At 34.0% G+C, this 72,089-nt stretch overlaps 2 protein-coding genes across 5 annotated transcripts in view; one reads left to right on the top strand and one right to left on the bottom strand.

The window, feature by feature from the left end:
* Positions 1 to 32,271: 32,271 nt before the first annotated feature.
* Positions 32,272 to 39,768, bottom strand: LOC131150810 (uncharacterized). 4 transcript variants are annotated; one of them, XM_058101821.1, is made up of 11 exons: positions 39,418 to 39,768; positions 36,170 to 37,341; positions 36,009 to 36,098; positions 35,467 to 35,931; positions 34,165 to 34,276; positions 33,994 to 34,083; positions 33,409 to 33,623; positions 33,121 to 33,208; positions 32,911 to 32,963; positions 32,750 to 32,828; positions 32,272 to 32,643 (listed from the first exon to the last, which is right to left on the bottom strand). In XM_058101821.1, the coding sequence occupies exons 1-10, from the start codon at positions 39,656 to 39,658 to the stop codon at positions 32,763 to 32,765; spliced, it is 2,592 nt and encodes an 863-aa protein (XP_057957804.1). In that variant the 5' UTR covers positions 39,659 to 39,768; the 3' UTR covers positions 32,272 to 32,643; positions 32,750 to 32,762. The 4 variants fall into 4 exon arrangements, with proteins under 4 accessions (XP_057957804.1, XP_057957784.1, XP_057957795.1 ...); XM_058101801.1 differs by having other exon boundaries at positions 33,916 to 34,083; XM_058101812.1 differs by having other exon boundaries at positions 32,272 to 32,963.
* Positions 39,769 to 65,083: 25,315 nt separating this feature from the next.
* Positions 65,084 to 72,089, top strand: part of LOC131153377 (uncharacterized) — a 16,188-nt gene continuing 9,182 nt past the window's right edge. Inside the window, exons 1-3 of the mRNA XM_058105651.1 lie at positions 65,084 to 65,264; positions 65,534 to 65,617; positions 65,741 to 65,825. Coding sequence (XP_057961634.1) covers positions 65,229 to 65,264; positions 65,534 to 65,617; positions 65,741 to 65,825 — 205 coding nt within the window. The 5' untranslated portion in view covers positions 65,084 to 65,228. The remainder of the gene's footprint in view (positions 65,265 to 65,533; positions 65,618 to 65,740; positions 65,826 to 72,089) is intronic.

Below are 72,089 nucleotides of genomic sequence, written 5' to 3' on the forward strand. Positions count from 1 at the left end.
TACGAGAATCAAGATGCAAGCGGCAAAGTTCAAGAACATTTTGGGAATGGGTATTTAGAACTCATGTACTTACATTTTCATATGATTTAATTTGAGGCTCAACATAACCTAGAACAACTTTAGGATTCATACATTTCATTTATATCATTAGAGGACTTTCATGGACTTAGAAATATTTTTAAAATCATGGAAAATATGTTTTATAACAGACCCAAGAAAGAGAGCAAAGCAAATTTTTAAATTAGAGAAGAAAAATTGAGAAAAAGGGCCCTTCGGTAGCCTGAACTCAACTTTGGTCGCCTGAAGAATTTCTTCGATAGCCTGAAGATTAAGTTTGGTAGCCTAAAGAATTAATGGGAAAAACAGAATCTGGCCGAGGTACTTCGGTTTCCTGAACTAGAACTTCAGTCGCCTGAAGTCACTTTAGGAGCCTGAACTTCAACTTTAGCAGCCTGAAGTCGCGAGAAAGTTTTAAAAAAATCATATTTTTATTAATAGAACTTGCGAGCTTTTTCTTTGATCCAACGGTTGAGATCAATCCTAAGGGTAAGACACTATAAATACTAAATATTTAAACCCTAGAACCAAGCTAAGACACACAAGAAAGAGAAGAACACATCTTAATGAAAGAATATTGAGAAACTTGCTCTTATTGCTATATGATTGCCTACACTTCAACTTCTACTCATCAAGCTTGGGCAAATCAACTTAGAATCTTGAAGGGAACTCGTTTACTTATCTTGTTTTTCATTCTAGTATTGAGGTTTGATCATTCAAGTTAATATTCTCAAGAGTTTCTTATCCCATCATTTGTTATTGAATATTGTTAGAAAAGTTTGATTTTGAGTGTGCACATACATATAAAAATTGCTTTTGAAAAGATCATTACTTGAGAAAGTTTTTTTAGCTATTGGTTGATTGATTTTTGATTCAAAAGTATATATAAATTGTTCATAGAGCTTATTATTGAAAAATCTATTTTTGATTAAGTATTAAGAGGTTGATCTTGAGGGTGCATATATATATTAAATCACTTTGATAAGATTGTCACTTGAAAAGAGCTTTAGCTATTGATTAAATATTTTAGTTTCAAGTTATTTTTTTCATTCAAAGACTCGATACTTTTAATATTAAAAATCCACTTGATTAGATATCCTTGGAATTCTTAAATACATATATTGTTGAAGGATATTTTTTGAAATAGATCCCATTGGTTTTTTATCTTTGGAATACATATCTATATATATTTGCAGATTGCAAAGGTTGTGTTGTGATTGAATATTTGAAAGAAAACTTTGTTATTTTGATTTATTTAATATTCAAGACAAAGTTTTTATTAATAAGTTCACATCAAATATATTTGTGCATTTTTGCAAAGTGAACTAAAAACCCTAAAATTCTCCAAAGCGTTTTAAATATATCATTACTTGGGAGTTTTAGTTAAAGATGGATTTGTGTGTTGAAGCATATCATACATAAACAATTGTATCGTTTCCATACATTCTAAGCTTCAAGTTATATCATATGTTAATGTATTAGGAATTTGAATTGTAGTCACCATCTTTTGTTAGAAACAACATTGAGTGTTTGCAAATTTGAGCCTAAATTGTAATCACGGTTTGGGTTGTGTACCGAGTGTGAGGAGGAAGTTGTACCTCTTGTAAGTAGCGGATTAGGAGGGAGCTATACCTCTTGTAAGTAGAAGATTAGGAGGGAGTTGTACCTCTTGTAAGTAGCAGATTGTAAAGGAAGTTTTGTCCCAATTTAAGGAGCAGGGATTATAGTGGAATCCTTGAGTGGGTTACCCAAGGCGAGGACGTAGGCCAAGTTGACTGAACCTTATAAAATCGTGGTTGCATTCTCTCTTCCCTTATCCTTTTTATTTTTTGCATCGTATTTCAATTTCCAGTTTGCTTGTGTTTGTTGAATAACTTTACACGCACTTAATTGGGTAAAAAGGAATTCATTAATTTAGTAATTCAAATCAACATCAAATTCCTGCCATTAATTAGTTAAACATAGAAATAGGGATTGATTGGTAAATAAGTTTCAAAGAATTTTTAAAATACCCAATTCACTCACCCCCCCCCCCCCCTCTCTCGGGATTACACCTTAATCAACATAAGGTTTTAAGAGAGCAGCAGACTTGGGCAGCGGATGAGGGATTTTTTTTTGCTTCTGTTGGAGCCAACGCTGCACACAACTTGCTATTGTGTCTCTCCTCATGGCCAACCACTCTCCCTCCATCTCTCTCTCTCTCTCTCTCTCTCTCTCTCTCTCTCTCTCACACACACACACACACACACTTGTTAACTAGATTGTTGTTATTTATTTTATTTTGTCATTTAATACTTGTTTTAATATTCAGTTTCAGTTAATTATTACATTGAATACTTTTAATTAGAGTTAATGTTGAGTTTGAATGTTTGTTTAAATTAGTTGGTGCGTTAATTTATTTCATGGTTAAAGATTTTTTTTTTTTAGTTCTCTCTCTCTCTCTCTCTCTCTCTCTCTCTCTCTCTCTTATCTTTAGTTAATTTAATCTTTGTTCTAAGTACTTTATTGTTATGTTTACTTTGCTTTATTTAGAGTTAATGGTTGATTAAATTTATGTTGTTTAAAGCATTAATGTTTGAGTTTATTTTAATTGTTGAATACTCGTAATAGATTAATGAAAATTTCACTTTGGTTCGTCATTTGAATATTTGAAGTTTGGGTTATTTCTTGTCATTTATTTGATGCATAATGTGTTTTTTTAAAGTTCATTTTAATTCATTGTCTTGAATACTTTATTGTTGGGTTTATTTTCTTGTGAGCTCATTTTTAATGTGGATTTAATTTGTTTAAGTATTTGGTTAAGGTTGAGAATTTGGGTAGGTTAATTTATTTTAGTTTAGGATTTTGTTTAAGTTTAGTTCATTCACTTGTTTTAATTTCATAAAAAATTTTCACAAACTCCAGAAACCGAATTTGAACCATGTTCAATAAATTGTTTTCTTATTTTCTTTTTCCTGTTTTGCGCTAGTTTAAAACTAATCTACATTCCCTGAGAAGACGATCTAGCCTGTTTAGGCTAATTATTACACGACGTAACTCCTATACTTGGGACAGCCTTTGCACTGCTCATTTTTAGGAGTCAAGTTTTTGATACTGTTGCCGGGGAATGTCAGTTTTAGTTTCAAACTAGTATTTTTCGCATTATTTTAATTTTTCTCATGAAAAATAAAAAAAAAATAAAAAAAAAATGAGTTTTGAAGAAAAATATGGCTGTACCTGCACCACACAATTTTATGGATTTTTTGCAGCCTACATGCACCACTACACCATCTTATTCTGTTTTACCTAATAACGCACTTAATTTCATGATTCAGCGTGGGAGGACATTATTGATACCTCAATTTTACGGGATGGAATCCAAGTGTCCTTATCGACACCTAACGAAGTTTGAGTTGACTTGTAATATTTTTTTTCCTAGTGCTAGAACTGATGAATTTACTAAATTTCGTTTATTTACTTCTTCTTTGAAGGATAGAGCGAAGATGTGGTTTAATTCTTTGATCCCTCATTCTGTCTATAGTTGGAATGATATGGAACGTGAATTTCTGCATAAATTTTCTCCCTCACAGAGAGCTCAATTTTTGTAGGAACAGATCAGTCAATTCAAGCAAAGAGTTGGCGAGAAATTTCATAAAAGCTGGGAGTGATTTAAAGATCTAGTTAATATGTGTCCCTACCATGATTTTGAATCATGGCGCCTGGTCAACTACTTCTACACTGCGTTGACTCCTGACTTGAAACAGTTCATCCAAACTGTGTGTTCACAAAATTTCTTCGATAAGGAGCCTGATAAGGCATTAGGTTTTGTGGATCATTTAACTGACTATGTTTGGCAGTGTAACACTAGGATTGACAAAAGACTAATAGCAACTCAACCATTGAGAGTAATACATGGTGGAGAGTGATATGAGACACATGAAGTTACAACTGAGACGGATGAAGTTAAAGAAAAATTAAAGGAAGCGATCTCGGAAGTGAAGAAGTCAGTTAATGAGGAAGCTGAGACTAGTAAGGAATACCAACTTGTGGTACTTTATCCTTAGAAATTGACAAGCGTGGAACCGTCATTCCCTACTAAAAGTAAATGTTAAAGAGTGCAATGCTGAAGCAAATCCCTGCAGGGGTAAGGTGATTGGTACACCCGATAAAGAGGATGAGCAGAATGGTAAGAATTTAACTTTCAAGGAACCAGGTAAAATTTTAATGTTAATGCTTCTGACAAACCAAAGGTTACTGTTTTGACACCTTTGCCTCAAAGACCGGCTCTTAAAGAAGTGAATTTTCTAGAAAATATAATAAATAAAGATCCCTTCTTGTTAAAACAAAGAAGGCAATCTGCATATATTTTGTTTAGTACCTTAGAACATATTGATTTATTTGAGGCTAACTTTTGTGCAGGTAAATAAGACTGATTCATTGTGGCAATTGAAATTTGGAGACTCGCCGGTTCAATTTATTGACCTGCGCCCACTAGATGAAATTCCTCCAAAGCCTCCGCCAGATAAACTATGATGCTTTTGTTACCTTTCTTTTCATTTTGTTTTACCTTGTTTTATTTTTAGTTTATTTTCAGGTACATTTTTTCATAGTTTCATTTTTTCTTTTCCCTTACTTCTCCACCCAGGTATGTCTCTACTTCCCTCCCTATGCTTTCACATTGAGGACAATGTTTCATTTTAGTTGGGGGGAGAGAATTTGCATGTGCAATTGTGTGCTTCCATGTGATAAAATTTCAATATGAAAATTGCATGTGATGTTTGCATGTTGGTTAGGTCCACCTTTTTGGAAATATTGATATTGAGCTCAGAGCATGCTAAATTCCTTATTTGTGAACGTTACATGCCAATTTTTTTTTCTTTCTCTTTTTGAGGATATGGAACATGTAGGATATAGTGCAAAGCAAAGTTTGAATTAAAAGAAAATTTTATCCATTTCACTTAGTTTCAACCAAGGGAAGGATGTTGAAAGTCTTGCTACACACACTACATAGGTTAAAAGACTTGGAAAGACAGCGAGTATAGGTTCTTCTTGAGATAGAAAGGTTCACAAAAGGGAATTCACCTGTAATTGATGAAGCTCAACCATCAATTGCACTAGTTGCACAAGAACCAATTTCCATTAACATAACTAGACAAGAGGCAAGCATGGAACAAGCTTAGTCAACCTAAACCAAGGAGGAAGGAAGTCAGTCAGATAATGACAAATATGGTATGGCTTACATAGAAGAACAACTAAGGTCAATTCAAGGCATACAAGAGGGAGGTATTAAAGATTTTGAAGATTTATGTCTTCTTAGTAACATGGACATTCCAGAGAAATTCAAAAGTATAACTTAGATAAGTATAGTGGGACAGGGCATCCCAAGATTCATCTTTATATGTATGTTCGTAAGATGACTCTTTGTGCTAAAAACTATAATTTTTTTATACACATATTCCATAAAAGCTTGATTCAACTTTGAGATGGTATGCTTCACTTGACAAGAATTGAGTATAAAAATGGAGGGAGTTAGCCATTTTGTTCTTGAAAGAATATAAATTTAATGTCAGCATTGCTATAAACCAAACAAGTCTTAAAAATATAGAGAAAAAGGGATCAGAAACTTTCAAAGACTATGCTCAAAGATGGAGAATGGCTGCTACTCTAGTAAATCCAGCAATATTGGATAATGAAATGGCTAGTACTTTTATAGGTACATTGAAAGGTGTATATTATGACAAGTTGATCTCACAAAGTCTATCCAATTTTTCAACAGTTTAGCTATAAGGGAAAGAACTGAAAGCAGATTGAAATATAGAAAGTTGACTAACTACACCACTTTGAAACCAACTAAACAAGTTGTTGGAAATAAAATCTTTCTTAAGAAACAGAAAAGTGAAGGAGAGGTGTATACAATTTCTAGAGACAAGGAACAAAACCAAATTCCCACTGAAGTTGTTTGCAACTATGTTGCTCAACCTATCTTCAACTCATAAAATCAATATGCCTACCTTATCAAATGTTGACCCGAATCAAGCCAATTCTAACCTGAGACCAAGGAGGGAATTCACTACCTTTCCAAATCCCTTGGTTGACGTATACCATTCGTTGTTGATGCAATAGAAGATTATGCCAGTACCCATGAAATTGGGGCAAAATACGAGGTTATATGATCTAAACTTGACTTGTAAATATCATATGAATGCACCTGGCCATACTATGCTACCAACAATTGCTTAGCCTTTAGAAATCAAGTCCAAGACCTCATCGATGCTAATATCATGAAATTACAGTCAGTCAAAATGCTTTAAATCCTAATGTGAAAACAAAACCTTTACCAAATTATAAAAGCACGTCCATTAATAAACTTGAAGTATATGAAATCCATGGTACCAATCTATCAACATTTTCATTACTATTAGCTTCACTCCAACTATCATCTAGTACATTCCATAATCCATATCTAATACTACATCTCTGATTCTCAAACCACCCACTCCATATCCATATTCATCAAACCGAGTTATGTCTTGGAAGTATGAAATAGAAATAATGAAATCAGAGGAATTAGTTGAGGTAGTTGATCTATCAGGTGTTGGAAGTATGATGAGAAATGGTCATTGCTACACCACTAAATAATTGAAAAGAAAGAGAAAAAGTAAAAATAAAGTGGGTGAAAGGAAACGAAAATAAGCTAATACAAAAAAGAGTAAAGAAGTCGATGATGAGGAGGTTAAGAAGTTTCTACAACAACTCAAGATTATTTAGTACAACATTATGGAAAAATTAAATAAAACTCCAAATTGAATTTCAATACATAATTTTCTCATAGCATTAGAAGGTCACATGAATGCTTTTCTAAAAATATTAAATGATATGTACTTCAGAATGTAGCAATTGAACAATTTGGAAACATAGTCAATTCCATGTTGCCATTAAACAACATTACCTACACAAATGGTGAAATTCAGTTGAATGGAAGGGGTCATATAAGTCCTTTATATATAACTATAAAACATGGACACAATATCATACTACAAGACTTGGTTTTCAACACAAAATGTATGTCCATATTCAACATTAATGAAGTTGGAAATAAAAAACTCTTCAACAAGAAAGAGCAGCTCGATAGTTAAAGTTGTCAATGGAACCATGAGAGAAATTATGTTAGATCTTGATCTTGACATTAAGTCAAGCTAATGGATTGTCCTTTCAACACAATAGAGACAATATCTTCAACCCTTGGCAATAAAAAATCATAAATTTAAGAATCAAAACTTATAAAAGTCAGAATGATAACTGCAGAATGGATATTGGAACAAGAAGATAAGATAGAAAGAGAAATCTTATATAAGTTTGGACTAATGATTCCAAATATTAACTATAATTTTCCTAAACCATTATATGTTATGAAGAATGAATTGGAGATTGTACCAAAATAAGACATCAAGTTCAAAAATTTCACTAAATTATTTGAAGGCAAGCCATTAGTTAATCAAGAGGAGCACCAGTTGGATGTTCCTATGCATGAGTAATTTTCTAAACACAAACCTTTTTTGGGTTGATATATAGCGAAAGAAAAAGGTTCATTATTGTAAATAGGCTTATCCTTTTAGTTTCTTATATTTATAGCATATTACCATTTCCTTGTACTATTCCTAGAACTCTAAGACATTGTTGATTGTAATGAGAATACTTTATCTAATTTAAGTGAAAGAAATAGGAAATTAAAGACATTAGAAAAGATTTTAAAAATTACTGAAGCACGAAGGTCAGACATATAGAAAGAAGGTTTCATTACAAAAGATCGAATTTGGTATATCTTATCGGGTCAGAAGTGATGCAATTCAAGGACATGTTCGAATCAATTAAGGAGGTTGAAAATAATGGAGAGCAGCATCTCAAAGAAAGATCATTGTGGTGTAGTGAAGAAAATTTTTTTTGGAAGAGTTACAATTTTAGGTAAAAGGAATCTCAAAGATCTCTAATGGAAACAAGAGAGTCTAAGTCTTAAAACTTTGTTTTCAAAATGATGTAATGACCTTTTGACAAACAATAAAGTTCAAGTTTTCACCTCAATATGTTTTTTATTTCAACTGTGACTTCATCACTATCTATGGGAGATGATCCTTGTAAAAAAACCCAAAAACAAAAAAAAAACAAAGTATGGTTGCATCATCTCAATGACATTTGAACTGCGAATGGACTTGATCCCTTTTTTGAAGGGATACGTAGGCAGCCTATCTAAAAGTCAAGGTGTAGTCCCAAGAGAGGGGTGAATTGGGTTTCTAAAAATTCTTTTAAGTGTTTTCCCGAATTTTCAACCATTTGTAAACTTAAGCAAACACACAAGAATAACTTAAATTTTAAATCAACCACAATCCAAAACACAAACCAAATACCAATCACAAACCAAACAATAATCAATCAATCAATCACATTACTGAACCAAATTGTGAAAGCTTGCAACACTTTCTTATTTCAGCGTTTGCCAAATTTCAATTTATAGCCCTATGTGAATTAATTTTTATGTGCTTCTTTTTAATCACGATTTTCACAAGCAGTTAATCAGTGTACTCCCTTTAAGGTTTCCGCAAAATATTAACCAACGTACTTTCATAAATTAAAAGGTCTTCTCAATCTCAGTTTTTAGAAATCCTACACTTTTAAACACAATTTATATATGCTAAAATTTAAATAGAAGAGGGTAGAGAGTGAGACCGAGATTTTTTACGAGGTTCGGCTTATCCCCAGTTTATGTCCTCGCCTTAGGCAAGACCACCTAAGGATTCCACTAACACATTCCTTGCGGGTGGAAAAAACCGTTTACAACCCCCCTTTAGGGTGGAGCCCCCTCTCCAAGCGATACCCCACGCTCAGCTACAACGATCCAATCACCTGAACCATCAAAGAAACAAGAAACTATTTCTTTTGTACAAAGAATGCTCTCAAATAGAGCTGGTTATTACAATTGAAAGCACTATATACTTCAATAACAAATATCAAAAGAAATAGAATTGAAGCTCAAAAACTAATTTATCAGATTTCTTCTTTATACAAGGATCAGCAATTCAGATGTTAGAGCTCAAAGAAGATTGATTGAAGACTCAGAGAAACTCAGCAATTCTCAGTTTGAAAGAGTAAGCAAGAGAGCTTTTAGCTTAAGAGCAAATTTTTCAATGCTTGATGTGTGTTTGATTAGAGAAAACATGTATTTATAGGCTCAAAAAGGTTAATTTGTGTTGCCCAAATTTACTTGTAGCGTTTCCAAAGTTTTTACAAAATTTGGGGCACAAGAAACTTAAATTTGAATTTTAAAACTTTTAAAAAATATAGTCGTTAACAGTTTTCAGGCACCTGAAGTCTCAGGGTTAGTCGCCTAAGGTTCCTTAAAACTGTGAATTTTTCAACCGAAAATAGGGTCAGTCGCCTAAGCCTATACTGCCTCTTCAGAACTTCATCAGGAAAATCTTTAAGCGCCTGAGCTTATTCTTCAATCACTTAAGAAAAATCTTCAGGTGCCTGAGCTTATTCTTCAGTCGCCTAAATAAATAAAAATTCTAATTTTCAGGTTATTTTTCAAAATCACTTAGCCTTTTTGCTTTATCACTTTAAAAATAATTTTTCAGGGTTTTTAAAACAAGGTCTCTAAGTCCATGACAACCCCTAATGAGTTTCAAACCATTTCCACATGATATTTAGTATGAAGTATTTACATAGGTTATCCTAAAGCCTTAATCACTCTAAGAATGTAGTCTTCATATAATTCTTTGCTTTGAATCCTCTTAGACTTTAAGCTTGCGTCAACTTTAGATTTCCACATGTTTTTATCATTTTGGGTCCATTTGAGCTTCCTTTGGATCACTTTGAAGATTGAGTGTGGCTTTGTAGTACTTAGTGATCTTGAACTTGCATTTCCTTTGACATTTTGAACTTTGTCATTCAAGCTGCCCTGAAATATCATCACTTAACAAAAACCTATTAAACTAACATTTATTTGTTATCATCAAAACGATATTCGAAAGCCATGTTAGGGCAACAATCTCCTCCTTTTTGATGATGACAAATAAGGAGCAAAGATAAAAGAACCTTTGAAAAGGGCCCCCCTTACAATAAGCATGCCTTTTTATTAAATATGAAAAATGATGATTTCAAATATGAGTAAGTTCGAAATAAGTCACAATCAAGTATATTGCATTATAGCCATGTCATCATATATGCTTTATTAAGTTCTCATGTTCATTTTAGCTACCCCATGCTATATGTCAAGATTTATATGTTTTACATATTTTCTATATGCTCATTTTTCATGATTGCTTTCTAAAAATATTGTTGTCTCATTTTTGCTTTCCAAAAAATCTCTCCCCCTTTGACATCATTCAAAAAGAATTGAGGGGCCTATGCACAAAGAGTCTTAGCATATTAAGAGCATAGTCACATTACACAAATTCATGGAGTTACAAGTCAAACTAAAAACAAAAACAAACAAAACAACATAAAACAAAGCTAATACATAGAGAGAGTGTAATACAACACAAATTGACAACTAAATCAATTATCAGCATCATCATCATGTTCCTCTTCAGCGTCCACTTCATCACCTTCCTCTTCATCACCTTTCTTATTGTCTTCCTCAGATTCTTTATCACCACTCCAAGGAGTAGAACTAGTGTCCATAGGATCAACAGTACAAGATGAGCTAGCCTGATACTTCTCAATACGAGTGAGGCGTTGATCAAGTGACGAATAGGTAGTTTGAAGTGAAGATACATCCTCCTGAAGGGTTTGAAGTCCTGATCTCATGTCTCTACTAAAGGTGGAGAATTCGTGATGAAAGGAATAAACCAAGAAGGTGTATCAGTAAGAGGTCCTTAGTCTTGAGCTGGAGGAGGAGGAGGAGGTACAACTACTAGTCTTTGAGGTCTTCCTCCTTTCAAGAACCAACCCTGATAATGCTTTTCATAACCCACTTGCTTAAGGGTTGTGGAGGTAAAGAGGTCATATCAAGTACATTTGATGAATAACTTAGAAGGTGTGGTAATATCAAGCTGAGCAAAAATAAGGTTCAACACACCTCCATATGGAAGAGTTACACAAGTGGCTTCCAACTTGGCCCACATCCATTTCAAAATGAGGCTAGAAAGATCAAATTTCTTCCCTTTTAGTAAACACCATAAAATAAAGCAATCGACATAGGAAAGATGATCATACGAGCCAGCCTTAGGTAGGATGTTGTTGGAGATGATTTTATGAAGTATTTGGGCTTGGAGATTTAGCTGCTTATACATAGGTGGATGGCCAAAATATACGGGTTCATTTACCATAATCAGAGGCAAAAACTCTTCGGGTGTGAAGCCTTGCTCTAGAATCCAAGTTTGAGCAAAGGCGGGACATTCGAATTCACCTGGGGTGATATGAAAAATCGGAGCTAGGATTTGTGGAGTCAAAACAATTTTCTTGCCTCTAACCTCGGTGGTTAGAACATTTTCTCCATGAATCATGTTGGCATAAAAAATTTTGACTAGGTTGGGGTACATTCCATTGGTTTAATAAACGACAAAATTTTTCCAGACGATATTCCTAAACATAGGTAATATTTCAGGAAATTCAGAATTGAAGAAGGTGGTGTCGATCACCTTACCAAAAACCGGGTCCGTAGAACAGAGAGTAGAATGATAACAAAGTTTTTATTGGGGAGTGACTAGCCATTGCTCAATTTTGTTATTGTCCCTTCCAGAAGAAGATCCTCGATTTGCTATTGTCTTGGTGTGAGGCATCTTGGATTTTTTAAGGATAGAGGAGATCACACAAGAGAAACCCTAGAATCCGATGGAAAGAGTGTAGGAGAAGGAGTTTGGGGCTGTGATTCGAGGGATTTTAAGTGGGGAAGCAAAGGAGACCAAAGGTTGGAGCTTCGGGTGAGTGATGGAGCAGGATTAAGTAGCCTAGAGTTAGGGTTTTCGCGCTTAAAATATATAGATCCCATGAGTCCAGGCGCCTGAAGATTAAGTTCAGTCGCCTAAAGATTTTCAAAACTTTATTCTTAACAGGTAGTAGCACCTCAGTCGCCTGAGGTCTACTGGCTCAGGCGCCTGAGGTCCAAAAACACTCAGTGTAGGCGCCTGAACTTCCAAGCTCAGTCGCCTAAAGTCCTCAAATGTTTAAAATTCATTTTATACTTAATGTGAAACCTACCTAAATCACTTCCCTACTATTTCTTAGAAAGTGATATCTTATATCAATGTGCTTAGTTCTTGAGAGTGACATTGGATTTTTGGAGATGTTTATTGCACTTGTGTTATCACACTTAATTGGTATGGTAGAATATTCTAGATTATAATCCTTTAATTATTGTTTCATATACAAGGTTTGAGCACAACAATTCCCAGCTGCTACATACTCAACTTCAGTTGTGGATAAAGCTACGGAGTTTTGTTTCTTACAAAACCAAGACACTAAGGAACGTCCTAGAAAGTGACAAGTCTCACTTGTACTTTTTCTATCTATCTTACACTTTGCATAATCGGTATCCGAATAACTAATCATTTCAAATTCGGTGTCCTTAGGATACCAAAGTCCTAAATCGATTATACCTGTCAAGTACCTTAGGGTTCTTTTGACGGCTATTTGATGTGATTCTTTAGATGCTGATTGAAATCGTGTACACATATATACACTAAACATTATATCGGGCCTACTAGCTGTTAGGCATAGCAAACTTCCTATCATACCTCTATAATATTTCATATCTACCAGTTTCCCCTTTTTCATTTTTTTATTTCTAAATACCCATTTAGTTCTAATGATTGAGTGGTTATCCGGTTTGGGAACTAATTTTCATACTTTACTTATTTCAAATTGATTTAGCTCTTCTTGCATGGCAATTATTCATGAGTCATCATTTAGAGCTTCTTCAACATTCTTTGGTTCATCTTGAGACAAGAAAGCATAGTGATTACATAGATTTTTCAAAGAGGATCTTGTAGTTATACCTTGTGATGGTTCTCCTATTATATGATCTTTTGGATGATTTTTTACATATTTACATTCTTTTGGTAATTCAGCATTTTCAACAGCATTATTATTCGATTTTTCTTCATTTTCTTCTTCTTTTGCTTCTACTATGTCTAAGTCTTCCGATTTTTTAGTAGTTTGAATTTCTTCAACTTTTATTGGTTTATTGAATGGATTTTCTTCATCAAATGTTACATGAATTGATTCCGAGATTGTAAGAATTCTTTTATTGTATATTCTAAAGGCTTTACTCTTTAATGAATACCCTAAGAATATACCTTTATCAATTTTTACATCAAATTTACCTAAATCATTGTTATCATTTAATACATAGCATTTGCATCCAAAAACATGGAAATAAGAGATGTTTGGCCTTCTACCTTTCCAAAGTTTGTATGGAGTTTTATTCAAATTTGATCTTATTGAAACACTATTTGTTACACAGTATGCGGTGTTTACCGCTTCAGCCCAAAAATATTTTGGTAGATTATGTTCCTTTAACATTGTTCTTTCCATTTCTTGAAGAGTTCTATTCTTTCTTTCAACAACTCCATTTTGTTGTGGAGTTCTAGGTGCTGAAAAATTATGATTAATTTCATATTCATTGCAAAATTTATCAACATCTTTGTTGTTGAATTCTCTTTCTTGATCACTTCTTATATTTGAAACATTATATCATTTTTCATTTTGAAGTTTCTTACATAAATTTATTAACATATTACAAGCTTAATCTTTGGAGGCTAAAAACAATACCCAAGTAAACCTAGAGTAGTCATCAACTATAACAAAGGCATATTGCTTACCTCCTATGCTTTGGGTTCTAGTACGACCAAACAAATCTAAATGAATAAGTTCTAAGGATCTACTAGTAGATATATGTTTCTTCTTTTTAAAACTTGTTTTAATTTGCTTTCCAAGTTGGCAAGCATCACAAATTTTATCTTTTATGAATTTTGTATTTGATAAACCTTTAACTAAGTTCTTTCTAGGTAAGTTTGATAATAGGTCCATGCTTGCATGTCCTAGTCTTCTATGTCAAAGCCAACTAGCTTCATTCATGGCAGCCAAGCATGTTACATTTTGAGAGATTAAGTTTTCAAGGTTTATACAATATACATTATTTACTCTATAAGTTGTGAATAGAATTTCATTTTTTCTGGGATTTTCAACTATGCACTTATCTTACTTAAAAATTATATCAAAACTTTTGTCACTAAGTTGACTAATGCTTAAAAGGTTATGCTTTAATCCATCAACTAACAAAACATCACCAATTGTAAGTGAAGGTTCTTTACCAATTATACATATTCCGACGATTTTACCTTTGGCGTTGTCACCGAAGGTCACATACCCTCAATCTTTTTGAACTAAGGTGGTGAACTTTGTTCTATCTCCCTTCATATGTCTTGAACATCTGCTGTCCAAGTATCATTTTTCCTTTGATGGAGTAGTCCTAAAGCATACCTACAAAGAAGGATTCATGGTGTTACTTTAAGAACTCAAACCTTCTTAATTCTTTTTAAGTCATGCCTAGTTTTAGTGTTTATTTTTTATTCATTCTTGATTTTGACATACTTCTTTTTAAGTGGACAATTGAACTTTATGTGTCCCTTACTTCTACACAAATAGCAAGTAATGTTTTTATGTATATTTGTAGAAGATGTGCTTGCATAGTATTTTACTTGTTTTACAAAATAACCTATAAATAAATTTTTCTTCCTTTTATTTTCAATTCCATTATGACCTATTCCTTCTTTGTTTCTAATCATCCTTTGTTGTCCAACCATCTTTTCAAAATTCTCTTTTCCTCAAGTAACACTATAAATGATTTTATCTTTAAATTCAATTTTACTTTTAAGTTCACTTATTTCTTGGTCTTTGTTGCTTTCATCATTTACTTGTAGTTTTACTAACTCTTGAGAGATATTGTTAATTTTCTTCATTAGATCATCAATATGAGAATCTTTTTCTTTTTCAGCTGGTTTAGAACTTTCTAGTTGATTCTTAAGATTTTCATTTTGTTCTTTCAAGGCTATGTTTCTTTTAGACACTTTAATGAACCTATTGTGTAAGTTTAATAATTCAGCTTGGATTTCCTTGTATGAAGGCATACTATCACATAAATTATTATTAGACCCTAAGAGTTTACCTCAGCATTGTGTGTCATAAAGCACATGTTGGCAACTTCTTGTTCACTTGATTCATCCTCCGATTCGTTTGAGCTTGTGTCATCCCACATAGCTTTCATTGCCTTCTTTTTCTTCTTCTTGTCCTTCTTCAGTTGTGGACAATCGGGTTTAATGTGTCCAACCTTCTTACAATTATAACACATAGGTGGATCATTCTTAGTTTCCTTTGTGTTTTTTTCTCCTTTGTTAGTTTTTGACCCTTCAAACTTTCGAGGGAATTTTCTATTCTTCCTGAAAAATTTTCCAAGTCTTTTAGTGATAAAGGCTAATTCTTCATCATCTAATTCATTATCTTCATCCTCATCACTAGAACTTTCTTTACTAGCCTTAAGAGCTATTGATTTCTTATTTTTATTATTATTCTCTAAATTTCTTTTATTCATTGTCATCTCATATGTGAGAATAGATCCGATTAACTCATCAAGGGAGGTATTTTTCATATTTCTACCTTCCGTTATTGTTGTGGCTTTTGGTTCCCATATTGAAGGAAATCCTCTAAGGATTTTTCTAATCATTTTATAAGTTGAGTAATTTTTCCCTAATGCATTTGAATAATTTATTATGTGTATGAACCTAGTATACATGAACAAGTTTTGATTGTTCTAGAAACTCTAATCTTACTTGGCTCAAGTAATGATTGAGTCATGAAGAAGCTATGTTTATACCCGTCCCGTTGGAGTTGGTCAAAAATGACATCTTTATCTTTTCCTTATATCTTATTCCAAAGAAGTTAGCAAAAAAGGGGGCAATTATCGATAGTCATTTTTTGTCCACAAAAAAATAACCCGATTGAAGATATCAAAATTTAAAGAAGAATAAATAGAAAAGAAATTTTTCACTAGGTGGTCAACTAGCCTATTTTCGTCCACATTTGTTGCTTGGCACCACCAGTAGGCAATCGATTAGGCCCAGAATAATTTAAAATTGTGATGTCTTGTTATGATTGGGTGGGAAATTTGGGCATGTCATGTGTCCCAATGATGCCACATGTCAAGTTATGACATTGGCAGTTAGTGGCTGGTAATTATTAGTAATTATTTTTAAAATTTTTCAAAAGTCAAATTCAAAGCAGCTTCTCCCTCCATTCCATTGGAGTTCTATCAAAAGACCTCTTTGGAAAGAGAAATGGGCACGTCCAAATTGGGGTAAGGAGAGGATTTATAAGAGATTTTTTGGGGTCAAAAATGAATTTTTTGTTAAAAGAAAAAAAGGAAGAAAACCACACATCTCTCTCTTTTTTTTTTTTTTTTTGGGTATTTGGGGAGGAATTGAAGTGAGGGTGTCCTCCACTTGATATATAGAATTTTTCGTCAATAAATCAGCAGCTAACCCTCTATTTTATTCATTTCCACTTGTTTTATGAATTTCATTATATTGAAGCATGTTGATATTTCTTTGAATTTTCATATTTAATGCTTCAAGATTTCTCTATTAATTCATGTTAATAATACATATTAGAAGTGGTAGGTTGGCAAATTATATCAGCATAACTAGGGGATTTCGAGTCTTTTGTTAATTAGGTGACACCTGGATTTGAACTAGGGAAAAGGGATTTGCAATCCCCTGCCTCACCACTCGGTCATGCCACCAAAATGATACAAAATAGATGAAATTACCCCCCCTCCTTTTTTTCGGGAGGTTACTGAACTTCTTTTTTTATTAATTATACTTGTACCATGAATCCCCCTTTCCTTGATTCCTTTCCTAAATATTGGACACATCTTGATTGTATAGTATCTCAAAAAATGACACGTTTTTATCTAAATTGTATAGAAGAAAGCATACTCAAAGGTCAAAAAATAGCATGTTTTATGGAGGTTTGCCTACAGGCGGTCGACCAACTCACCCGTTGACCGCCCCTACCTTTTTGAAAAAGTAGTTGTTAGCCACCAAGTGGTCAATTGTCTCTTGCAAGTGGTCAATAGCTAAACCTAAAAAGTGAAATTTTTTGCACTTTTTCTTTTATTTTTCCCAAATTTTCAGTGTTTTTGGGTCTATACACTTAGTAAAATACATTTGGTCAAATTTGAATGCTATGTTACTATAAGTTTTCATGGTTTCTCTATAAATTAAATATACAAATTTCATCAAGAAATGAATCTATATGAATTTATCACCGATGTTTTCACTTTTTTGCAAAGTTTTCAAATATTTTTAGAGTCATATATCCATAATATGACTTTTGGATGCTCTCCAAACCTTTTCTAACAAGATATCAAGATAAGTTTGTGGTTCTCCCACCAAAGATCGTCACCTTTTCAAGTTAGGTTTTGTGGTTTCCTGCCAAAGAAATCAATGCATCCTCTTTAGAAAATTTAAATTTTTAATAAACCATTCATGATTTTATTGTTGAATGGATTAAAAAGTCTATATCCTAAAAATAAAAATCAGTGTTTTTAAGTTGGATTTTATGGTTTTCCTCCCATAGAAACCAAATCATTCAAATGCAAGACTTTTCATTAAATAATCCAAAAAAAATTTAGAAGTAGAAATTCAAAATGTTTTTAGTGAAGCACAGATGGCTTGATTCCTCTTTTGAGGATATATATATATAGGCAAATCTACTATGTCGATCCATCCATACCAAACAAAATCCCAAAAAGTCTCTCTTTCTACTTTTCATATTTTTCAAGTTTTGCATGATTGTATGTTTATTTTGAATAGGAATTAACTAGTGTGATTTTCATGAGGTTAAGTCCTCTGTATTGATCCTATAAAAGCCTTTTGAAAGGGGTTAAGGGCTAAAATATTTTTGAAATAAACAAGTAAAAGAGAAGAAGGTTCCACAAGGGAGGTCGACCGGTTGTCTGATCCTACAACTTGGTTTTCCAAAATGTATTTAGATTTCAACCATTTCTTTTAGAAAATTGCTTTCAAAAAAGGGATATACACACCTACACAAGATAAGTACAATAACCATTCATAGAATTCATATTGTAGGGTGCTAGTTCTTTGAAATCCAACAAAAAGAAATTTAAGAAATTTATTTCCCTATTCACTGAAGTACTACTGAACCTAATCTCTTTTCAAAAAGCTTTTTCTTTATTTCACCTTTTTAAAACTAAAATAAAAAGGCAACTCCATTTTCTAAAATAAATATATAAGTTAAAAAACTAATGGTTTGATTGTCTGCACTTGTTTGGTTTGTAAACAGTCACCAAAATGTTAGCAACCAAAATGAGTCATCTAAACTCGGTGTTGACAGGTGATCTTTCTTTATTGTACTTACCAAGTTTATAGTTCTTGAATTCCACCCAATTCGAACTCTAGTTGTGTGGTTACAGCATGGATAGTTATGGGTAAAGATCCAATCCTTTTGAATTTGCTCATTAGTTCTAGCAAAGTTTTCATACTTGATATTACTTTCAAATATTCCCATTATTTGATTTTTTTTTTTTTTGCCTTAATGAGAATGTCAAATTCTTGTTGTTGGATAGGGTCATTTAGACCCCTAATGTTCCAGCTATATATGGATGTTGTCATTCGAGGAGGGTTTGATTTTTATGTTCAAGCTTAGCCTGATTTCCAAAGGGACTTCCTTTCTTGTTTTTCTTCTTGGTACTTGAGGTCTACCCACCTTTTGTGATGGTGATGCTAACATTATGAGCTTGGTCTCTTGCTGAGGCAAGTTGTCATCCACTTGCTTCTTCATTAGGTTGAAAGGAGGGTTTGGTTTGAGGGGGCTCTAAGGCAGATAGGAGTCAGGAGGAGTGCCTTCTAATTGATTTTGTGTTTCTACTGGAATAACAAAAGGTTTTGGAATGCAAATACTCTCAAGGTTATGGCAATCTAAAGCTTTAATTTGCTTCTATGGTTTAAGAGATCAAACAAGTTTAGCAAGTGAAAAGATGAAAGTATTAGCTAAGGGTAATGTTACATTCCTCCAGGGTGAACTCTATGGTAGTTAGGGATTTGATTCCCCCCTGGTTTTTCTTTCCAAAGCTTCTTAGTAGTGCATTGATTGGTTACATGGCCAATGACTAGGTAGTTGGAGAACTTTATAGGTTTCCATGTGTATTCCACATCAACAATTATTATATTTCCATTTGGGAGCTTCAAGTCAACAAAGTATGGTCGATCTTGGTCAATATCTATCTCAATACATATTTGAGAAAAAGAGAATTTCTTCATTTGATTTTGTGAAGGATACAAGGTATAATGGAGTGCCTACTACATTAGCAATGTAGTTTAACCCTACAATAGTCCAATACACCAATGATATATTCGGCAATCTCACCTAGATTGGAATTTTTTTTTTCAAGTTTGAGACTTGATAGTTTAGTATTGTGAAAGAAATAGGAGGTTGTTATTGATGGACCAAGGGTTGTTTTCCAAAGCTCATTGTTTTTCTAATGATGTTTTCAACTTGAATATACAACAGCTTGAAAAAGAAGGTGATAATATCAATTTCACTTGCCTTTTGCCATAGTCTATCAACCTCATTTCTTAAAAAGATGTATAGAGGGGTTTGCCTATGAACTCACTAGCAAAAGCTTCACTCCATTTTGCATAGCCTTGTTCAAAAAAATTTTAGGGTGGATCCACTAGAATTTTTCCACTATGGACTATTGGTTTATGACATGTCATCGTCATCTTGGGGGTTACCTATGTTATTAATAGGCTTTTTCCAATGCAAACAGGTTTAAGAAGGGTTTTTCTCTTTGGGATAAGTAGGGTTTTGTTTGTTCAAAGTAGGTTCCCCATTAGTGCCTGGAAGAATGGGTGCTTGTGTGTTGCTTATTGAAGTTTCTTGATTGTCAATCATTTCTTAGAATGCAAAGGAAGTTTTGGATAAAATCTATGATTTGGGGAAGGCAATAAAGTAGGTTACATCATTGTTGCTAACTTGTCTCAAAAGCGAGGCCCCACCTAATCTTCCCTCTTAACGGAATTGGTTAAATCTTACAGCATTAAAGTAGTAATTAAGATGATATCCCTTTGACCTAATATATCTAGCTAATTTAAGCTACACACTTAAGTTTAAAAAACAAAGTCTCCTTAGTCTAGTAGGGCCCCCAACCACCATAATCAATATAATTACCAAGATATTTGTTGCCTAAAATACCATCCATCTTCACTAAAACAATCAAGGTCTAGCAATCATATATGTTTATGTTCAGCTACCAATTCTCGACCTTCCTTGTCTTGTAAACGTATGTCCTTGAGAACTTCTTATTGATAGCCTTTGGATGAACTAATCCTCTAAATCCTTAAATCAATACACCCAACCTTTTGGAATCTTCTCAATGACAAATAAGCCCTCCTAGTTGGGCACCCGCTTTCATAGGCATGGGCATGGGCCTTTACAGCCAATTGGTAAGATAACTTTCCCACTAGATTCCTTTCGCAAAAGGACTTGAACTTCACTTTTTTTGTATCATTTCTCAATTTCTTTCTTTTGAGTAACAATCTTATCCAATGCTAATAGCCCTTCATCTTCCGAATCCTTGAGCTCAACCAACATTGCTTGGTCATACATGTCTTTATCTAGAGAACTCTTTATTGCTTTTTGCAGAAACCAGACTATCAATTATGGTCAAAAGTTAGGGAAAAGGGCGTAATCTAGTTGAAGAATTCCTCAAGGTTCACTACGCTTAAAATACTTTAGATGATAGTGCTTATCTAGGTTGGATTTAAATGTCGTGTTAGTTTCTTTAACCTACATGGCTTAGGTGAAACAAGGCATTCAACGGATCAATCTAAAATCATATTCTTGGATGATTTCTTTACTACATCCCTAATCAAAACAAAAGTCTGATTGGCAATAAAAGAAAATATCAATAACCAAATGATGCGATGTAGCCTTGACCCACTAAGTGAAATACTCAATTGTCACTATCACAATAGTTTGCCTTTTGGAATGCAAAGGTTAAAATCTCCTAAGGGCATCCATTGCCCATTTCCTAAATACTTTATGCTTTACAATAGTGTATAGTTCTAGTGTCTAAACCTTTTGAAGAGGTGTGTGCTTCCAACAAGCTTCATACCACCTAGAATAATTTATGCAATCTATGAAGATATTCGACCAATAATAGTTGTACCATTATAATAGCCATCCCATATGAATTCTAGCTTGGTATGCCTTACAAACCACTTCATGAACCTTAGCCATGACTAGTAATGTCTAATTTGGGCTTAAAAACTTTAGGAACAAGTCATTTTTTCCTTTCTTATAAAGGTTCTCACCCAACAACATATTCCTTGTTGCTTTTAAGAAAATCTTCATTTTTGTTAAAGAATTCAAATTGTTCAAGTACTCAATCAACTCACTTCTCCAATGCTTCTCCTCACTATGCAGGTAAACTGTTATACTCCAAAATTGGGATGGATGTGTTTGAATATAAAGAGGTGTAGCCCCAATGCTGAATATTTCTAGTACGCTAAAGATGATTGTGCTAGTTCATCAACCTTAGAGTTATATATGTCATTTCCATATGCTTTAAAAAAAACCAAAAAAAAAACAAAACAAAACAAAAAAACAAAACAAAACAAAAAACAAAACAAAAAATCATCAAACTATGATATAAGCTCTTACACAAATGATAAATTAAGCAAAAGACCAAGGGTACCACAAGTAAGCGCTTTCTTTGGTTGTCCACTAAGATTGGACTCCCAAGTTTATTAGTAGTTGAAAGCTAAGAATCAGTGCGCCACATTTGGTATGATAATGAAGCAAACAAAGTCCAAGTAATAGACATTATGTCCTTCACCCTATGTGAGGATGTCATGCCTGCCCTAACACCAACCCCTTCGCTAGTCCTAAACCATCAAACTACATATTTCAATATGCTAGGTTGATTATACCAGCATCGATTGTTGAGCAATCCACTTTCAAACATGGATGGTAAGATAGGAAACCAGCCAAAGCTTACCCTTCCGCCACCTTTTGTGAGATGTACAAACATTCAACCAAATCGATCATATATTTGCTAATCCAACCTTAAGCATCATCTAAGAGAACACATCACTTTGCCCAAGAATTGACATTATCACTGGCAATAGGTTCTATCTTAACTTTGAACAAACTAAAAATAATGATCAATGTGGTTACTCCATAGTTGGAAACCTAACTTATACTTCTTTCATGGTCCAAGGTAAAATTGCCTACTATTTGTCTCAATCATTCTCTTGTCTAGCAAATCCCAAAGTGATGCCTTGGGTATAAATATATAAAAGATCATTGGCATTCTTGTTTGAAAAAGCATTGATGCTAGTGGATTTGCTAGGTATGCTTCCAATCCATCAAACACCTCCTAGTGGTCTTTTTATAGAACAAAATATTTTTCAACCTTCAATCTTAAAAATGAAAAGAACTCCTTAGTTAAGCCAAAATTCAAGATGAACTTTATCAAGAAAAAATTCACTTTGCCAAGGATTTTCTAAAGTTCAATTCATTTTTGTTCTAAATATGGGCCAATGGAACGCCCTTGCCTTACTCCTGTCCATTTCAACTCTTCTTCGGTGGGTGATAAAGCCTAAGAAGTTTCCAACAAATAAGAAAAATGCACACTTAATTGGAATCAGTTTTAGCTTTTGTGTTTGCTTCCTATAAGAACTTGCCTCTAATTGGTTATCAATAGCAGCATCATCAATACAAAATTCCATAAAACCACTAATCATGGCATGGAAAATTATGTTTAGAGACAAGATTCTTCAAACCATATTGCATCACAACCTACTCAAAAATCCCTAATGCTCCTAGGTACTTGAAGGCAATTTATAAATGACTTCTAGGGTGCATATATATATATATATATATATATATATATATATATATATATATATATATATGATCATGTCCTAAGTATCCATCCATTAGACTTATCATCTAGTTACCCACCGCTAAGTTAATTGGCATATTAAGCGCAATATAAACATCTTTAGGTGATACTTAACTCAAAATGTTGAAGTCAACACAAAATCTAATTTTCCCATTCTCCTTAATGATTGGCACAATGTATAAAAGCCATTTCACAAAGTCTTACTCTTTGATATGAAGAAACCACAAGCTTGGCCTATTTGTCATCAACCATGTCATTAAGTTGATATCTTTGTTGTACAACCAGGCTTCTATTACATGCAATTCAACTATGAAAGCTCAACTATCAACCACCACTATTCTCGCTATACCATCTAGACTCCACAGAATCAGGAATAATGTTATGAAGGAACGAATAAGTTAGAATGAATCCAATCTTGCCCCCGACAAAGCATGATATCTAAACTTTATGTCAACCATAAAGAATGTATACTTGTGCTAGACACTAGTCTCTCTTCAAAAATGAGTGACTCGTACATGAGTTTCAAATGTTAAGCCAATAACTTGGTTGGTTTATACAAAATGATAATGGCTAACTTAGCACATCAATTCACTGCTTGGTTCTCCTAGAAACCCACCAACTTTGGAATGTGTCTTTCCACCTTTACCACATCTCCATTTAAGACAACTTGTTGCCTAAGAACTACTCCAAAGATAGTTGGAAAGGTAAGATTTTCATGGGATGTAGACTCACAAACCTAACACACACTTGCATGTAGCTACTCGAAGCCTTTAGCCTAAGTTTCTAGTTTATAGGCAACTCAATTGGGGACTTTTGGTGTAACATCCTTTCTTGATTTCCTCATTGCTTCGGCCTCCACCTCATTTTTTAGATGATGATTTAATTGTTGTTGTTAATTGTTTTTGCTATTTCTCCATCTGTCTCTTTCTCTAGAGCCACCTTAGTTGAGTTTTAGTAAGTTTTGATTTTTATCTTATTTTCTTACTGCTTTTCAAGCACTAAACTTTTGAACATCAATTTTCTTGGTACATTCTTATGCAGATAATGAAACTAACTCTTGTCAGATACTTCAAATGGGTGAAAAGTCTTGGGTTCCTTTCTTGTTATTCTCATTAAGATATTCCCTTTTTCATTCCTTCTTAAACTACCTTACACGTGCTTATTTAACAACTCAGCCTCTTAAGAATAATGGGATGCTCCTAGGATTATTCTATTTTGAGCTTTACTTTATTCTTAGGGCAATCGAGCCTTTATCTTTGTGTTTGATCAATGGCCTAAGACCCTAACTTCAAAATTATCATGCAAGGGACATTTATAGCCACACCTAAAAATGAATACTATTCGATTTCAATACTCATTTGTTCTTCTTTAAAAACTTGATTTATCCTTACTTTATAGCTTTCTCTATGTGATTCCTAAACCCCATGCAATTCTTCGTGATTTGATCTAATGAATGGTTCTATTTACATTAATACTTCTTGTGTTGTACATCATTGGTTAGAGGTATGACATACAACTCAACCAACTTTATAGGGACATCTTTCAAGAGTATGTCAAATATATCTGTTGACTTTTTGAATCTATCCCTATTTTGATTATGACAAAGCACAGCATCTCATTTGTGTATCAAGTGTGTACAGGTTTATCTTTCGGAAAAGCACAAATGATGATACAATATGGAAGCCTTGAAAAGCTCCTACACAATCATATTACAAGGCGTATTCCAAGGATTTTCAAAGAGCAAAAGTATGAAGACTAGTATATTTTTCAGTTGTAATAATAATTAAGGTTTAATTTGTACATGCATCTCATGATTTGAATTGAAGCGCTCATATGAATTTAGATTGACCTTAGGCACTCTATATTTCATGGGAAATCATTTTACAAAGGTGCAAAAAATTATTTCAAGTGCAAAAATCATTTTTGAAATGAAAAACTCCAAAACAAGCTTTTCAAAATCCCCTCTCATGTTTCTTCCATCGAATTAATGAACACTTTTCTCGATCAATCCATTCTAATCTTAAAAAGTGTTCAACATGAAAGTTGTAGGATTTTCTCTTGACTTTCTGTTGATACCAAGAACATCCAATTTGGAGTTGTATAGAAAAAGTTATGTCCAAAAAACAAGTGCTTCGATGGTTTCAGCAAAAAGCCAAAAATGAGCCTGGCCTACAGGAAACCGTTGACAGTTTGGGAGAGCCCAGAAAAACCGTCAACGGTTTTGTACGGTGTCAAAATGCTCAATGGGCAGAAAACGGCTAAATTTCAAAGTAAAATAATATTTTCTTCCCCAAACGGCTACATAACAGCTATATGAGATTTTTTCTTATAAATACAAACCAAAATGACTTGGAGAATGTTAGAAAAACTATTTGGGAGCATACTTGCATATTTTTCATTTCCAAACATATTTTTATACTCCATTTTGAAGATTAAGGTCATATTTCTCCTACTCTTTCTTTTTAAAAATTTTTTTGGGGAAATTATTTTTGGGACTATACAAGTAAGGCTTGAGCTTGGCTTCGCCCAGTTAAGGGAGCTAGGGGGACTCCACCCTGTAAGGAGCTATAAATGGCTTTTTGCTCCGCTCGGTTAAGTGAGCAAGGTAGTGGAATCCTCAAGCGAGTTGGCTTGAGGCGAGGACGTAGGCGGGTACAGCCGAACCTCATAAAAAATACTGTGCTTGCACTCTCTCTCTCTCTCTCTCTCTCTCTCTCTCTCTCTCTCTCTCTCTCTCTCTCATTTCAGTATTTGCATGCTTATATTTATTCTATTGTGATTTCTGTATATTTGATTAAATATTTGCATACATAAATATTTGAGACATTTGAGATTGCCTTGAAAGACCCTAGGATTATGTAATACTGGCTATGATTCTAAAAATATGACACACTTGACCTAAGAATTTTTAAATACCCAATTCACCCCACCCCCTCCCCCCTCCCCCTCCCCCTCCCCCTCTTAGGAACACACCATTCCTCACAATATCTTTGGCCTTATTGATATCAAAAGTGTATTCCTAACCAACTCAATTCATCAAGTCATGAGCTTCCTATCTTTCTTTATAGCAGTTGACTGCTTAGTCAAATCAATGCATGGCATTTATAGGACTTAAATTCAACCATATATAACTTATTAAACTATCTTCATCTTGTTCGACTTTGTTGCTCGACACTTGGAATAGGTCCCACTAACAAGTAACTTTAAGATAATGGCTTCTTCTTGTAGTCCTCAAAGAAAAGTCTCTTATACTTAGCAACTCGTATAGTCAAGTGACAAAGATCAATGAATTTACTTGAGCAAACTCATTCTCATCTTCTTGTTCAAGCCCAAAGACTGAGCTAATACATTCTTTCTCGAATAAAGAGTCTAGCATTTACTCCTAGTCTATGTAAACCCAATAATAAACATATTTAATGGCTCGACATACATCTACACCATTTATGCCAAATCACCCCCTCAAACCTCTAGCCCAACCCTATAAAAATGCTCATGGAATAGAAACAAATCCTAGCAACAAATTCATTTACTATGCGAAAGGTTGATTTAGCATTTAGTTTGGGAACAATGGAAATTTTAAAGAATTCACTCCTTCCAACTTCACCACACTTGATCAGAGGTTTAGCAACATGTCCAATAGTTAAATTCATATATTTAACTAAGAATAGTTCAATTTTTGGTACCTCATACCCTTTTAGGAATGGATGTGGTTCATCAATCCACTTCAAAGAAGGCTCTCTATACGTTGGCTAGCCAAATTGTTGGGTTTCTATGTCCATTTGTCAAAAGGCATTGATCTTATGTATAGTGGGACCACTAGTTACAATAACAGCGGATCCTACTACCAATTATGGTATCATTAAGTAAGGCCAAAAAGCACTCCTTTAGAACTAAACTCATGGTATCACCATGAGGATGGGCTTGCTATTGGCCTATTATTCACCTATAACATTCTCAAGACTAGTGCTCTTAATCAAGTACCAAAGTGATGGAGCTTGGGATAGGCTAACATATTGGGCAGTCGGCTTAGGATCATCACATAATCTTCAAGTGACACGACCATATTTCGACCCTACACGAGTAATCATTACTCTAGTTCTTTCATAGGCATTTCTTCATCAAGCCCAGTGTAACAGTTTTGGACCCAACTCTAGTGAAGTAGTCTGCTTTAACCCACTGGCCTCACGACTTTGTCCTATAAAAGGTGTCTCACATAGCTAAAGTCCAAACCATCCTTATAAGTTCAAGATCTCTCTAGTACACATTCAATGCGTGACTATGACAGGCTCTTTCGTCCAATCCTTGATGCCCTTATCATAGTGGCTTACACCTTTGTGTAGGATTCACCCATAATAGTACCTCAAGGATAGCTCTAATACCAAATGTACCAGTTCTGGACCCAACTCCGGTGAGGTATTGTCTGCTTTGCCCCACTAGCCTCACAAATTTGTCCTATAAAAGGCACCTCACATAATTTGAGTCCAAATCATCCTTATAAGCCCAAGATCTCTCTAGTACACATTCGATTTGAGACCATGAGACCCTACATCTCCAAACATGCCTATCCATATATTCTCAAGCTAAGAATTAATTTCAACCTACAATTGAAAAATGTTAATTACAAATATGAATTAGGAAATTTTAATTAAATTTTCAATTAGACAATATTTAATTTTTTATGGAAATTGTTAATATTTATGTTAATTAGCATTTTAATTGAGATTTATAATTTACTAAATAAAAATAATATAATTTTATAAATTTGTAATATAAAAATTAATATTCAATATTTAAACACTATATTGCACTCAATTATTTCAATCAATCACTAATTAAGTGTTACATATTTTAAACTTATAATTGTTGAAAATTTTAGGATATAGAATTAATTAATTACATATCCTTAGTAAGCTTTGTGTTGAAAAATATAATTACTCTTCATATATCCATTACATATAAAAGGTAAGGTATATTGATCATGTTTCACTAAACTTTAGCATACAAATCCTACATACATTCTTAAAAATCTAATAATATAATGAAAACCAAATGAAAATATTTTTCTAAAGTACTTTTAAAAAATATTTTTAATGCCACTAACAAAACAACCCCTTAAAGATCATCTCAAACCTCTCCTTTTATCTTCCTAGAACTTACTGGGTACCTTGGTACCATCACATCTAGGAAGTAGTTTAATCCTCTTACCTCGCTTGGCTGGATTTTAGTAATTGTTTTAACATGTAAGAAACTTTGACAATCAAAATCATCAATTCTATTTTTACCCTAAAGACAATATTGAAATAAAATACCATTATAAATTCACCATAACGAAATCAACATTGCTTCCCAATAGCGCGTACAGAGGTAGCAGCTTTATGTATTGAAATCAACACTGCTGCTCAATAGACTATATGATATGTGCAATCGAATATGAAGTATGCTGCATCTTTAACCACCTCTCAATTTTAATACAACATACTAATATATACCTAAACATGTCTCATTTTGTTGGCAAATATCATTGCAACCCAAATCAAAGCAATATATACCCTTCCATACAAAAGAGTTAATGTAATTACTTCATAATCTAGTGAAAGAAACATATAAAAGCCCAAGCATATACATGCATACATATATACTACATATCTGTGTGAGTGTGGTAAGGACAACTACTTTCATAATTTATTATGATTAGGAAGTACACCTAAAACTGAAACATGGTCAATCCAGCATCACTCCTGCGTCTCTCAACACTTGTATAAAAGCAAGAATTCACCTTAGTGCAAGATAGAAAATCTCTAGTTGGGTACACCATTAAACATTTCAATGTCTAAAACAACGATCTATTGGTTGTTTGGTTTGCCAAATGGAATGAGCATAAAATGAAACGAAAATTTAAATGGGAGACAAACATAAAATCTACTAAAAATTTTGAATCCCCTTCTCTTAGATTCATTCCATTCATATATACCAAACAAGCAATAAAGGCATAGCAAATGGACGTCCGTCACTTAAAGATGAACCCAGATTGTGGATTTAATGCATCTTTTGGCTATAAGAATAGCATTTCAAGTAACAATATCAGTTAGAGTAGATTTCCCATGGTTGCAATGGATCATAAAAAAATTCTAATCACTACGAGGTACGAAACAAAGTTGCACAAACATGAATTTGACCTTGATCCTGACTCATAGCAATTACAAATTTTTAAAACCCAAATTAATCTCTATTAAATTTGTCAATAGCATTTAAAAGAAAGACGTGTTTTTTGTGAGGGTAAGTGGCAAACACCTATGATGATGGATGAAAGGATGGAAATAATAAACCTTCAAAAAAATATATTTCAAACCCACATCTTTTGTGTCAGCTTCCCATAAGTAGAGTAATGCCGCATGCATCTGTAACTTTAAAAATATATATAAAGGAAAAAAATATAAAATAATATAGTCTTTCATATTTGATTATTAAATGGAAAAAATATATAAAAATATATTTAATCAAGGAACAAAAATTAACTAGTTTAATTTTCCTTACTTTTAATTAATTATATTAGAACAAACTTATATTTTTTCAAATATTTGATATGAAGAGAGAACGCAATGAAAAATATGCTTCTTTTTCTCATTTTTTGCTTTAGCACGGCCCCCATTACGACAAAGATGCATCCTTGTTCAGTATATAGATGTCTAAGTTATTGTATTTCTGGAATTAGATAGCATGGATATTAGTGTCAAATTCCAATAAAATTTTATATTATATTTTACCAACTTTAAATTCACCCTCCCAAACTCATTGTTTTAATGCAACCAAATGTAAGCCACGCAGATTAATCTCGCAAAACAGTTTCTTATGGTAGAGAGCAAACTTTTCCACAATGTTGCACAACTCGTAGCATACAAGATTATAATTAAACAGGAACGTAATTAATCTTACCAAGACTTGTCAAAATATATCCAGAAGCAGTAGACATAATAATGTCCACATTAAACATAAGACATGTTCGGTTTTTCCCTGAAACGCTGTTGCAGAACCCCCGGTCTCATCAGACAAAATTTAACCCTTGAACATCTTTTGTGACCATTTTACCATCCAACAGGATTTATAGGCAGAAACAATTGAAGAGTTTTGGAAAGGCAAGCAGAGGCAGAGAGAGAGAGAGAGAGTAAATAAGCCTTAGAAAAGGGAAAGGATTGAAAACTGGAAAAACAAAAAAACAAAACAAAAAATACAGAAGCTCCTCCAGCTTAATGGTCATCCACAGCCAGGAGGAGAATCATGACGAAGATGAACAGCCGCTTAAGAGCTGCAAAATAACACTCCAGCCAGTATTACCAAAGCTATTTAAGCAAGGATTTAGAGAAAGCTCAGAGGAAAAAGAACAATGCCAATAAATTACCCCAACGGGGTACCAAGGTAATTGCAACCAAGTTCTATTCTATGACAAGCCAATTTAGTCGAGATCCACCAAACACTTGTGAAGTGTTCACATCATGCAATCCACAACAGAAAAACACTTCCCCTTAGATCTATGGTGAAGGATATACCAAAATGAATCGTCCAAACTTTGAACCCCATATAACTCAGAACACCAGCAGAGTAATTATACATGAAACCAATAATGGAAAGACAGACAAATCTCCAACAACAATACCAGCTTAACAGTAGCGATAGCAGGGATCAGATTTCCATTAAGCCACTACCTTAAATAAACCTCACTTACAAATAAAGGGAGTATTTCACAGTAGTATTGATTTCTGCCAGTTTGTTCTGCCTTGCAAGTAAATAGAGAACCACCAACCGGGATTCACCATAACTCAAGTTCCACAAGAAGTCCTAAAATATGTAGGCAGCAATAGGAAGGCAACTACCCAAGGCTTTCTTTACGAGTTCAGTTTACCCAAATCTCCCTCTAAAAAAAGTTCACTCCCAGAGGGAGGAGGAGCAATGAAACAGGGGAATAAGTGGTAGCAAAAGAACAAATTCATTAGTATATTTTCATCATATATTTAATGTTTCAGAAAGTAAAAAATCAAAAACTTTCCCTAAAAAATTAAAGTAAAAAGGAGAGGGCAAAATCCACCACCATATATGAAACTAAAGCAAACCCCATTATACAGTCTCTTCCCAACCTTTCTCACTATATCTGCCAGCAGGACCAGAGAACTCCCCATAACCACACAAGAAAATGATCAAATCCTTTTCTCTGATAAAACAAACAAAACCTAAGAAATCTAAAAAAGAAAAAATAAATCGACCTCACTATGGCCCACATTTGATCAATAGAATGACATGAAATATTTACTTATATTCCTGGGGAAAAAAATCATAATTTGCAGGAACATTATATGGTGGTTATACAAGGCTCAAGTACCCTCAACTCACATCAAACAAGAGACATCCAAAGTACCACAACCACAAATGCGGAAAACAGGACTGAGCAACAAACTATTCAACCATTTGAGAAGATCATTTTATTTCAAACTTATTGCAAGACTACTAGGAAAAACGATGTTATTTACACAGATCTTATCAATAATAGACCATCATGCAAATGCAATTGATCCCCGAAAGCTATCCATCCATGAAAATATATTTCTCTCAGCTAAAGAATCATTAATACACCATCGAACCATACCTAATACCACCATTTGACTGAAATTGCACCTTGAAGAAATTCCTCAAAAATAAATTCAAAAACCAATTGAGGCAAAATATCAAATGACATTAGACAATTACTTGTGCTCCTCCAAGTAGACATTAAAAAATAAATAAATAAACACTCCAAATCTTTTTAAACCAGGGGCAATACACACCTTTATTTAGATAAAGCACATGAAAATATCCAACCTTCTGGCAGCAGTACCCAAGGGACAGCAACAATTTATCCAGGTCATAGTAAAATAAGCCTTGAGCTATAGTTTAATAGTTCAGCAGATAAAAATAAGGAAGATGTCAACATAAATTCCACCAAATCTACTCCGACCATCCCAGAAAATTTATCAAAAAAAATGCCCTTTTCAAATCCATTATCAACTCTATATGTATTGCACCTTTAGGATTGGGTATTAAAACCCTTCTCTCTGCAGAAACCATCATCGTTAAATCTCCACAAGCCTCATCGTGCATATTTAAATTTTTAACTTGTTCATTATCAGCAAAGAAAAAACCCTAGTCTTTTCACTCCTGAAAACAATTAGTCACCCCATTTCCTTCCTTTAAGCATCAATATAAAGGATCTCCAACACAAATTCTTGATCAAGGACATGGATCATAGACATAACAGGAAATCAATATCTGCAAGTTATCTCAACAGCCCATATCTTCAATCCTCAACCAGATCACACCTAGGGCAAAGTGCACTTATGTCCACCATACAAGGACTAAATTAATATCGGGGTCAAGACACCTTCAATAAACATAACCTATACTAGCCAAACCATAGCCCAATATATTCTACCAAAATTTTGGAGGAAAGGGCAGGTGAATGATACACAGGAAGAGGATTTTGAGGATAAGAAGAAAGCAAAGAAAAAGAAAACGAAGCAACTGAATTAAGCTTTTCAATCAAGCAGCACACCACTTGTTCATCATTGAAGAGGAGCATCCCATATATCCAAGTTCACCTAGAAACGGTCAAGTGCAAACCATTGAAACATAAGTAAACTAAAAAATATTAGAGCAAGAGATTGGAAATTTAAGATTGCAAAGCATTTGACTTTAGTACTTTACATTTTGGCATCTTTTAGTAATAGCCACCTCTATATGATCGTTCAGCACCATAAAAAGAGGGATATGCACCTCCACCATACTGTAGAATGAAAAGAAAATATTGCACAATACAGTTTGTTCAAACATAACTGAATTAGATAAATTGGGAATTGAATACTTACTTCAGAACCATAATAATCACGAGAGTATGGTCCACCACCAGCTCCAAAAGTATCTAAGCAAAGGATATATGAAGCAATCAGATTAAAAGCAAGACATACAAATGAGTGACAAATTTCTGTACGTGTGTGTGTGTGTGTGTGTGTGTGTGTGTGTGTGTGTGTGTGTGTGAGAGAGAGAGAGAGAGAGAGAGAGACCGAGGAAAAAAATACCTGGATAATGAGTTTCACGAAACGAAACTGCAGGATCAGAATAATCCAGTCGAGGTCGAAGTCTGCTTGGCTCCACATAACTGGGGTCCTGCTCCTCATAACCATAGGCAAAGTTTTAAACAATTGAAAATACAATGGGCATCACCAAACAGTATTAAGAAAAAAATACTAATACTTGGCTCCACATAATTGGGGTCCTGCTCCTCATAACCATAGGCAAAGTTTCAAACAATTATAAATACCATGGGCATCGCCAAACAGTATTAAGAAAAAAATACTAATACTTACAGTCATGTAAAATGGCCGTTTCATCCCATGTGCATTATCATCATAAAAATAAGGGTCATCAAAGCGAGGCTCAACAAAAGGTCTGCCAAATGCTCCTTCTGGAGAGAATGGTTGCCTCCTAGATGAGAAAGGCTTCCCATGGACCCCATCAGCGGCATCATGGCTGGGTCTGCCCAGATTAAGTCTTGATGGGGCAGCAACACCCCTTCTTCCTCCTGTTTTTATAAAGCAATAAATATAATTTTTTTTTTTAAATCCAAACAAATTTGTCTGTTAAAATGCATTGCAGTGGAATGGGGAGGCCACCCCATTCTTTTTGTTTTCCCCCACACAGGCATGTTAGGTTTGCGGAATGGAATGGGATAGGAAATGAAAGTAATGAAAATTTGAATGGTGATCATGATGAATTCAAGTGATAAATTGGTTTTCATTCCGCCTAATTCCATTCCATTCCATTCCTATGTGCCAAATGTGTAGCAAAAACATTTTAGTAGGCTCATAAATAACCTCGTCCAAAAAATTGTCTCCCATGGAACTCAGCATATGGGTTATCAAAATCATGTTCATTGAGAAAACCCATTCTACCAATTTGACCACGTCCATATGGATGGAAACCCCTGCCACGTTGGTAATTCGCTCGGCTGGATAGATGCGCACCTCGTCCAAAACCCCGTCCTATGAATGAAAACCATTTAATTCAAATCAACATGATTTGTAAAGTTATTGAATTGACTTAAAGGTTCATGCCTAGATTACCATGTTGTTGAGAAGTTCCAGCACCACGGCCTATTCGAAATCCACCACACATTCCACCCTTAACAGCCTGAGTTTTAGGCAAAGGATTTGAAAGTCTTGCTCTCACTTTTATCTACCAGCCCATAACAAAATTAAGATGGACAGTATTAAAGGCATATCAAAAACAAGTATTGAGAAAAATGAGTACAAATTTACATGTTGCAGAACAAGAGTTATACATCAGAGTATTAAATCTAGATAAAACAGCAAAAGAAATCAAAGAAACAGCATGACACCATAAACAAGAACTTACCTCCTTTTCCCAACCAAGCATCCTAAACACTAAGATGGATAAACAGCCATCTAATGGTACATGATAATCTCTAGTATATTTTAAATGCCAAAACTCCCAAAAAAATTAAATGAATTTTAATTATATATATATATATATATATATATATATATGCGCAAGCATGCACATCCAAAATATATAAATGGGATTTTCCTGTCTTAAAGCCAACTTTCACTTCTTTAAATACCCCTACAAAAATAATAAATATGATGAAATATTAAATAAATATATTAAGTATATAACAACAAAGGCACAACTACTTTTTTACTTAAGCATATAAATTTCTTTATCATGTGTTACTGATACATCTATTCTATACATATGTAAAAGGAAATCTCTCATTTTGTGTTCACTTTTTATTTTTATAAAACGGCCCATTAAAGTAAAAGTTGAATCAAAATTAATGACAATATAGGAAAGCACAAATTATTTTAAACTATTTGTATTTAGCACACAGATATCCATAACTCATAATTAATTCATAACCATACATAACTCTTTATTTGTGTTTATTTTTAACATATAAAACTATAAAAATGAAAAAGTATATTACACATGCATGTCTAGCATATAGGGATTTTCCCAGAGTCCCACTTTCATGTCCACTTTTTCATTCCATATAACATTCCAGTATAAATATTGGTTGGATTAAAAAAGGCTAACAATAACATATAAAAATACTAGATATCTCACTACTGACACGTACATATTCCATAACTATTTTTAACTCTTCATTGGTGTGTAGTCACTGTTCACTTTTTAACATCCTAAAATTCCCCTAGATAATGACTAATTTCAATAATAAATTTACTATTACTTAACCATATTTATCCAACTCACAACAATTCATAGTGATCTCGAGAGTAACATTAGAGACAAACAAAATTGAATAAATTAAAAAATATAAATATAAATATATAATTAATTTTGTAAAAAAAATTAAAGACAATCACAAACACACAAAAAAATACCTTTGAATTCCCATCAACCAATTCTATACTATTTATACCATCAATGCATGCAATGGCAGCTTCATGGGTGCTAAAATCAACAAATCCAAAATCCTTTCTCTTGGCTGTCGACATATTTCGGGCTAGCACAATTTTTTCAATCTCCCCATATCCTTTAAATTGCTCCCTAACACGGTCTTCATCCCAGTGAGGAGGAAGCCCATCAACAAAAACTGACTTAACTTGGGCCATGATCTCAGGGTCTGGGTCTCGCAAAGGCTCAGCAAAAGCAACTTTGGCAGTTCTTTCAGCATGGCCAAAAACAGCATCTGGCTTTTGAAGCCTCTTATATGCAAGCATGGCATCAACATGACAAGAGAACTCGAGGAATGCAAAACCACGACTCAAACCCTCATGCCGAGCATCTGGAACAAGAGTAATATTCACAACACCTTCAATGCCATAGTCCTTCAGTTTTTGTTTAATCTGCCAATCCACGTTATGTCAGTACCAAGCACACAAACATGAGAAATAATTATGTCTTCTGTGAATAAAATTCTTACAGCTTCTTTAGTCCACGTATTGCAAATATTGCCCAAGAACAATGTGTCATTGTCCTCACTGGGTGCAGTACCACATCGCTTCCCACATATCTGTGAACAAAAGAAAATCAGACTCACATGCACAGAAACATAAACAAGAAAAAGGAAGAAATGATCCATACCATGGGGTTTTTCATTTCTGACAATGCCCGACTTGCTTGCTCCTTATTTGAAAACTTCACAAATGCATACCCCTTATTCTTATTAGATGAAAGATTCCTGTGCAATCGAACTTCAACTACCTCTCCAACCTTCTCAAAAGCCTTCTTCACATCTTCCTCCTTAGCATCCCGATCCAACCCACCAACAAATATCTCAAGCTCCTTTTTAATCTTTCGCTCTTTTGCATGAGCTGTTAATTCCATACACTCTTCTTCCAATGGCTCAGCTTCATCACCAGGTTCCCCCTCACCATCCTCTGCAGGCTCTTCCCCAGGTTCTTCAAGAACCTCTTGCTCACCATAATCCACTCCATCAGCACCATTCTCATCCTCAGGTTTCAAATCCTTTTCTGCATCTTCTTCCATGTTAGCAGGTTCAATCTTGTGCTCCTCTTTATCCTCAGCAGTCTTTGTCTCCTCTTCAGTATCTTCTTCCATAGCTACTTTTTCCTCCTCTGCAATATTATGCCCTTCAATAACTGGAGATTTCCCAAAATTCCCAACAGGCTCTTCCAACTGTCCAGATTCGCCACCATCCATGGCAGCAGCTTCTTCAACCTTAACTGTAGTTTGGCCCATGTTTGTGGATTGCCCAGCATTGACAGGACGTTCTTGCTTCTCTATGGGCCCCAAATCCTTCAGGGATTCTTCAGCCTTCAGCCTCACAACGTCCCTTGATTCAGGCATCTCGGAGGGAACAGATTCTTCAACCTTCTGTTTTACAATTTCCCCAGATTTAGGCGTCTGGGTTGGAGCACCTTTGGCTGTATCTTGAGACACTTCAACCATATGCTTTACAACTTTCCCTGACTTGGGCGTCTGGGTTGCAACAGCTTTGGCCGTATCTGGGGATTCTTCAACCTTAAGCTTTACAACTTCCCCTGATTTAGGTGTCTGGGCTGGAACTGCATTAACTGCATTTGGAGATTCTTCAACCTTCTGCTTTACAGCTTCACCAGATTTATATGTCTGGGCAGCAGCAGCTTTAGCTGAACTAGGAGTTTTGACTCTCCTGACTACTTTCTTGACAACAGTTTTTTTGGACCCTGAATTTACTTTTGCTCCCGGTGTTTTTGCTCCCGGTGTTACTTGAGCACCAGCACCAGCACCACCAGATTCTTTTGGTCCTTCCACTACAGCCCAAAAAAAAAAAGAAAGAAAATTCTAAGTTTATCACAATTAAATGCTCAAAAAAATACTGTTCCATTAGTCAACAGCAGCAGAAATGCAGAAGTGAATGCAATAAAAATTGAAAATATATTTAGCTGACATACTCATATATTCAATGGCAAAACTTTAAAGTCAAATAAATTACACATTTGGTGGCTGCGAAATAGCTACAAGGGGTAAAAAAGAAACATTGATTATGCAAAAATTATTTATTATCTATATTCTCTTGATTTCAGGAATTATTTAACTGATTAAGACGACTAGACGTTTTTTAATGTAAAAACCATAAAAAAGGGGTTTCTCTTCTCTATGATCCATTTAATTGCAGAGAAGTGGAGAGAAGAGGAGAGAAGAGGAGGAGAAAAATATGTATCTCTCCATTTTTTCTTGTTTGGCTTGCATAATATGAAGAGAACAGAAGAGTAGAGAAGAGAAAAGTCGAGAGGAGTGAGCAAGGAAAAAAGTGAAAAAAGAACCACTTCATTTTTCTTCCTGAATCAGAGAAAAACTATGCAAAATCGGTAAGAAGGCAGTGTTTGGAGTAAATAGGCTCTAAATAGCACCAGATCATACTTAATGGACTTCAAATTAAGAACCATTGTTGTTTGGTTGTACATCTGATTATCATTTGATTCTCTCTTATTCAGTCAGCATCCATTGTGATGCTTAAAATGATTCAGATAAACCACCACCGTCTCTTTGTCATTCATCTCTCATCTCTCATCTCTCCCTCTCTCCCTCTCACCCCCAACCATTATCTCTAGAAGCAGCTCATCAGATTAGTGGCAAAGACTATTGCAAATTACCTGCTCCTTGTCTTCATGGTTTTTCATGGTTTTTGGAGTTCTCCACAGATTGGGGTTTTTTCTTCCTGCTTTTTGGAGGACTGGCTAAAAATTAATATAGATTTTTCTCCTTTTTTTCCCTGTAATGATATGGATTGAAGGAGAAAAAGAAGATATTATCAATGATGTTTTTCTATGTTTGTTTTTTCTGAGGACTAGCTGAAAAATATTTTGGGATTTTTCTGGCTTTTTTCAGCAATGATGGATTGAAGAAGAATGTCACAACCAATGATTTGGCTTTTTGCTTTTTCCTGGAGGATTGGCCAAAGATTTGATGCACTTTTCAATATATATATATAGACATTTGTGTGTGTGTGTGTGTGTGTGTGCCACTAATAATTTTCTGTAAATAATGGAATAGCTTTATGTGATATAAATTTTTCCCAATATTCAAAAATATTTATTATTATTTGCACACTATGCCAGACACAAATTCTTCCTGTAATTTGTAAGAAGCCATTTTCCCTCAATGTTCTAGACATTTTTTTCAATTTTTCTGCAACATGCAAGATGCATATTTTATTTATGTCACATGCATATTCAGAACTTAAAAAGACTGACACCAAATCTAAACCATCTAGTTTTCACTTTTCATCCAAAATAGTTTTGAATCCGCAATTCAGATTTGAATCAGCATTCAGAATTTGACACTTAATTTTACTAAACACACATCCTTACACAGCTTTAAAAGTGACTCTATGGTGGAGATTCTTGTAAATGAGAATTGATTTTTGACTGCTTTCCCCATATTTTTCTCTACACTCTCTTACTAATAGGAGAGAAACTAGCTCCTTTTCTTTTCTCTTCTCTCCTATAAGTTATTTTTCTCTTCTCTCCACTTCTCTACAACCAAATGGAATATTTGTTTTCTCAAAAAACAAAGATTCACCGCAAGGCGATTCGGTCTAAATGACATCTAAGAGTAAGCGTATACTAATTATCTGTCATTCAGCTGATTAATCTACTCAGGGTGAGCCTCGAAAAACTATTCAGCTGATTAAAGTTAAAACCATCAGCTTTTAAGTAGGAACTACAGCATCAGGTTTCTCTTGCTCACTTTCCTTAAAACACAAGCAAAGACCCGACGAAATGCGATTCACCCTATCAATAAAATGCAAAATAACACAAAAAAAATTAAATATATAGGCGAGTATATCAAAGCTAAAAACAAAGGCGTCAAAATCGCCGCTTTACCCGGCGGCTCCGGCTTCGAATCGGTGCTCGCCCCCGGCGTAGCATCGGTGCTGCTCTTGACCTGCTTGGCTTTGGTAGCAGTAGCAGAAGCAGGCTCAGGCTTTTTCTCCGCGGACTTGGGTGTAGCAGATCCTGACGCAGCTTCGGTAGGGTTCGGAGTAGCATCACCGGCGGTCTTTCTTGCCGGAGGGGTCTTCTTTGCAGCGGCTGATTTGGGGGTTCCAGCGGTCCTAGTTTTCATGTTGATGAACAGATAAACCCTAGATGAACAGAGACGTACGGATGCTCGCGGAAATGGATCGGCTCTGGCGGACTTGGGAACGCTTGGCTGCACTTGCTCGAGGGGCACTTGATCCGAAGGCAATGGGCGTTATTATTCATTATATAGGCGTCGTCTAAGGAGATTTCTTCAAAACGACAATGAATGTGCCGTGTTGATGGGCATGCAAAACGACACCGAACATACCGTTTATTAGGATTGCCATTTGCTAGTTATTGTCTACTATTTTTAATTGTAGAAGTGAAAGTTTCAAGTGGTCTAGTAAAATTTAGTGTTAAGTTTAGACACCCCAAATTATTTGGGGACTTATACAGCAAAAATAAAAAATAGTGTTTTTTTTCTATTTCATACAAAAATACAAATGGAAAGAAAAGAGAAATATAGAAAAATGAAAAAATACACTTTACATTGAAAAAAAAATACAATAAAAATGAAAAAATGTGCATCAGCATCTTCAAACTTCCAATTTTAAACCTACAAGGAAAAATCGAAAAAATAAAAACGTGTGAAATGTGCAAAAATCAATAATAAAAGTGACTAGCATGATTGGTCAAATTATTAATTTGTGTTAAGTTTAATTGATCAATTCGAAATTGATTAATTAAATCAAATTTAAAGTTGAATGAATCTCTAAGCCTATAAATGGAAGCATTTGAGGAGAGTGGAAGACAACAAAAGAAGAGAGGAAAGAAAAAAAAAAGTTTCGTGCTAAGAAAGAGTGAGAGAGAAAAAAATTATTTTTGTTGAAAATTCAAGATTGGAGGTGTCTACGCAGTAAACTTTAATTGTATCTAAATATCTTTATTAACCATTTTCAAATAGGGAAGTAAGTATTTGTCTTTAATATACATATTTTTCTTTCAAACTTTTAAAATTAGAAAAAATAAAATAATAATTTTAAAATAGGAAACATACTAGTGGCAAGATTCAAATATGCATTGGTAGAGGCAATATGATTTGTACTCATGCCCGATAACCAGTTTGGCATGCTCACCAAATACTACTTCATGCATCCTTCCTTCTACTCCCTTATGATTTGCAAACTATATCTACTTTCCAAAACAAACTATAAATAAATAAATCAAACCCACTTATTTTCATACTGAAATATTTTAAGTTTCATAACAAACAAACACATTCATCTAGATAATTCAAGCAACTCGAATTTAAAAAGAAGAAAATGAACATTGCATGGGTGACGGGATTTGTGAGCAAACACACTAGATGATGACATCTTTGTCAAAAGAATACTATAACTGTTGGCCCTAGAGTCAAATCTAGAGGGGTGTGAATAGACTTTTTCGCGTATTTTTGCTTTTCTCTGCAAAATATAAATCTTGACAAGATGCAAATGATTATATCACAATAAATATAAAGTAAATCATGCACAAGATATAAATTAAAGAGAAGAGAGGAAAAGTTTAACAACGATGTTTGACGTGATTCAATCCCTTGCCTATGTCCATACCTTGAGTCACACCCATGGTTTCCACAATCTACCAAACGAACTCTTTCACTGGCGGAGAAGCCTTTACACACGAGAACAAATCCCTTCACGATCACATAAAGCCTTCCAGCAAGGTTCACCAAAAACCCCTTGCAATTCAGTTTACCAAGAACCCGCTCACTTTGGTTCACCAAGAACCTTTGAACTATGTTCACTAAGAACCTTAATACAACAAGATGATGAAAAATGACAAAACAAATGCTCATTGAATGAGCCGATAATTGATACAATCAAAATCTTACGCAAATCTCTCCAAGTAATGATTCACAACAAGATTAATCAGTAAGAGAAATTTTGAGCACAAGAATAATGAACTAAAATATGGTGTGCTTGGGAATAATATATGAACTACAAAATCAATGTTAAAACAAGCCTTTGGACTTGCAATTATAGGCAAATTGGATTACTGGCCGTTTTATGGCCGTTGAACTAATATATTAATTGTTTACTTTGAATACTAGTTGTTGGGGCTGGGATCCCGATGCAAATCGTTGACTGTTTACCCCAAACCATCGACTATTTGACCCTATTTGTTCATTATCAAAACCTTCTCATATGTGAAAGTCTTCAACATGAAAGTTGTGGGATTTTTTCTTAACTTTCTGTAGATATCAAGATCATCATTTTTAGAGTCTTCTAGAAAAAGTTATACTCCAAATACTGAAGGGTGTTCAAGAAATTTGAGAGAGGAATTTAAGTGGTGCATAAATAAGGTTTTAAACCCTACCACGACCAAGTATTTAAATGATTATAACACTAATATAATTTAAAACATGTCTCATATAAAAATATATTTGAGTAAAGGATATTTTTATAAAATTAAACTCTTGTTTTGACTTTGAAAACTCATAAGTACTCAACTTATGACTCAGTGATATCCTATGTACTCTTACGAACTAGTATGCACATGCAATTTGCTCAACTCTTACTCAATGATCATGCATGAAACAATACTGTAAGAGTTACAATAGTTCTTACCTCAAACACTCCCTATTACACTATGACTTTGTTGGATGTGCTTGAGTTCTTCCGAGTGAGTATCCACCTTAATCTTTCCTACTTGAATGTCTAATCGGTTTGATCTTTACCTTTGATCCAGTACCTTTATGTATTTGTCACTTGTACTTGTACTTAACTTGATATGCAAAGATAGGTTACACTTGGAATTACAAATAAGTTAATATCATCAAAACACATTAAATATGATTATGTAACCACTAAGGCTAACAATCTCTCCCTTTTTTATGATATCTAACCTGTTAAGAGTTTACTTGATCTTTACATTTGAGTTTGTACCTGTCATAGCTTGATACGCAAAGATTAGTTTACTTAGAACCACTCATGGGTTGTTATCATCAAAATATGACAATAAGGATCATGTAGCCATCAAGGCTAACAATCTCTCCTTTTTTTGAAAATGACAAACCATTGGTGTTCTTATAAAATATAATTTACAAGCTCCCCCTTAATTTATCCATATTGTTGAATAAGCTGAAAATTTGACTCCCCCTTACTATATGCATATAAGGCATAATTAAATCATTTAACTCTATATTCCATATTCTTCATAGTTGTAACACTCAATACATTTAGCAACAAATTTGAACTTCCACTTATAATCGTTTAAGCAACACTACACAAATTTGGTAATAGTACACTAACCTACAGCACCCAATCTACAACACTATAATAAGGATCATGTAGCCACCAAAGCTAACAACCTCCCCCTTTTTGATGATGGCAAACCATTGATGTTTCTACGAGATATAATTTTAAGCTGCTCCTTAATTTATGCATATTGTTGAATAAGATGACAATGTTACTCCCCCTTACCATATACATATAAGGAACAATTAAATCATTTAACTCGATATTTCATATTCATTGGAGCTATAACACTCAATATATTTTCGTAAAGTTCTTTTAAGATAAAACAGTAAGCAAACTGAACTTTCATCAGATTTGTACCTAATACACCAGTCTATAATAAATTTCTCTTTCACATACATAACACCTCATAACTTCTCCCCTTTTGATCATCATCAAAAAGAGAGGTATTGTTTATTTAGCTTAAAATGCCCTAAAAGATTATCAAGACCAGTTTCCATTTTGGTGAGGCGAGTATGTGCTGAACCAAAGCGTCAACCTGCCTCGGTTTATTTCCGTCAATGGTTTCCCCTGAAACCGTCGACAGTTTGGTGCAAAACCAAACCCTCTATAGTACTAGATTGGGTTCCATAGTTAATTCCATACTCATGAATAATTTTGCAATAATTAGAAGATTATCTCAAGGAGTATATAATTCTAATTGACTAATCAAATATTTAATTAAGTGCTTATGAGTGGATCTCTTTAACTGTAGTATGGAGTAGATACTCTTACGAAGGATACTTCAACAATGAATAATTAAATGTATAAGATGAAATTTTTCTTCTTTTTAAATCAACCATAAGTTGGTAAATGCTCGTCAACTAATCGCGTTACACATGCATATTGATGCTCATGGTTGAGTGTGGGTCTCTTAGGTAAGAATGAATTTTCATTTGGAGAACCCATTATTATTTTTGAGGTATTGATTCATGTAAGACTTAAAAATTTTCTTTTAATGTTTAACCTAATTCAAGTGAGTTAAGGTTAATAACTAGTCAGTTCATCACTTGGTAATCAAAAGCTTCCATTTTTGCCACTATAGAGGACAAATTTTCCTTTAAAGGTAAGAGACGATGATATATACGGCAAGTTAGCAGCTCTAGGATATATCTATAATAACAGAGAAATATGATATTGAATTTTCCTAAGCATTTTGTTGAGCGCTTGAAGCATTTGTTGAGCAAATATCTCAACAAAGTGAGTCTTAGATAAAAGGTAGATAATTCCTATGTTAAGATAACCTCTCTCTTAATTACTTTGGTATTGCTTTCCTAATTAACATCTAAATGATGAGTCACAAATTCCTTGGTAGGGGATGCTCATTAGGTTGAGTATAGCTTGAGAGCTATTTTTCAATCTAGTACTTGATTCCAAAGTAATCATAGATGGACATTTTCAAAATAAGCATAGTATTTTCATGCTTGTGGATTAAGCATGACAAGTATATCCTTACTACTGGGTAATGAGCATTCAGGAATATACGTAAGTTTATAGAAGAATGCTCTTGGTGATAGGAGACATGCTCTCCTAATTAACCACAAATGGGAAGGTACCCTTAAAACTAAAAATATGCTCACAATTTGAGCAAGAATATGATACCACAAATAGATACTTCATCACAACATGTATTGTAATTTGGCAAACCTTTTCCTATAGAAGAGAATGCTCTTGTATTAACAATGGTTAAGGAGTTTTCATAGTCAAGCATAGAGGGAATATTCTATCTTGAGTTACTATAAATGAAAACAAGAACTCCTAATTAAATGCCTCTAATTGAGCAAGGAAAGATGTTTATTAGTAAGCATTAGCAGATTGCTGCTTTAAAATCAATCATGATGATTAGTGCTTTTATCTATAATTCACTAGTAGAGTTTGATGTGTTGATTTTTCAGTGATGACTGAATTTTCATGCCTTAAGAATGCTTTTGAAGTTTGATCAAACATTCAACATCTATTTTCAAAGATGAGTTTTAGGAATGGGTGGTGCATAATGCCCATGTTGTAATGATTAACTCCCCTAAAACTCAATTCTTATGTGTAAGGAATAAGTTATGATATGCTTTAGATATTCTTAATATCTGTCCAAATGTAAGCATATGTTATTAAAAACAAATTATGTAACTAAGGAGGACATCTCTTGTCCATAAGAGATGAGTTTACTTACTAAAGCATGCTTTTTGAATCATTTATTCAAGACCTAAGTTATTCATATCATAAATACAAGGTTTCTATTTTCTCCCAAAAATAGGCTAGTTGAGTTCATTTATCTTGTTCATTTTGGAGGAATAATATCTTATGAAGAGTGACGTCTCACGAAAGCAATTATTATTTTATTCTTTTCTAGTCCTAAAGAACAAGCCTAAGTATAAAGCTTGTGAGGGTGTGCATGCTACTTTAACCCATAAGCTATAGCCAATACTTTAAATATACATTAACCAATCAATAAGGATATATACAGTTATAGGCCATATTGGATTTATCATTTGAACTCATCATATTAGCTTAAATCTTTAAAGTTCCTAGCATAGAAATCAAGCATTTATTATGTGTAAACTGGGATTTTATACCTTGAGCACAAATTGTGTTATCACAATCCCTTTTTACCTAGGTATGGTTAAGTGTACCTAAATCCTATTTCCTAATCCTAAGTTTTAAGGAAGCAATAGTTTAACAATATTAGGTAATTTGTTTAGGTACCCATTTTTCCTTGGGTCCTAAGGGGTTGGTTTTCTTAACTACCCATTTTAGCTTCCTTGCTTTGCCTCTGGTACCTCTAAAAGGGCAAGAATAATAAATGTGCCCTTTCCTTTCATAAAATGAGCAAGTCTCGGTGGCATGTGAAGGATTTGACTGATTTGCCCTATTTGATGAGGCATAAAACTTAATATGACCATGAGATTTATAAGAGGAATCATAACCTAACCCTTTCTTGTAAAAACTATTTCTTTTAATTCCTAAGAGTTTATTTGAGTTTTCTTTTCTTTTTGTGAATTTTTTAATAGTTTTACTATGATCTTCATCTTTCTTTTTCAAGAGAATATTTTATTTTAAAATATTTTAAATTTGATTTTTCAAATTTCCTACTTCTTCTTGTAAAATTTCATTGTCTTTTTGAGCATTTGAAGTAAGCTCCTCAATTTTAATTTTAAGGGAAATATTTTCTTCTTTAAAGGGGGAACAAAGACAAGGTTCCTTTTGTTTACATTTTGATAATTTTTCTTCCAAATTTTTGTTCTTTCTTTTGATCACAACTAATTCATTATATATTTTAGCACATGTGATCCTTAATTCATCATAAGTGGGGGCATAATCATCCTCATCAGAACTTGCTTCCTCTTGTTCGTCAGCTATGAAACAAGAATGTGCTTCTTTCTCATTTTCATTATCGGTGGATAATCCATCGATTTCATCCCTAGTAGCAATATTCATGGCATTATGATCCTTATTTAGAAAATTCCTTTCATTTTGATTTAGAGGGCAATTTACCATGTCGTGCCCAGTGTCATTGCAATCACAACATTTAATGCTATTATTGCTTGACTCTTCTCTTCCTATTTGTTGCCTTCTCTTACTTAAGAGTTTCTTAAGTTTTCTTGTGAAGAATGTAATATCATCCTCACTATCTTCATCTTCTTCATTAGATGAATCTAAGGCAAAGCCTATTTCTTTCTTAAGCTTCTCCAGATTTTTAACTTCTTAAATGATCGTCGATGACCCAGGTAAAGTTTGGAGAACTTTTTGAATATAATCTTCTAATGAATAAGTTCAACTGAGTGTTTTTAAGTTGTTTATGAGGTGTATGAACCGAGTGATCATGGATGTAATTTCTTCAGCTTCATTTATTTTAAACATCTTATATTCTTTAACTAGCATACATACTTTTGATTGTTTATCTTGAGATGTGTTTTCATAGGTGTTTTGAAGCATATCTCATATTTCTTTTTGCAGTTTCACATCCGCAAATACGAGTATATTCAACATCATTTAAAGTATAGTTAAGATAATGTCTTGCTTTAAATTTGAGTTCTACTAACCTCTTTTCGCTTATTGATAACTCCATTCTTGTCTTCGGAATAATTTCATTCTTGTCATTTTTCTTTGTGAAGGAGAAGTATCCATTTGAGATGATCTCCCAAAAATCCAAGTCATATGTTTGAATGAAGACGGTCGTTCGATTTTTCCACGAGAGGTAGTTGGTGCCTTTGAACCTCGGTAGTTGATATATGGATCGTCCTAGGGAAGAAGAGGTGTTCACCATATACACCATTGATCTTTCCGCTCTTGAATTTACCCCGATAACTCAAACGCCTTACTTTGGTACCACTTGTTGGTCTTACAGTCAAGTCTAGAGGGGGTGAATAGACTTTTTTTGCGTATTTTTGCCTTTCTATGCAAAATATAAATCTTAGTAAGATGAAAATGATTATATCACAATAAATACAGAGTAAATCATGCACAAGATATAAATTAAAAAGAAGGGAGGAAAAGTTTAACATCGATGTTTAACGTGGTTCAGCCCCTTGCCTATGTCCACGCCTTGATTCACACCCAAGGTTTCCACAATCTACTAAATAAACTCCTTCATTGGCAGAGAAGCCTTTACACACAGGAACAAATCCTTTCATGCTCACAAAGAGCTTTCCAAAAAGGTTTACCAAGAACCCTTGCAATTTGGTTCACCAAGAACCTTTGAACTAGGTTCACCATGAACCTTAATACAACAAGATAATGAAAAATGATTTACAAAACAAATGCTCATTGAATGAGCTGATAATTGATACAATCAAAACCTTGTACAAATCTCACCAAGTAATGATTCACAACAAGATTAATTAGCAATAGAGATTTCGAGCACAAGTATGATGAACTAAAATATGGCGTGCTTGGGAATAATATATGAACTACAAAATCAATGTTCAAACAAGCCTTTGGACTTGTATTTATAAGAAAATTGGGTTACTAGCCGTTTTATAGTTGTTGGTCTAATATATTATTTGTTTACTTTGAAAACTAGCAGTTGGGGTTGGAATCCCGACGCAAACTGTTAACTGTTTACCCCAAACCGTCAATTGTTTACCCTAAACCGTCGATTGTTTACCCCAAATTGTCGACTATTTGACCATACTTGTTTATTATCAAAACCTTCTCATCTGTGAAAGTTTTCAACATGAAAGTTGTGAAATTTTTTCTTAGTTTTCTCTAGATACCAAGATCGCCCTTTTTGAAGTCTTCTAGCAAAAGTTATGCTCCAAATACTGAAGGGTGTTGAGGAAATTTGAGAAAGGAATTTCAGTGGTGCATAAATGAGGTTTTAAACCCAAGAACAAAATTTTCATAAGGAAGGGAGGATGTAGAGACCCATAAAATAATAATAATAATAATAATAATAATAATAATAATAATAATAATAATAATAATAATAAGGGGAATTTGGTTTGGTGTAGGACCAAACCGTTGACAGTTTGGTGGAGTTTAGGAAAATTGTCAACCGTTTTGAGTTACCAAGGGCTTGTAAATGTAAAACAGTAAGAATCGGTTTGGTTAAAAACCAAACTATCGACGGTTTCCTCTGGGCTAGCATGCTTATAAATAGGAAATCAGCTCAATTTTTTGGGGAAGACTCTCTCTAGGGCTATGAAACTCTCTCTCTCTCTCTCTCTCTCTCTCCAAAAACTTAGCCAAATCGAAGGATAAACGCCATTTCTATGTCCTAGCATCGATCTTTAGTAGTTTAATTGGAGTGGATTTGTCGTTTACACATCATAGGCACCGCTCCAGGAATAAGGTAAGAGGTATAAATTATGTCAACTTATTTTTGAAATTTTAACTAATTAAAACAAATATTATACATGATTTTTTGAATGATTTAGGCATATGGAAATTAATTATTACATAAGTATTTGGGAAAAACTAAGTGAGTAGGGTAATCATCTCATTTTTTTTTCTTGAATAATTTATAATATAGGTTAAAGTAAAATTTTGGAGATGATCATACCTTTTATTTTCAGTAAAATATATTTTTCCTGAGCAATTCATCAGATTATGATTTAAGCACTTAAATTGTGTGGCATGAGAATAAATTGTCACTATTGCAGAAATGAATAAGTTGGAATATCTTTTGTGATATGGTATAAAGAAATTGTGATTTTATACAAAACTGTGATATTATATGGTGGAAATGTGATTGTTTACTGTAATGTGATTTCATACTAAGATATGATTATATTTAGACATGTGAAATGATACCGAGTTATGGTTATGTGCAAAGTTGAGAATCTATACTGAGATGTAATTATGTACAAAAATGTGATTTTTATACCAAGTTATGATAATGACGAGTTGATACAGAGTTATGAATTTTGATAGTTTGATACAACTACGTGAATGATTAGAAATTGTGGAAATACTGATGTTGTTAAAGTAATATGGAAAAGAGGGGGGGGGGGACAATGATACAAAATGCCTCGATAAATGTGGAGAAAGGAAAAGGGGGACGGCGATACAAAACATCCCTGTTGGAAGTCCCAACCCGGAGTATATAGTCTAGAGGAGGGTTGAATAGACTCTTTTCGGGGAATACGTATTTTTCTACAAAATAAAAACTCTTGGCAAGATACAAGAAATTATATCGCAATATAAATATAAATCATGCACAAAATATAAAATAAAGAGTGTAAGGGAGAGAAAGAACAACACCTGTATTTTTACATGGTTCGGCACCAAGCCTATGTCCACGCCTTAGCACCAAGCCAAGAATTCTACAATCCACTATAATCGCTCCTTCCACGGCGGAGCAAGCCTTACAAACTTGGGGACAAATCCCTACCGCTCACAAAGAGTCTTTACCAATTCGGTTCACAAAGAACCTTACAACTTGGTTCACAAAGAACCTTTCACAAGAAGATGGAAGATTACAAAATATGCTCCTTACAATGAGCAAATATGATTTACAACTCAAACCTCACACTATTCTCTCAAGAATTGAATCAAACACAATAAGTGAGCAAGAGAGAATGAGCACATGTAATGAAGAACTAATATGCAATGTGCTAAGTTTTGTATAAAGTGATGTTTTTTACTAACAATGATCAAAGACCTTCAAAACCATGTCAATACAAGTCTAATAGCTTGTATTTATAGCCCAAGAACCTTAGGATCCATTAACTAGCCGTTGTGGGGAAGAAAAAATATTTTATTTGGCAAACTAGCCATTTTCCGCCCGTTAGCGTCATTTTGCCCGTTAGACTCGTCAACGAATCCCCTGTGTTCGTCGACGAGGTCCCTGAATCAGAAAATGTCATAAAAATGAAAGCTATGTAATTTTGTCTTAGCTTTCTAGGGACACCAGGATCGTCCCATTTGAACTTTTCTACCAAAAGTTATGCCCAAAATACCAAAGGGTGTTCAGGACTCAAGGCTACACTACGGTAGTGACGATTGCTTTGTTTTTCCTTGTCAAAAAACGTTTTAATGACTTAAAACATTCTTGGACAAAAGTATATGAAATATATTGAGTCTAATATAGATTAAAACTTGTCCAAGTGAGTTTCCCCATAAATATAAGATATCTTGTTTTATGAAAACATATTTGAAAACTCGTTTCAATATCTTATATGCTTAGTATGTCTTTTATTGAAAATATGCTTGACTTTTAGGACTTAAGGACGTAGAGCTAGTTTTGTAAAATCGGGACCAAGTTTTGAAAATGTTTATAACTCATATATTACTTAACACTTGTCCCATTTTGAAAACTTAATTGAGTATAGGATTAATTTGACAACATCTTTGTTTTTACTTTGAAAACTATGAATTGTGAGTTTGTTACTTTTGTGCAGATCCTATATGCTCAAGTGTCCTAGTATGCTTATGCAATGGCTCAATTATTACTCATAAATCATCAAGACATACACCGCAAGAGTTATAATACGCACTCACTCACACAACCCTTATTACAATTAATTTATACACAATAAAAACTCCGGGATGTGCTTTGGTGCTTCTGAGTCAGTGTCCTTCCGATCTTTTCTATTTGATGTCTACTATGCCCGATATTTGCTTCTGATTTGGTACCTCTATGTATCTGACACTTTGTACCTATACTAGATAAGATCTGCAAGGATGGAAAATACTAGAAACAACAAATAAGTTAATATCATCAAAACATATAAACCAAGATAGTGTAGCTAATAGAGCTAACATTCCCAATAATTATGGAGAATGGCAAAGAGGGATGGCGACACGAAACGCCTCGATCCTCGAGACTTTTGTTCGAGGGCTTGCTAATTTGGGGGACAACGATACGAAACGCCTCTCAATGAGTGCTTTTTATGAATGACTGAATTGGGAGACGATGACACGAGATGCCTCAATTTTAGCGAATGCTTGTTATATTTGGATTATGTAAAGTGTAGATTTATGTGAATGGGGCTTTTGAGTCGAATAATGAACTTTAATGATATATATGTGTTATGCAATTATATAGGTGTGAATATAGTTTATAAATGATATACCATTTAAAGTTAATTAAGGAATGTATAATGTTACGTAATAACTCATTTGCTACACACTGATAATAAGGTCAACAATCTCCTCCTTTTTTATTATGACAAATACCTGCCTACTTTTCCCCCTTTTGGCAACAACAAAAAGGACCTAGATAAATCATTTAAGTATATAGGCAAATAAAAGATAATTATCATTCATATACAAGATATGGTTTGGGAAAGTTTTAAGAAAATTCGGCAGCGCGCCATTTGAAAATAGAACATTTCTCAAAAGAATATCTGTATAGAAATGACCTGATTGAGTTCAACAAACGATTTATAATAATTGACTCAACTCAAACAGTCCAGTATGATCAATATAATAAGCAGACGTATAACACTCAATCATCCAAGAGATATGAATAGTCATACAATATGAAATGAATGACAGAGATAACCTCATAAAGTATGAAATATAGCAATTGAGCACACAAACTGTATGATTGGTCATTCAAAAAAATTCAAAGGACATAACACATAATTAGACCAGAATTATCTACAAACCATAGTAATTTAAATCATATCATAAGACTCATGAAAGATTTGAGTTAAAAACACACGGCATATGATATCAAATAGAAGGTATGAGCATAAAAGCAGTCTAACTAGTTCGTATGCATTTCATATAAGATCCATGAACCAGTTATGCAATGCAACACCCTTAGTAAGTTTTTTTTTTTTTTAAACAAACAAAAATATAACTTAATGACTTAAAATTTTAATACAGAGAAAGCACAAGTCATGAAAACATTTAAGCACACAAGCAAGACATAAAATATAATCTATATAAGTTCAATTATTGCTTTCATAAATGTATGTATGTATGTATAAAAATACATCCCCTTAAAATTTTCAATAAATACTGGGGGTGCTTGCTGAAAAAGAAATTTAATTTTAAAACAAGCAAGCAACATTTTTTTGGTTTTTCAATTAAGCACATTCATAATATAACAAGAAAACCAAAACCATAATAATCCTAAAAATTCAACAATCACATGCAAGATCATATAGCAAACACAAAGAACGTGTGACTAAGCATTATATTTTTCAATTAAGATATTCAATAAGGTCATCACAATTGAGCACATGCCACAATGAATAACAAACTGATCTAAGCCAAAAATATTGGTGAGTATAACAAGATAGGAATTTAATTTAAGATGCTCCCTCTGCCAATTTGAATTCTAGTTTAGATGCAATAAGCTACTTATACTAGTTAAAGACCATTTTCAATATGATTAGTAGTATGAGCCATCATTTGAAAACTTTTAACATAACTAAACTGGATTTTAACTAATTTATTTCAAACATGGCAACCAGTATAGTCTCCCTAGAGCCTTCAAAATGCATAAGAGAATATATATTAAGGCATAAAATGACGTTCATAACCAAGAACAATCTATATCTAAGTATATAACTTTAAGAGCTGGATATGATGTTCAGGGTTTTTAGAAGAGTCTCAATATTCAAAAATCAAAATATGATGCAAATGAGTTCTTTATGCTCCTTTTCTAGGGATGAGTTTTAGTCTTTCTAAATATTTGATGATTATGTTAGGATGAAATTTAATATATTCAGTTTTCACTAATCCTTTCAAAAAGATTTTAATATTAATTTTATCATAATCATTTATGTACAAGGTTTTACTTTTGTTTTGGGAAAAATCCAATGAAATTTCGGCAGCATGCCGACTGTAAATTGAACATTTCCCAAATTTTTATGCACAAAAACTTGATAAACTCAAGCAATCAATTCAAAATAATTCAGTTTGAACATGCGAGAACCTATTTTTATTACCAACATACAATACACAACATACTGCATCAGTCATGCAGTTGGCGTTCTATACAAGCATGCAAGTAAATAAGTTTCTGCAACAACCTTACAGATGACGTTCCATGCAATCCAGTATTATCAAACAGTATATTCAATAACAATTCACAATACTAGATAATTAAACATCACTATCCATCAAGATATAATATGAACAATGAACAACGGTGGATAGTCATGAGTTTAGTGTTGTGTTGCTTTTCATAAAGGCATATGGAAATATAATAATGAGAGAATTCAAAAGAGTCATGAAATTTTGAAAAGAAATGCTCCCCCTGAGTTATGCACTCAACTCATTTAACGCCTTTTTCATTTTCTAATTCAAAAGAGTCATGAAATTTTGAAAAGAAATGCTCCCCCTAAGTTATGCACTCAACTCATTTAACGCCTTTTTCATTTTCTAACTTCTTTAGCCAATAGTTATAAGATTTTCAATGGTTTAATCTTGGCATGAATACTTTAGGCTTATTGGACCAGAAAGTCACAACACATATTCGTTTAAGTGTGATAAGCCTATGTCTGCCTCTTTTCTTATGAATTTCAATATGTGTGAGAGGCTCAAATTCAAATGGCTTTTCTTTCTTAACATTCATGTATAGGTTTCAGTTGTTGCATTTTCATATATGTTGAAACCTATGGCCATCATATTAGCCATTTCACTTAACTAAAAGATACAAAACTCTAAGGATTTGACTTGAAGGATTAAGAGCTTGTAAGGCGAATTTGGATAAATACTCTTATCAATTTAAATTTCTATTAGGTTCAAAAGAGTATTTATTATGAGTGGACATTTTCCAAAATATTTTTGTACTTAGTAATCATGTCCAGGTATGGGCAAAGAGCATCTAGGAGAGTATGAATTTTGAATACAACTCTTTGGACAGTGGCATGTATCCTTTAGATATAATTATAATTTTGAGCTAGGATACGAACCAAAGAATGGGTGAAACCTTACCAAATATGATCGTGGTTTGGTAAGGAGTCCTATGGATTGGATGGGTTTAGAGGTTTTTTTTTTTTTTTTTGGAACTCAAAGGAAGTAATTCCTTAGTGGATGCCTCTAATTTTGATTACAAGGAGAATGACCTTTTATGGCACTACATAGATATGGAATTTATGATTATTGGTGCTTATACCTAGAGTGATGACTTGATTTTGATTTAGGCTTTTCATATTCAAAAGTGAGTTTAGGGTATAATGACGTATGATAAAAGATGGATTCCCTAAACTGCAAGCTTGTGCAATGGACAATGTATGCTTAATTTAAGATTTGTACATTCAAGCATAAATTAAGCATTAAGAATTTTATACCAAGCAAGGATACTTTTGTCCATTTGGAAGCGGATTTTAATTTAGTAAGCTATAGCCAATGTTTTCATATTTTCACTAATCATTATGATATATATATGCATTAAGTTCAGATTGGATATATTACATGTATTTCCACTTTGGCATGGTTTTCTAGTTCTTGGTAAACCAATATTATATAGTGAATGCATATACTAAGATTTGATATTTTAAGCATAGACCACTTCCTAGTCATTTAGTCATCACCACCCCCTAAACCTAAACCTAGGATCTAACGAAACATTAAATCATTAAGTAATATTAATTTAGATCCATTTTTCTTTAAAGGTCTTACAGGGTTTGCCTTGCTAATTATCCATTTCATTTCCTTTTCTAAGCCTCTTGCACTTCTAAATAGATAGTTAAACCACACGTGCTACATAAATTTGCAAAATAAGCAGGTATTGAATATACATAAAAAAGTATGCTTATTTAATATGTTTTTACTCAATGAGATATGACAATGGGATTGCAAGATGAACCCTTTTCAAAAGATTTATTTCTTTCAGTTTCTAAGGGTTTATTTGAACTATACTTCTTAGATTTGAAAATCATTTCAGAATAATTGTCAATTTTTATTTCTAAGCAGATGATTTTCAAAACCTTTTTAATCTTTTTCTTCTCAAGGATAGCATGATATTCCTTTAATTTTTCTAATTGTTGAGTTGTCCTTTCATTTTCATTTTTTGAAAGATAACTTCTTCTTGTTCACCCTAACTAGAAACTTATTTATTTTCAATAAAGCATTTTCTAATTTTTCACATGAAGACATGCTTTCATTTATCAATTTAGTACATGATTCATAAAAAAAATTAACATAATAATTTTCACATGAATCATTGCATGCAACAACAACAGTATTTTCACAAGGAATACCAGATGATTCATCATACAATATATTGCAATATTTTTCACATGAATCATCACGTGCATCAATAACAAGATTATCACAATATGCAATAGATGATTCAGCACATGTAGCAACACAACATTCAACACATGAATCCTCAAACGAGCTAGAATGAGAATCATATACCTCATGTTCTATTGATGCACTATCCCTATCACTTACCACTCCCTGATCATCTGAACATGACATCTCTAGAGTGATGATTTCCTTTTCCTAGGTCTCTCCATATCTATTTTCCAGCTCAACTCAGATCTCCCTTACATTTGTACATGTCATAATCTTAAGCAAAATATTAGAGTCTAAAACACAATATAGCATGTCCATGACATGTGAATTTGCATGCAAAAAATTAATATCATTTTCTACTGGCATACAAATTCCTTTGACAATCACTTGCTAGGCCCTCTAGTCCATTGATTTTATAAATCTGCTCATTCTAATTTTTCAGACGGTGTAATCAACACCACAAAATAATAGAGGACTGGAAGGTGATCATCCCTCTCCGAATGGGGATACACCAAATTGAGTCATTGTGATATTTTTGCAAAAACGTTTTAAGTCTAGTGCAACGAGGCTCTGATACCAATTGTTAGTTTTGGTGTGTTCCCAAGAGGGGGGGTGAATTAGGTATTAAAATTTCTCTCCTAGGTTCAATTTAACCAGCAACAGTATTACACAAACCTAGGATCTTTCTATTTAATCATAAACCCAATTAACACATGTACATCATATAATAAATTAAATAGAATACATACATGTACTGAAAATGAAAGTGTGAAAAATAAACTATGGAAATATAAAGTACACGCATGATATGTTATCGGGGTTCGGCCAATACTGCCTATGTCCCTGCCTCTAGCTCGCAAGTCCAAGGATTCCCCTAATGCTCACTTAACGGGTGGAGTGGCACCGATTACAACTAGGTTACTTCACGTGACTGACTTCAACCAACACGCCTTACCAGGATGACGCACCTAACTTTCCTAATCGGCTCAAAGCCAGTCCGAAACTTTTCAACAGGGTTAGTTTCCCTCTTCAGGCCTACGCCTAAAATACAATCAATATGAATTTACTTACACGAAAATGTGCTTCTCAACTAAGCATGTATATACTACAATATGCACAATATAATCAATGCCCCTCAAGAATATATGAACTATAAGCTTGATGCTTTACGTGTGCAATCAACACTCAATAAGATGTATAATCTCAAATATGCGTAGAGTGTTCTAACAAGCTAATCTTTGAAACAAGTTAAATCAAATTTCAATAACAAACCAGGATTTCAAAAATGCTAATCAAATATTCAAACTAACTTGAAATATTTTCCTTCAATGAAATAGGCACAATAGTAGTTTGAAAATATTATAGCTTTGTAAAAATATTTTTGCACACAAAATATAAGCTTTATGAATCTTGCAACCTAAATGCAAAGACTCACTTAGCTTTAGGATTTTTCCCAACCAAAGATATATTAATAAAATCAAGGGGAAATATCCTTAGCTCAACCCTCCAATAAAATCACAAGCAAAGCAAGTGAGGGTTTTTTAGCAATTTAAAAACGATTAATAAAACACTCACAAAGTAAGATTTTTCAAAGGAATGAAGGTATTTGAGTGTTATGGACTTAATAGGAGAAAATAGGATTTAGAATTTTTTAGATAATTTTGGCTTAATCTTGTTTGCTAATCTCACCTTAATTTTGAAAATGAAGAGATATATATAGGCATAGACAAAATTATGACCGTTGGGGACACCAAGGGTATCATTAAATTTGTTTTAAAAGCCAATAAAAAAATTAACCCTATTTACTTAATTTTAACTCCGGTAAAAATTAGTTTAATTTGAGAGATTTGGGTGCCTGAATAGACTCAGTTAGAAAATCATCTTTTAAAGGTTTGAGTGCTCAAAGTCAGGTTCAGTAGGCTGAACAAAAAACAAAATGTTTATATCTGTAGTTCGGGTGGCTGGATGCAAGTTTGATCGCTCGAGGGCTTTTTGAACGTGAAGATTCGGGGACCTGGGTTGGTGAAAAGCACTCTAACATAGGTTTGTGTGACCGCGGAAGATACGTTCAAATTGGTTCGGTCGCTTGAACACAAAGTCAACAAATTGACCTGTCCAGAGTTCGGTCGCCAGAGGTGTTTTAAACGCCACAGGTTCGGTCGCCTGAGCTCTCTCAAGTTTTTCCAATTAAATCCAATTTTACCTTATTTAATTCCACAGATATAATAAGTGATGTTGGAGACTATGCTAAGTGTTGTGCAAGGACCTAGCGGTCAATCTAAGGTCATTTTGCTTGTTGAAAAAATTTGGCGTCGGTCTACCGAAAGGTGATCACTAAGGTCAAACTACGATCTTGAGCTTTAGTTCCTATATACATGTCATGCATTAATTATTATAGATCGTTCCTATATTACTATTACAGACCCAAATTACACAAAATATAAATTACAATGAGTCTTCAGGCTCTTTAGTCTTCAAGTCTTCTCATGTGCCAGCATATGATCTGTTAATATAAACCTGCACACAAACTTAACAGACATCAAATACAAAAAGAATTTGTCATTATCAAAACTGGGAATGACCTATAAGGTCAACAAATTTGCTCAACTCTTGCTCAATGATCATGCGTGAAACAATACTATAAAAGTTACAATAGTTCCTACCTCAAACACTCCCTATTACACTATGACTTTGTTGGATGTGCTGAGTTCTCCTGAGTGAGTGTCCAGCTTGATCTTTCCTACTCGAATGTCTACTCGCTCAGATCTTTACCTTTGATCCAGTACCTTCATGTATTTGTCACTTGTACCTTTACTTAACTTGATATGCAGACATATGTTACTCTTGGAACTACAAATAGGTTAGTATCATCAAAACACATTAAATATGATTATGTAGCCACTAAGGCTAACAATAACAAAATAGATCATCATTTTTCCTTCTTATCTTTTTAAGAACCCTAGTGTTGATTTTAAAGTGTAAAGTTTTAGTACTAAATTGGTTGGCAAATTACACATTTCAAATTTTGGGAGCAAATTAATATGGAATTTAAATTTGTGCATTCATATTCTCATACGAGATTTAGGCAGGGGTGGCTAGATTGGATTCAAAAGGTGGCTCAAAATCAAGTTTTCAAACACATGTAAAAAATGAAAATCCAATTTTTTCACACACAATCGCTAGTTCCAAAATTGTCATAAAAAAAAATTCATCTTTGTATATGATTTTGAATCCAAACTCTTCCCTTCTGATAGTTTTGATGAAACAACTGAAGATGTAAGAACCCGAAATATGAAAAATGAGTTTAAATATTAAGAGAGGGGCAAAATTGGAAATTGCCGGGTCAAAGGGCTATAAAAGGAAATTTCATTTGCTTCATCATTAAGAAATCTCAAATATCTCTCTCTCTCTCTCTCTAAACCTCTCCCTACTCCTTCTCTCTAGAATTCTTTGTCGATCGTTGATGGAATCGGAAAACGGAAGCTACCACGAGGATCGTGGAAGGATTTTCTACAACTTCTACGGATCGAAATCTCGTTTCAGAGATTTTCGGGTTTCGGCGTAAAATCGAGGTAAGACTCAATTTTCAATTTTGATCCGGTAGGTTTGTAGGTAACTATCTTGTGAACATATTCTGTACTGTGATTTGTAGGTTTGGGAACTTGGTTTGCTGTTTAGGGACCTTGGAGTTCGGGATTTGCTTACGGGGTTAAGGTAAGGGGAACTATGTTTATATTGGTTAGTTTTGAAATCGGACTCGGTGGAACTGTGGTCCACGGTCCTGTGTGTGTTTTGGCTACTCATTTGGGAGAATCTAATAGGAAAAACTATGGGTTTTTCATTATTATAGTTTTGGGGAAAACGGAGCGACAGGCTGAATCTCAGGTTTTATTGAAAACCGAGTATATGTGTGATTTATACTGTAATATTGGGATGACCGTGCCTTGACTTTGTTTAAACTGTATTTGAAAAACCATGATTTAGGCTATCAAATGAGTGTGGTTTTTTTTGGTTATATGAGCATGCATGTGTGTGTGATATGTTGAAATGCAAGTAAGAACGCGGTTCTGAAATGATTCCAGGTATTGAGAGTGTCCGGCTCTATATTCAAGGGCGTGTATTTTACCGCTTGCCATGTGGGTAAAAGTGTCTGGCTCTATATCCAAGGGTGTGAGCCTATTTCGGTAGATCAGGCCGAAGGGTGTGGATCCACCAGTTTAGTGCCGGTAGGATGCCATGGGAGTCGGGGACTAGCCATGTACCGATGGCGCCATGTTCGCGGGTTGGCTAGGGGCAAACGTCGTATGTCGTGGGCTGGCTTCGGGCCGAAGAGTGTGACGACACTGAGGATTACTAATCATGTGCATGTATTGTGACAAGGCTGCGTATAAATGGCTGTCGTATGTGTGGTTGTATACACTGTGTAAATTAGTATTGGAATGCATTTAACTGCGTGTATGTTGTATCATGATAACACTCAAATGCCACACACCGATATAACTTGTGTTCTTCCTTACTGAGAGGTGTCTCACCTCTACTGTACGTACATTTTTACAGGTCCTTCGGGTAATCGGAACTAGCATCCTGGTGTAGGGAGCGTAGTGGCCAGTGTATTGCGTTAGCGCTTGGGTAAGTGCTAGGACTGTAGTTTTGTTGGGTTGCCATTTTTAGTTGTATTTGGGCACCCAGTTTGTACGTTTTGTTAGAGCCATGTTCTGCTCTTGTATAGACTTTGGTATGGTACTGCATATGTTGATATAGAATGACTTTTTTCCGTTACGTATATGATTATGATTGGATGTGTTTAGGGTGCCTAGGAACCCCATGGGGTCGGACCCTCATCCTTTGTACTGTATCTATGATGATTTGTATGATACAGAGACAAGTTAGATTATATTTTCACCCTTGGGTCCCATTTCTGAGTTCGGGGCGTGACAGAAGAACACTTTGGACCTTTGCTTGGATTTGACTGAAGGTTTTTAATAGATTATCTTGATTGAAGTCGATAAGTTCTTAAAAAACTAGGATTGAGCAAATAAGACTAGTACACTCTAAAAGTAAGTAGGTGAGGCGCTACTATGTAGTCACTGTTTGTTAAGAAGTGGTGGGAGTTAGAAATAGTTAAACATTGTGAGCTCTATACTAGTAAACTTGAATTTATTTTCAGGATCATGGAAATTATTGGAAGGTGGATGAATTAGGAGCAAATCTTTTGCAAAATTTATAAGCAATTTTGGGTAAGAGAGAGAAGGAGAGAGAGGAAGTGACTAAATGGAAAGGCGTAAATAAAGGGTTGATGAAGAGAGAGATTTGTGAAAATGATTAAGAGAGGGATTTTAAGTGAGGGTAAAAGAGAGATATTTCAATTTAAAATTATCAGAGAGATTTGCAATAATAAAATAGAGGAGAGTAAGGGAGTGATGTCAGTGAAAGTCAACTTAAATTTTAAGAGTGTAAACATAATTGTATTTTTTATGGGTTAAAATGAACTAATTAATAATATGCTACAATAGCAATCTAGGAGAGAAGAATTGAACCGATAAAAAATTAGTTAAGTTATGATAAATTAGAATTTGGGGTTTGCGAAGCCAATATGACTTGTCTTTAGTACGTTATGTAGACTCAAAATTAATTGTCTAATAAATTTGTAAGTAGTGTACTATTGTAGATATCACTGCAAAGAAGAGCATTCCAAATTAGGTAATTGAACTTCATTGTAATGACCCAAAAATATATATACGATTAAAGCACGATAATAATAAAATAATAAAAATGGTCATCCTTGATTCCATGTTTGATGTCTAAGAAATACCTTATCTAAGCGAGTGCTCAGAGACCATTGTGGCTCAGTCGCTCCCTGGAGATCGGCTTGGTCAAAATGGAATTTCATAGGATAAAACAGGTAGACACTATTTATATACGTAAATAAGTACATAAAATAATGTTTTGACTGACATAATCTATAGAAATATATGATAAAATAATAATAATTTAGGTATCCTATGCGGGGCCCACAAGACTTGTGGGGCCCACATGAGTCTCGAAATTGTGTAGAGGTTTACACGAGTCTTGAAGCTGTGTAGGGCTTATAAAATCGTATGAGGATTATTGGAGTTACGTAGAATCCATTCGGGTCTCGAAGTTGTGTGAGGCCCACAAGACCATGTGGGGCCCACATGAGTTTTCAAAATTTAAATTTAATTCTTGTTCAAAAATAAATAAATACTAAAAATAGTTTAAAAGTAATAACAATGATAATAATGATTAAGAAAAATAATAAAATAATAAAATAATAAAATAATTAATTAACTAATTGATTAATTAATTAGGTAAGTGATTAATTGAAAATTTATTTAATGGGAATGGTGGCAAGCACTCCCACATGCCCTCCATCCCCATCCAATACTCAACCCATACCTTGCCCATTCTTTAATTTTTAAAAATTATAATTTCACCTATCTCCCCACACTTTTATAAATTTCATTTTTTTTTCCAAAATTTTCCTATAAATAGGAAGCTCTCAACCTTCATTTTTTACAACAATTTTTTCAAGGAAGAGAAGGATTAGTGAGTGAAAGAATTTGTGGTGGAGAGAGAATTTTTGAATAAGTTCTCACTCGCCCACTCTTTCCGATCTCATTTCTTAAAGATAGTTATTGTGTTCGTAGCGCAAGGTAAAAGAAGAAGGTAAGTAAATTTTGATTATGTTAGTTTTTTTTTATTTAAAATTCATACCCGAGTTTATTCTATAAGTAAATTTCAATTATGTTAATTAGTTTCATAAAATTTCCATGAGTTTATTTTTTACGCATATTTAATTATACCAGTTCTATCTTTAATATACTTGCATCTATTTTTTGGTTAAGAAATGTTCTAATCCCCTCGGGTAAATTTTCAGCATTTCTTTTTATTCAAAAAATAAAATTATATATATTTTTAACACAAAAATTGTGTGGCATGAGTTTATTTTCACGTTGCATTTTTATGAAATATGAGTAAAGATGATATTTTTACGAGATTATTTTAAATTGCATAAATTATAATAAGATGGTTTTAAAACCCCTTATGGCAAAGCAAGTTCAAAGTTACAGATGCTCAGTATCGCAGCTTAAAGTTTAAACGGATCAGAGTACACTCACACTGTTTACAGAGTGTTTATTTATGTTAGTGGATTTCTCCTGAGTGCATACCTGATTCTGGATTAGGACTTAATAAGGAAAATTTCACTTAAAGTTTACGTACGTTGATTTAGTTTGGTCGGCCAGTCAGTTAAGTCTAGTCTTCAGACCGCACAACCCAGTCATGAGAGTAAACATGACTTACAAACAGGCCTAAGGGTGGTTTTTACAATATATGTTTATACATATTTAATTACGTGTACAAAGTTACTGATGATTTGAAGGAAAAGTATAAGTTTACATGAAAAAGATCATTCTGGTACTTAAATGACGATTTAAAGAAAACGTATAAGGAAAAGTATATGTATGTTTGTCATTAAATATTTTTACAGTTTTAAAGTTAAAAGTTTAATTTAACAGTTATAGTATATGATTATAAAATTTTATTGTTGTAATTGATGGTAAAAGTTTTATGTAGTAAATTTTAAATTTATATTTATTCTAAAAGCAGTTTTGAAGTTATAGTATAAAATATTGTTTTACGAAATTTTTTAAAAACTCATTTTGGCTACACACTAATAATAATCTTATTTATTTACTGAGCGTCGTCTCATTCCAATCATATTTTTATTTCAGATGACTCTGAAGAGTATGTCGGAAATCAGGCTTAGCAAGCATGCGGTGGGGATTAGAAAAATAAAGATTGATTAGAAATATTAGTATGATTTCAGATATTTATGTTTGTGAAATTTTTTTTTAAATAAATGATTGTAATATGGATAATTAGCCTGATTTAATAATAATTGAGTTTATTTTACTTCCGCTGTAAATTAATAGTAAAAAGTTAATATCCCAGACCCCTTCGGGATTGGGGTGTTACATTCATACTTTAATCCAAATAAATAATAATGCACAGATATAAAGTTACAACATATGGACGCGAGTTATGCCTTTAAACATGTTTTGGATGATATTGGATTTGTAAAAGGAGATAGAGTTGTCCCGAGAAAGAGATTTTTGTGGCAAATAAAAAAAAGAGGAAGAGAGTGAGGGAGAGATTTATGTGAAAGTTAACCAACAATTTAAGAGCATAAATATAGGTATTTTTTATGATTAAAATGTACTAATTAATAATACGCTCCAATAAAAAATTAGAGATGAGAATTCAACCAATCAAGAAATGGTTTTAAATTTTCTTTTTAAAATGCAAGAAATTAGAATTTGGAGTTTGTAGGATTTTGAGATCGTAAGGATCTATTTTTAATACATAGCATAAACTACCTTTATTTTCAAATTTCTCATTATATTAATTTTATTCAAAGGAATAGCTAGTTGTGAACCAAACATAATCTCAAAAATTATCACTTAATATTTAATTTTATCAAACATGCTAAGTAGGATTAACCATAAGACTTTGTTTAGCCTTTACTAACTCCATTTTACTCCAAAGATAATACAAAAAAAAAAATCACTAATTTAAGTGGTAAAACATTCAAAGATAAATTAAGGAATGAACATATTCGTAATAAGTTAGGTGTAACTCCTATAAAATATAAGATAAGGGAGGGACGACTCAGATGGTATGGATACTTGCAACGTAGGTCTTATAGTGCACCTATGAGGAAGAGTGACTTAGTTACTGTAGAGGGGGCAGTAGAAGAGGTAGGGGTAGACTTAAAATAACTTGAGAGGAGATAGTGAGTAAGGATTTAATATTCTTAAATCTATTAAAAGAAATGGTCTATGATCGCATAAATTGGTAGAAAAAGATTCATATAACTGACCTCACTTAGTGGGACTAAGGTTTGGTTTTTTTGTTGTTGTATTTAGTATAATTTCTAGTTTCTTTTTTTCTTTTGATTTTATTTTTGTATTGTGAAAGAACAAATTACGTCGACATTTTTATTTATGTTGCTAATTTTTTTATTTATGTTTTCAATTTTCAGTTGAAATTCATGAAAAATAGATTGTATGATTTTTAGTTGTTATGACAGTTTAAACACGACAATCACCATAATTAACTTTTATGGACTAAATTTTTTATTTTATACATAATTTTTTACTAAAATTAAAATAAAAATGATCACGTGAATTTAAAATATAATAAAATATCAATAAAATTTGCAAAAAAATTAAAAATAAAATTCATTTTAAAATATGTTAACAATAAAATTATTTTGTAGTATTAAACAATGAGTTTTAAAATATGATAATCAAGTAAAAATAATTATAATAATTTTTATTTTTATTGTCATATTTCAAATTTGATTTTATTGTATTATTATTTTAATAAAAATTTTAAATTATTATTTAATTTTAAAAACAAAAAAAAGTTATTTTAGTTTGAAAAATATTAACTTGCTTATTTTTAATTTGTGATTTTAATTTTAAATTTAAATTTTTAGTTGTAATTATTATTTTCATAATTTTGACCGAACGGCCACTTCAGGGTGCAACCGCAATAATAAATCCGCGCTAAATTAATGGAGCAAATACATAATTCAGCCAAAAGCGAACCTGTCTCGTCTCAAAGCGTGTGCAAGCTGCCGGCTCGCGGAGGTGGCCCGAGTGGCATTGCCGGAAAATCTCTGACGACCGGAGAATCAAGCCACCACTCATGGGTGCTTCAGAGTCCACTCTCTTAAACTTACAGGTGTTTTTTGTTTTTTATTGTGCAAATTTCTACTGCTATCTTCTACTTTCTTTACCCCTTTTCGTCAGAGGTTTGATTTGGAACTGCTTTCGCATGGCTGAACTCCTTAGATGCATTCGAACTTTTACAAATCAGAGACCCTTTCTCATCTTTAATATTTCGTACTAATTTCCTCGACGTATCACCTGTGTGTTAATTCTTATTGATTTTCCCATCATACCATCATCATTAATTCCCTTTAATTTTCTCATCATATCTTCTGCGTGAAGAGACCGGGCGATGAAATCACCACCGTCTCGGAGAGAACAGAAAGCACAGATCCCATTTTAGAGAGGCTCAAATCCCTCAAAATCGTGAGATTTCTCTAAATTCCTGAGTATGTTTTTTGGTAGTTAGTCTAATTTCATCTTTCATTTGGGGTTTTAATTTGGAGATTCGTAGTGATTTTTTTTTTTAATTCCTTATTTTATTTGCAGGCTACACCGATTCTAACATCACCACCTGCAGAGAGCAGCTTGACAGATATTCTAGTGAGGAAGCCCTCCTCGTCTTCGGTTTCAGGTATACTGCTGCTGCTATTGTTATTTTTCAAGAACTGCATATTTGCATTGCAGGTTGAGAATTAATAGGTTGTAGCTAAAGGTTGTTTTTTTGTTCTTTACCTGATGTTTGGGAGTTTGGAATTTGAATCTTGGAGTTGGATGCAAATTCGAAAACAGGGATTTAGTTTTTTGAGTTGTGACTTTGATAGTTCTAGTGTGTCATCATTTGGAAACATGAATTATGCTGAAATAAACCTGAGAAAGAGTTGTGGAAGAATTTCACGTAATTCACTTCAGAAGTGTGCACAGGTGTACACAGTGACATAAGCCAAATGCATAAATGATGACGGAGAAATATGAAATGCCTTGAGCAGTTAAGCATAATCCTTAGCTTCAAACTCAAACTTGGCAATAGAAGGTTCTGACTGTGAAATTGGAACTTGGTTCTAGGTTCTTGCAAATACTATTTGGCAAGGGTCAATACGGATTTATTAAGAATCCAATTTCATAGATATTGGATAGGAAGGTTTCCTCCCATAGCTTCACTCATGCCTTTGTGCATGAATGCACTACTCCCAGCCTACTTAAGGTTATCTTATGTTTCCACTAGCTAAACCAAAAATTTTATATCCTCCAAAGCAAAATGCAATAGTTACAAATGAGTAAGGGAATAAATTGGATTCCATGCTAGTAGGGATCTAATCTTATTCTGTGGCATTTGAAGTTCATGTAGGCAACTGTACAAAATGAATATGTTGTCTTATTTGCTCCATTGGTTTGGTGGAATCCCTTCTAATGAGATAGTTGGTCCATTACTATTTGAATTGTTTAGGCTTTGCATTGAAATGACAGATGAAGTATTCTTTGAGAGATTAATGTTGTCATATATTCCCTCATCATTTGTGGCATTGTCGTACTTTGATATGTGAGTGGATGGCTGGGTCATCATTATAGCTCTTGGGGGCTGTGTCTCTTCTTCAAATGAATATTGGGATGATTCATCGTCTGTTATGATGGGAAGTGTTGGAGTTTCTTCTTTTGGTGATTCTTCAGGATGCTTTTGTGAGGGATCAACCTTTTCTGTCAGTAGTTTGGAGATTGAGTTTTCTTTCTCCAAAACTTCGATTTATGGCTCACAATTTGGTATGCTTGACTCTCCGACCTTTTCCTTATCTTTCTTCTGCATTGTGGAGACGGCTATTGTTTCAACCTTTTGGGTTTGGGTTGTTTGTTGAGTATGTTGCCTCTTTTTTAGGTGAAGAAAGGAATTGCTGCCTCTAAAAGAGGCTTGCATTGATATAGGCTGGTATGTTGGTTGTGGAGAGCTAAAAGGCAAAGTGGATGGTGGGAATGGAGGATCTATTCTTGTCTGTCTGTGTTGCTGTTGCTGACCCTATTTGAGAGAGTTTAGCTGGGCTTTTAGGTGTTGCTGTTTGAGGTTATATATGTCTTTTAGTATTATTATTATTGAGTGTGTTAGTATGTTAATTAGTGAGAGTTAGTGTGGGTATTATTGTCATTATAATGTAGTTAGTGTGGGTATTATTGTCATTAGAATGTACTTAAATTTGTATTATAAATAGAGGGAGAGACCTATCTTCAAATTAGGTCTTTCAATTTTAATCAAATCTTAACATGGTATCAGAGCATGATCCTATGATTCCTATCTAAACCCTATTTCCCTCAATCGTCGCCAGAAAACACCATTCCTGCAGCTGTTCTTCCCTAATCCACCTCCATCCCATACTAAATCATAAAACCAACCATATACCCATAATTAGACCCCCCCGACGACCCACCCCACAAAACCCCATCGCCTGAGGGCCACCCATGCGCCCTCACATGTCGGCCTAATGCCAGTAGAGCCGACCCCACGCACCGGCGTACGAGAGCAGTTTTGGCCACTTTTATTTTTTTCTTATGCCATGCTCTGATTCCTTCTTTAGACTATATTATCAAGCTGTTAGGCCAATTGTTTGCTAAAAAATTCCACCTTTTTCGACCATGCACTCACGGTAGTCTGTTAATTTCAATTCAGGGTTTGTGAAGGCTTCCTTGTGAGTTTTTTGGAGCCGCGGCAGCATTCGTATGTTTAGTTGTGAGGTTGTGGCAATGCTATATCCGTCGGTGAGTTATTCACCTTGTTCGTGGTTGCGTCGATGCTTCACATGGTTTGTGATTGTTCATTATTGATTGTTTTTCTTGTTTTTGGTGTGGGTACTATTTGTGAGTGCTGTGGCAGCGCTATATCCATCAGTGAGTTGTTCATCTTGTCAGTCATTGTGTCTGTGCTTCACATAGTTTGTAATTTTCCTAATTAGTTTTGATTGTTCTTCTTGGTGTGATTGCTGATTTGTGAATGTTGGGACATAGTCTTTGAATCCCAAAAATTTGTTTCCTACATCGCTGCTACAAATAACGATTCAAAAATTGGATGGAAAGAACTATGTTCAATGGTCTAAAGCTATTTAGATTTATTTAGCAGGATTAGGGAAATATGATCACTTGCTCCAATTTGAGTCCTCTGATGAGAAGAGAAAAGACGTGTGGGTTCAAGAAGATGCCTTGACTGTTTCCCTTTTGGGATTATGTCAGACTTCTTTACTCCAGTAACATTATGTGTATGTATGATTTATCCCAGGTGTACTTTTAGTTACAACAAGGAGATAGGAGCATTGCATATTATTTTGGAGAGATGAAGCGTATTCATGAGGAGCTTAACATTGTGCAACCTATAATTGCCAACGTTCGAGAGATGTAGAAGTAGAGGGAGAAGATGATAATTCTTCGTGTTCTATCAGGCTTGAGACCTGAGTTTGAGGCAGTTCAGTCCTAGATACTCAGTAGTGCCGAGCTGCCATCATTTGCTGATGTTTATGTTCGTGCCCTACTTGCTTCCTTTAGCATGCATTCTTTTGTTCTTGCATCTGGATTTAAAAGGACAGCCTTTGCTACACAAAGTGATTCTAGTTCTTTACCATACAACCGCAAAAACTATTGCAGTTGTTCGAGTAGTCATAGTGGTAAAGACGGACGAGGTAGAGGTGCTCCTCGCAAGTGCACTTATTGTGGATGGAATAATCATAGTATCGAGCAGTGTTGGGATCTTCACGGTAGAGCTTCACATGTTGCCAATGCAGCCACCACTGACTTCACACCTTTGGGGGCAGTTAATGTAGCCACCACTGACTCCTCACTTTTGGGGTCAAGTGGGGGGCAACATATTGTCTCTATGTCAGAGGAAGAGTATTCCAAGTTCCAGTAGTATCAAGCGTCACAACAAGCTTTTCTTCCCATTGCATCTCTTGCCCAATCAGGTAAGCACGTAGTATGCCTGTCATCCAGTACTTCTCGTCCTAGTCCTTGGGTTATAGACTTTGCTGTCACTAATCATATCACAGGTATACCTAGCCTTTTCTCTACTCTTCAATATCCTGCAAATTTACCTTGTGTTACTCTTGTTGATGGATCCACTATTGCAGTCAAGGGTATTGGGACTGTAAATCCTTCTTCTTCTATTTCTCTTTCTTCGGTTTTATATATTCCCAAATTTCCTTTCCATCTTATGTCCGTTAGCAAAATTACTAAATCAATGAATTGTTCAGTGACATTCTTCCTTGATTCTGTGGTTATTCGGGATTTGAAAACGAGGAAGACGATTGGTAGAGGGCGTGAAGTTGGTGGACTCTATCACTTTGAGCCGCTATCTCCTTCTACCACCTGCACTACTACTACTACTACTACACCTTTCCAAATCCATTGTTGCTTGGGTCATATTGGAAAAGTTAAAATGTCTTGTTCCTAGTTTGATTTCTGTGTCTAGTCTTGATTGTGAGTTTTGTCTATTGGGAAAGCACCATCGTGTTTCTTTCGCTTTCCGAGTCAATAAACGGGCTGCAAGTCCTTTTATGTTGGTTCATTCAGATGTATAGGGTCCTAGTAGGGTTGTGTCCAAGTTGGGTTTCTGGTACTTTGTAACTTTTGTGGATGATTATTCAAGAATGACTTGGTTATATTTAATAAAAGATCGTTATGAGTTATTTCATATCTTTTGTGCCTTTTGTTTTGAAATAAAAACTTAATTTGGTTTTCTAGTTCGAATACTTTGAAGTGATAATGCTAAAGAGTTTTTCAGTGCACAATTCACTACTTATATGACTCATTTTGCTATTGTTCATCAATCATCTTGTGCCTACACTCCTCAACAAAATGGGGTTGCAGGGCCGAAAAATAGACGTCTTCTTGAAATCACTCGCACTTTACTTTATCAAATGCATGTACCTAAAGTTTTTTGGAATGATGTTGTACTTACTACTTGTTATCTGATCAACAGAATGCCATCCTCTGTTCTTAGTGGTAAAATTCCCTACTCCATTCTCTTTCCTAATTCACCTTTATTTTCTCTTCCTCATATATTTTGGTGTGTGTCCTTTGTTCATCAACTAACTTCTAGGGTGGATAAGTTGGATCCTCGTGCTCTAAAATGTGTCTTTCTAGGCTATTCGTATACTCAAAAGGGATATCATTGTTATAGTACTATGCTGTATCGCTTCTTTGTTTCTGTCGATATTACCTTCTTTGAATCTACACCTTATTACACCTGGTCACTGAGCGGTTCTGAGCTCAATGAGTCTCTTCCTTTGCCTAATCTTCCAGATTCTACGTTGCTGTCCTTACCCAACCAACCATCTGAGTCTCCATGTAGTTCAAGTCCTTCTCATCGCCTTGATCATCCCAATTTGTAGGTGTATTTAGGACAGCGGTTCCAAGGAAGAGAGTCCCCTTTAGCTTCTACTAGGACGCCTTTGGTTTCCTCGTTTGATGATCATACTTCCCATGATGTTGATCCTCCTATTACTGTTCAGAAAGGTAAATGCACATGTACTGAACACCTCATTTCCAGTTTCGTTTCTTATGACTCCTTATCATCCTCCTATTATATTTTTGTCATTGCTCTATCATCTATTACCCTTCCTAAATCTGTTTCGGAAGTATGACTGGCTTGTAAATATGATGCAGTTGCTCATACTTAGTAATCCAAGACTGCGGGAGGAGCTTGAGTAGCTCTTCTCGGGGTAATTTTCTTAGAATATGAACATGGCTCGGGACGAGGGTAATATCATAATTGACAAAAAGAGCGTCCTGGTTTTCATGAGGAGTTGTTAGATCAAAGGAATGATTTTGGAGCCTGTAGACCATTTGGTAATGGAGAGTGGCAACAACAAAATTAGAGATCTGGGGTGCTCCAACAATCTGGATATGGACCTTGAGAGTAGTCCTCATATTTGGATCAAATAAGTGCATGCAGAAGTTGGGGAAGATTGTGAAGCTAACAATTCTTGCATTCAGCGTTTGGTGGATCGATAGCAAGAAATGGTAGAACAAGGAAGAATAGAGCAAGAAACACACTAAGAGATATTTCATTAGACAAACTAACTAAATATAAGACTAGAGGGGAAGACAAAAGAAATATTACAAGAGACTTTTAGTTCTCGTTTGCTCTGCGTCTCTTTGAACTGGAGGACTCCTTATATATAGGGGAGTAAGGCAATATGTTGTGGCATATGCTCTTATCTTACCCCTTATAAAACATATGGGAAAAATTTTACTCGACACTTTATCTAAAGCTACTTTTTTAAAGCGGCTTTTGATAAAGCTGACAACGACAATACAGTAAAAGCTAGCTTACAACGATAATGACAATATGGTAAAAGCTAAAGTTGACTATGACAATACAATGAAAGCTAATAATACTAGGATTGGTGTTGTCGTGGCAAATTAGAGATCATATCTTGCTTTGTACTTTTCTTTTCCTATACTGGATAACGGGCCATACCTTCCAGATCGTCAATAGTTCCATTATTACTTGTTTGGTCCACGTAGTAGAGTGTCACCCTGTTTGTTATGTAAGTTTTATAAAAATGGGGGAACATGACTGAGTAATGAGTACTTTTAGCCCTTCCATCATTCTAGTAGTGCACTAGCTTGAAGAGGTCCTATGGCAGTTTATCTAGGTCAACATTATTGATATAACACATGTTTTTTCTTGTTTCGATCCAATGGGATGCTGATAAGTGAGGATCTACAAATGGATTTTCTTTGAATCTTTGTATCCTTTCACATATAAGGAAGATATTGACATATGTTTTCCCTCCCTAAGTTTGGACCTTGCCTCTAAAATGAAAAGTGACCAAGAGATAAGGGAATCTAGTCATGAAATCAAGCCAACTAACCCACTGGTCCTTTAGGTAGCTATACAGCTAGGGTCTGACCAAATGCTAGA

The sequence above is a fragment of the Malania oleifera genome, chromosome 1 (genome assembly GCF_029873635.1).
Source record: "Malania oleifera isolate guangnan ecotype guangnan chromosome 1, ASM2987363v1, whole genome shotgun sequence".
In the NCBI taxonomy this organism is placed as follows: Eukaryota; Viridiplantae; Streptophyta; class Magnoliopsida; order Santalales; family Ximeniaceae; genus Malania; species Malania oleifera.

Bases quoted from the DNA above. Each gene is read 5' to 3' on its own strand.
- LOC131150810 (XM_058101791.1), bottom strand. From the start codon at position 39,658: ATGAAAACTAGGACCGCTGGAACCCCCAAATCAGCCGCTGCAAAGAAG. The intron at 37,342-39,417 runs GTAAAGCGGCGA...TTTGGGCTGTAG, and splicing joins TTCGAAGCCGGAGCCGCCGG to TGGAAGGACCAAAAGAATCT. The intron at 34,084-34,164 runs GTAATCTAGGCA...TTTCATTCATAG, and splicing joins TGGAACTTCTCAACAACATG to GACGGGGTTTTGGACGAGGT.